Source organism: Nomascus leucogenys, chromosome 7b, assembly GCF_006542625.1.
Source record: "Nomascus leucogenys isolate Asia chromosome 7b, Asia_NLE_v1, whole genome shotgun sequence".
In the NCBI taxonomy this organism is placed as follows: domain Eukaryota; kingdom Metazoa; phylum Chordata; class Mammalia; order Primates; family Hylobatidae; genus Nomascus; species Nomascus leucogenys.
Window position 1 is genome coordinate 201,826 of NC_044387.1, and position 64,445 is coordinate 266,270.

The 64,445-nt window shown below is 54.2% G+C and overlaps 6 protein-coding genes across 13 annotated transcripts in view; 5 read left to right on the forward strand and 1 right to left on the reverse strand.

Annotated features, from left to right (window-relative positions):
* The first annotated feature begins 2,227 nt into the window (after window positions 1-2,227).
* On the forward strand, window positions 2,228-6,740 carry CHKB (choline kinase beta). Of its 5 annotated transcripts, XR_004030884.1 has the most exons (12): window positions 2,228-2,805; window positions 3,006-3,114; window positions 3,505-3,618; window positions 3,814-3,947; window positions 4,712-4,807; window positions 4,924-4,982; window positions 5,069-5,150; window positions 5,258-5,366; window positions 5,510-5,613; window positions 5,828-5,909; window positions 6,080-6,340; window positions 6,681-6,740. XR_004030884.1 is itself a non-coding variant. In XM_030815257.1 (11 exons), exons 1-11 carry the CDS (start codon window positions 2,582-2,584, stop codon window positions 6,152-6,154), a joined length of 1,188 nt encoding a protein of 395 aa, XP_030671117.1. In that variant the 5' UTR covers window positions 2,228-2,581; the 3' UTR covers window positions 6,155-6,375. The 5 variants fall into 5 exon arrangements, 3 of the variants coding, with proteins under 3 accessions (XP_030671117.1, XP_030671116.1, XP_030671118.1); XM_030815257.1 differs by lacking the exon at window positions 6,681-6,740 and having other exon boundaries at window positions 6,080-6,375; XM_030815256.1 differs by lacking the exons at window positions 5,510-5,613; window positions 6,681-6,740 and having other exon boundaries at window positions 6,080-6,375.
* CPT1B (carnitine palmitoyltransferase 1B) lies at window positions 6,681-16,934 on the forward strand. Of its 2 annotated transcripts, XM_030815255.1 has the most exons (20): window positions 6,681-6,788; window positions 7,398-7,557; window positions 7,871-8,010; window positions 8,304-8,481; window positions 8,698-8,799; window positions 8,995-9,132; window positions 9,218-9,295; window positions 10,684-10,791; window positions 10,865-10,949; window positions 11,570-11,765; window positions 12,777-12,962; window positions 13,526-13,631; window positions 13,712-13,828; window positions 14,289-14,453; window positions 14,536-14,670; window positions 14,785-14,937; window positions 15,425-15,538; window positions 16,138-16,230; window positions 16,376-16,461; window positions 16,714-16,932. In XM_030815255.1, exons 2-19 carry the CDS (start codon window positions 7,417-7,419, stop codon window positions 16,457-16,459), a joined length of 2,319 nt encoding a protein of 772 aa, XP_030671115.1. In that variant the 5' UTR covers window positions 6,681-6,788; window positions 7,398-7,416; the 3' UTR covers window positions 16,460-16,461; window positions 16,714-16,932. The 2 variants fall into 2 exon arrangements, with proteins under 2 accessions (XP_030671115.1, XP_030671114.1); XM_030815254.1 differs by lacking the exon at window positions 6,681-6,788 and having other exon boundaries at window positions 6,961-7,557; window positions 16,714-16,934.
* A 4,494-nt stretch (window positions 16,935-21,428) lies between these two features.
* Window positions 21,429-32,289, forward strand: SYCE3 (synaptonemal complex central element protein 3). Of its 2 annotated transcripts, none has more exons than XM_030815146.1 (3): window positions 21,429-21,516; window positions 27,953-28,061; window positions 31,999-32,289. In XM_030815146.1, the coding sequence occupies exons 2-3, from the start codon at window positions 27,953-27,955 to the stop codon at window positions 32,154-32,156; spliced, it is 267 nt and encodes an 88-aa protein (XP_030671006.1). In that variant the 5' UTR covers window positions 21,429-21,516; the 3' UTR covers window positions 32,157-32,289. The 2 variants fall into 2 exon arrangements, with proteins under 2 accessions (XP_030671006.1, XP_030671005.1); XM_030815145.1 differs by lacking the exon at window positions 21,429-21,516 and adding an exon at window positions 24,260-24,299 and having other exon boundaries at window positions 31,999-32,286.
* Window positions 32,290-33,285: 996 nt separating this feature from the next.
* KLHDC7B (kelch domain containing 7B) lies at window positions 33,286-37,250 on the reverse strand. The gene is given in 3 exon segments (XM_030815147.1): window positions 33,286-35,613; window positions 35,616-35,669; window positions 35,720-37,250. Coding segments are annotated over 3 exon segments (3,750 nt in total). The 3' UTR covers window positions 33,286-33,448.
* Window positions 37,251-59,085: 21,835 nt separating this feature from the next.
* TYMP (thymidine phosphorylase) overlaps window positions 59,086-64,445 on the forward strand; it is a 7,117-nt gene continuing 1,757 nt past the window's right edge. The window contains exons 1-7 of one of the 2 annotated variants that reach the window (XM_030815261.1): window positions 59,086-61,245; window positions 61,416-61,651; window positions 61,809-62,011; window positions 62,495-62,593; window positions 63,402-63,531; window positions 63,834-63,952; window positions 64,372-64,445. The exon at window positions 64,372-64,445 is cut by the window's right edge and continues 89 nt beyond it. In XM_030815261.1, coding sequence (XP_030671121.1) covers window positions 61,438-61,651; window positions 61,809-62,011; window positions 62,495-62,593; window positions 63,402-63,531; window positions 63,834-63,952; window positions 64,372-64,445 — 839 coding nt within the window. In that variant the 5' untranslated portion in view covers window positions 59,086-61,245; window positions 61,416-61,437. The remainder of the gene's footprint in view (window positions 61,246-61,415; window positions 61,652-61,808; window positions 62,012-62,494; window positions 62,594-63,401; window positions 63,532-63,833; window positions 63,953-64,371) is intronic. The other variant, XM_030815260.1, reaches the window with a different exon arrangement.
* On the forward strand, window positions 59,089-60,735 carry ODF3B (outer dense fiber of sperm tails 3B). The gene is made up of 6 exons (XM_030815262.1): window positions 59,089-59,197; window positions 59,394-59,597; window positions 59,871-59,975; window positions 60,108-60,229; window positions 60,315-60,455; window positions 60,603-60,735. The coding sequence occupies exons 1-6, from the start codon at window positions 59,089-59,091 to the stop codon at window positions 60,681-60,683; spliced, it is 762 nt and encodes a 253-aa protein (XP_030671122.1). The 3' UTR covers window positions 60,684-60,735.

Sequence of the window (64,445 nt, forward strand, 5' to 3'; positions counted from 1 at the left end):
TGACAGAGAACAGGAGAGTTCAAATAGCAAGAAGCAAGACCATTTACAGAGCTGTCCTTCCCATATAAATGTGAACTGCTTTTAATCCTCTTTACCACTGGGAATTGAAAAGAATGTTCACCAAGTCAATAATTGCATTATCAAGTGCCAGAGGTGCATTTATGGGTTCCAGTAAAGACACCACACCTAGCACAGCGGTGTGATCGGGGACACGACTTGGCTAAGTTTGTGCAGGACATCACCATTTACTTGAATCCACTGAGATTTAGCAGGAGCCATTCAGGTTAACCGAAGGGATGAAAGGGTAACCACTGCTTTATAAGTCTTTGAGGGTGAAATACCTCTGCAATTACAGCTGGAATGCAGCATTGTTTCTGACTTACTGTCTTGGAAAGGTTTCAGTAGGGTGAGGAGTCTCAAAGGCTTCTACTTTGCTCTTCCTTACATATGGTACCAAAGGCCTAGGATCAATGTACAAGCTCCGTGCTCTGCTAGGTACAAACATCCCAAGTATGCATTGAGACCAAAGAAGTAACCACAGGACTTGGGTTGGGAATTCTGCTTATCATCTGATTTCCATAAGCCTGCACCCTAATGAGAGGGCCATGATGCTTCAGGGCTCCTGGGAACAGTGTCAGCTCAGATCCTGCATCAGCCCTTCAAAGACCTAGATAGTCCCTTTTCCGAAGTAAACTAGTTTTTTTGGTGTGTTTTTGTTGTTGTTCAGATGGTCTTGCTGTGTTGCTCAGGCTGGAGTTCAGTGGCGTGAACACAGGTCACTGCAGCCTTGACCTCCTGGGCTTAAGTGATTCTCTCACCTCAGCATCCAGAGTAGCTGGAACCACAGGCGCCTGTCACCACACCCAGCTAATCTTTTAATTTTTGTAAAGACAGTTTCTTGCTGTTGCCCAGGCTGGTCCCAAACTCCTGGGCTCAAACGATCCTCCTACCTCGGCTTCCCAAAGTGCAGGGATTACAAGCGTGACCCACCGACCCCAGCCAGAATCTTTTCTTTTTTTCTTTTTTTTTTTTGAGACAGAGTCTGGCTCTGTCGCTCAGGCTGGAGTGCAGTGGCTCGCTGCAACAAGGCCTGGGTTCAAGAGATTCTCATGCCTCAGCCTCCCGTGTAGCTGGGATTACAGGTACAAGCCACCACACCCGGCTAATTTTTGTATTTTTAGTAGCGACGGGGTTTCCCTATGTTGGCCAGACTGGTCTCAAACTCCTGTCCTCAAGTGATCCGCCCGCCCCGGCCCTCCCAAAATGCTGGGAGTACAGGCGTGAGCCACTGCGCCCGGCCCAGTTACTTTTTAAAGTGGCTCTAGGTCCCTTTAGGGAAGGACTGGAGGAATATTTCTTGGTACATGCTCAGATGCTGGTATTGTAAGATCCTTCCCGAAAGGAACCAAGCCTCCTTGTCAATTAATGGGCTCTAGGTCTCAAAACTGACTCAGATTTAAACAGAATGATCATGATTTTCCACTGCAGCAAGTGACATTAGCCTTGTGATCACCAATTGTTGATTTCTTTCTGGTTATCAAACAATACTCTAGTCAGATGCCCCAAAGAACACCATGGTTCGACAGACATTGCCACAGATCTCTGTGGGTCCAGCGTTCCTGGTCGCCGCTCTAGCCTGCGGCAGAAGCAGAAATGCAGGAGGCACGCGTTTAAATCGGGACGCCCTCAATGTGAGGTGCGCAGGCCGAGGAAGAGTCTTCACTTTCTGCTCTTGGGTTTGACTCTGTAATTGGTTCTAGGCCTGGAGGAGACGAGGAGGATAGGGGGAGAGGGGAATGAATGAAGACGCGCATCTCAAGCAGGGCAGCAAAAGCCTCCTCATTCAGAGGTGCGGCTCTACCGGCCAGGGAGTCCCCGTGTGACTGGCATGTATGCAACTAGAGTCATCGGAACTGTCCCAAGGGTCACATTCCTTCAGCAAATGTTTACTGCGTACCCACCGGGTGCCCGTATCCCGCACTCTGCCCGCGCTGTGGGGCCCTGCCTAGCGCGCGCGCGCCTCCTCCAGGCCTCACCCACGCTCAGGACGGACGCGCGCTGGGCGGCTCTTCCTTGTCGGAGCGCCCCAGGGGTCGGGGAAGAGGACCGGGCAAGGGAGCCCTCGCGCCGGAGCTGCAACTGCAGCCGCCGCCCCGCCGCCCCTCCGGCTCCCACGGAGCAGAGACTCAGCTCCTTCTCTCCGGTCTTCCGGGACGCTACAGCGCCCAGGCCGTTCCTCGCCCGCGCACGCGCCGTTCCGCCACCTGACTGGCCCCCGGCGCCCCGGATTGGCCCAGGCCGTCCAACAGCGGCCCCGCCCAGAGAGAGGCCATTGCTCTTTGTCCATAGGGGCGGGGCACGGCGGAGATCTGCGGTATTCGGCCTTCGGAAAGAGCCCCCGGGCCGCAGCACGGACAGAGCCGAGCGCCGCAGCCATGAGCCGAATAGAGCCGGAGAGACCCGAGTATGACCGGAGAAGTCCAGGCCGGCCGGAAGAGGAGCCGAGCGCGGCCGGAAGGAACCGAGCCCGTCCGAAGGGAGCGGAGCGCAGCTGGGCGTGGGGCCCGGTCGACCCCGCGCCATGGCGGCCGAGGGGGCAGCTGTGGCCGGAGGCGGGGCTGTTGGCGGCTGCCTGGCCAAAGACGGCTTGCAGCAGTCTAAGTGCCCGGACGCTACCCCAAAACGGCGGCGCGCCTCGTCGCTGTCGCGTGACGCCGAGCGCCGAGCCTACCAATGGTGCCGGGAGTACTTGGGCGGGGCCTGGCGCCGAGTGCAGCCCGAGGAGCTGAGGGTTTACCCCGTGAGGTGGGAGGTCAGGGGTCAGCCTCTCCGGTGCGCGGATCGGGGTCAGGGGTCAGCCGCGGGGCCCTCAGGATGCTCCATGTTTTCGCCCCCCTCTTGCGCCCGCGCCTGGGGCGGGGCGGGGCCGACCTGGCCGGGAGGGGGCCGGGGCCGCGGCAGGTAGGGCCGGCCGCCGGCTGAGCGCGCCTGGTGTGGGTCTGCAGCGGAGGCCTCAGCAACCTGCTCTTCCGCTGCTCGCTCCCGGATCACCTGCCCAGCGTTGGCGAGGAGCCCCGGGAGGTGCTGCTGCGGCTGTACGGAGCCATCCTGCAGGTGAGGGGGGTGTGAGCGCCGCAGCGCCAGTGGCTTTAGGGCCTGTCGCTTACGCGATGCGGGTAGTAGTGTTCCCACTGCGCAGTTGAGGACACCGAGGCTTACGGTCTCAGTAACACTTACCTCATTACACCGAAGCCTGGGCCTGTATTCCCAGCGCTTTGGGAGGCTGAGGCGAGAGGATCACTTGAGCACAGGAGTTCGAGACCAGCCTGGACAACATAGTGAGACCCCCATCTCTAAATAAAAATAGACCAACGCTAAAGCCTGTGCTCCAGAGCCTCCAGGCAATTGGACCAGAAGTCCCAGCTCTGGTGGAAGGAAGGCGAGCCCTGATGTGTGTCCCTGTGCCACTTTGCCTTGGCCCCTTTGCTATCCATCGTTTTTCAGGGCGTGGACTCCCTGGTGCTGGAAAGCGTGATGTTCGCCATCCTTGCAGAGCGGTCGCTGGGGCCCCAGCTGTACGGAGTCTTTCCGGAGGGCCGGCTGGAACAGTACATCCCAGTACGAGCCCAGTCCTACCCTCTCCTCCCCAAGGCACCTCCACTCCCTAACCCTACCCCAGTGCCCAATGTCTGCCTTCACATCCCTCACCCCAAGTAGGGAATTTCCCCCAAAACCCTGACCTCCCCCCACTGCCCCAGCCCTTCCCCCTCCTGCCCCAGCCCCATCACCACCCTGATAGCTTCCTGGGTGCAGAGCCGGCCATTGAAAACTCAAGAGCTTCGAGAGCCAGTGTTGTCAGCAGCCATTGCCACGAAGATGGCGCAATTTCATGGCATGGAGATGCCTTTCACCAAGGAGCCCCACTGGCTGTTTGGGACCATGGAGCGGTGAGTCAGGAGCCTCCTCAGGGCTCCTGTACACCTGAGCTGAACCTCCGTGCCAGTGGGTGTGTCCGGGGCTCTATCCAGCCCTCCATTTGAGTGGATTTGATGTCATGGGCTGTCACAGAACAGGCTTTGAAATGCTTGCCAGAGGCCACATGCAGTGCCTCATGCCTGTAATCCCAGAACTTTGGGAGCTGAGGTGGGTGAGGTGGGAGGATCACTTGAGCCCAGGAGGCGGAGGTTGCAGTGAGCTGAGATCATGCCATTGCACTTCAGCCTGGGTGAAAGAGCAAGACTCTGTCTCAAAAAAACAAACAAAAAAAAAAAAAAAAAAAGAAATGATTGCCAAGGCCAGGCACGGTGGCTCATGCCTGTAATCCTAGCACTTTGGGAGGCTGAGGTGAGCAGATTGCCTGAGCTCAGGAGTTCAAGACCAGCCTGGACAACACGGTGAAACCCTGTCTCTATTAAAATACAAAAAATTAGCCAGGCATGGCAGCATGCACCTGTAGTACCAGCTACTCGGGAGGCTGAGGCAGGAGAATTGCTTGAACCCAGGAGGCAGAGGTTGCAGTGAACCGAGATCACGCCACTGCACTCCAGCCTGGGTGACAGAGCAAGACTCCATTTCAAAAGAAAAAAGAAATGATTGCCAGACAAGTCACACAGTGATAGGAGCAGGGGTGCAGTAGTCTGGCCTGAGGGGTAGATAGGAGAGGGGTGGGAAAGAATAGCAGAGCCAGTGTATCCTATTCTTTGGGCTTCAGGTACCTAAAACAGATCCAGGACCTGCCCCCAACTGGCCTCCCTGAGATGAACCTGCTGGAGATGTACAGCCTGAAGGATGAGATGGGCAACCTCAGGTGAGGGCGGGCAGGACGAGTATTTACTGAGGGCTGGTGTCAGGGCCTGGCCTGTTAGGTTGGCTCTGATCTTCTAGTCACTCCTGCTCAGGACCCATGCTCCCATACCCCCGCAGGAAGTTACTAGAGTCTACCCCATCGCCAGTCGTCTTCTGCCACAATGACATCCAGGAAGGTAGGAGAAGGCATCTGAGTCTCCCAACCCAAGATAGAAGAGCCAGAGGGCTCTGGAGTGAGCAGAACCTCACCCCATTCCCCCAGGGAACATCTTGCTGCTCTCAGAGCCAGAAAATGCTGACAGCCTCATGCTGGTGGACTTCGAGTACAGCAGCTATAACTATAGGTGAGGCTGGAAAGATGGCTTCCCGTAGATCTGTTCCCGTAAGGCGCTTGAAAACAGGCCAGCTGCCCAGGGCATTTGGGGACTGAATGTCCACCTTATTCTCCCAGGGGCTTTGACATTGGGAACCATTTTTGTGAGTGGGTTTATGATTATACTCACGAGGAATGGCCTTTCTACAAAGCAAGGCCCACAGACTACCCCACTCAAGGACAGCAGGTATGTGGGCCAGAGGCTGGGGAGCAGGACCCATCCTGTGAGGAAGGAGGGAGGTGGAGTCTGGAAGGAATGGCCGGAAAGGATGTTACCTGGGAAATACTCCACAGTCTCCCCAATTCCTGACTCTTGGCCATTGATCGTAGCTGCATTTTATTCGCCATTACCTGGCAGAGGCAAAGAAAGGTGAGACCCTCTCCCAAGAGGAGCAGAGAAAACTGGAAGAAGATTTGCTGGTAGAAGTCAGTCGGTGAGGAAGGAGGGGAGGGGCAGGGCGGGGTAGGGCAGAGCAGAGGAAAGAGGGATTGGGGAAGAGGCAGATTTATCAAGCTGCAGGGAAAGTGGCTGTGGAGAGTGGAGTTAGGACAGTGGGGGAGAAGTTAAAACTGTAGGGATTGGCCAACCTGGTCTAGCGGTGCTAGACATGCTCTTGAATGCTCCTACTTTTCCTGCCCTCCCCCCAGGTATGCTCTGGCATCCCATTTCTTCTGGGGTCTGTGGTCCATCCTCCAGGCATCCATGTCCACCATAGAATTTGGTTACTTGGTAAGTGACCCTGGGGATGGGAATGCTAGCTGGGGGGCTGGGGAGCAGCAGCAGCCACACTCTTCTGGGAGGCCCGGGGAGTCCCGGGTGGCTGTGGGCAGCCTGAGGTGGATGTAGAATACTGGTCCCACGTCTTCTCACCACTGTGTGGGGTGGGTTTCCTTCCCTAGGACTATGCCCAGTCTCGGTTCCAGTTCTACTTCCAGCAGAAGGGGCAGCTGACCAGTGTCCACTCCTCATCCTGACTCTGCACCCTCCCACTCCTTGGATTTCTCCTGGAGCCTCCAGGGCAGGACCTTGGAGGGAGGAACAACGAGCAGAAGGCCCTGGGGACTGGGCTGAGCCCCCACGTGAAACTGAAGTTCAGGAGACCGGCCTCTCCCTGAGTTTGAGTAGGGCCCCATGGCTGGCAGGCCAGAGCCCCGTGCTGTGTATGTAACACAATAAACAAGCTTCTTCTTCGCACCCTGTGCTGGCCCTGCTGAGCAGCAGCAGAAAGTACCCAGCGGAGCGGTACACACAAAGGGACTCTTCAGTACTCTGAGATTGAAAGTGGTTAGGGTTCATGCTGCCAATTGGGGTCCGCCATCCCTCCCCACTCCCCTGGCTCCAGCTTAGAATAATAAATACTAGGACTTGGGGAGGAGAAGGAGAGTGATGGGGGTATGAAGACGACCCTGAGGCGGGGGTGCCGCCTGGAGCACCAGCGATCCCAGAACAGGCAGCATATGACACATCGGTGACCTTTTCCCTACATTTGGCTATTTTTAGCTCTAATGCCACCATCCTCACGAGACTGGGGCCCCCCAAGCTCCCAGACCTTTGAGCAACCTTCACCGCGCAGAAACCCAGCGCGCCCTGCAATTCCCACCGCGGAAGGTGGGTGGGTTCTGATTCCCGCCCCACGTTTTTCCCGACCGGGATTTGGGAGTAGGTGTCAGGTTCCTGGTGAGGGCGGGGCGGGGGTGGCTGGGCCTGAAGGACGTGGGGACACGGGCCAGAGTGGCTGGCCCCACGCACGGACAGGAGCGAACCCGAGCTGTGAGTAGGGGCCGGCGCAGGACGGCCCGCGGGGGTCTGGGCCCCCAGCCCTGCACGGGGGCAAGGACGGCGCTGGGTCCCGCGCGGTCGGGTGGGGAGGGGCGGGCTCCAGAACCCTGCCTCTGTCCAGGCCGGCTCTTCCGGGACTCCTCTCTCCCCTGCCCGCTCCCTCGCTGACGCCCCCCAACTCCAGGCTGCCCTTCACCGTCCTTGGGGCTCCCGGAGCTTTCAAGGCCCAGACCCCCTGCACCACAGTGGCTGTGCCCACTCGAAAGGCTGGCGCGAGGATTTGGCGGCGGTTGGCCTGGCGGGGGGCGCGGGCCGGGGGCAGCCGCTAGTCGCGGGGTGGGGGGCGCGTGGGGTCGCGGACTGGCTGGGGGCGTCTCGGCGCGGCTGGCGACGGGGCCGGCCTAAGCGCGCCCGCGCACCCATCTGCCCCCATCCTAGGTGCCGACCAACCCCCAGGATGGCGGAAGCTCACCAGGCCGTGGCCTTCCAGTTCACGGTGACCCCAGATGGGGTCGACTTCCGGCTCAGTCGGGAGGCCCTGAAACACGTCTACCTGTCTGGGATCAACTCCTGGAAGAAACGCCTGATCCGCATCAAGGTGCGCACAGGTGCTTCTCCCAGCAGGTGCAGAACGGAGCTCTCAGAGCCGCTGTCAGCTGTTAACCGCTTTGTTAGGGTCCCTCACTGCCTCCTTGGCTGGCACTTCTGCCCGGTGCAGGTTGTGGAAGTACAGACACCAGAGGGGTGCACAGGATGTGGTCTGACACAGGGAGCTGTGGGTGTGGAGGAGGAGCACAGCAGGGCGTCAGGAAAGCCTTACAGGCCAAGACCAGGAGCCAGTTCCCAAGACTTCACAGGCAGGCTAACCTCACGCCCTCCGGCTCCATAAGGGCGCCTGTTTCTGCCCACAGAATGGCATCCTCAGGGGCGTGTACCCTGGCAGCCCCACCAGCTGGCTGGTTGTCATCATGGCAACAGTGGGTTCCTCCTTCTGCGACGTGGATGTCTCCTTGGGGCTGGTCAGTTGCATCCAGAGATGCCTCCCTCAGGGGTAAGGAGTGAAACTGGAGGGGCACAGGTGTCACCAGGGAGGGCTGGGCCCAGCTCCCAAGGCTGAGGTTCCTGAGCTGGGCAGATACAGGACAGTAGCCATTGGCAGTCACGGAGCAGCCCTCCCCTATGACAACCATTGTCTTAGCCCTATGTCAGCTCTTATTTGATTCAGTCAGACATGAGTGTGCCCAGGGAGGTTCTTCCCCTTGGTGTCTTCCCCAGAGACAGTTCACAGCCACCCAAGGCTGGCCTCAAGAGGACCCCCTGCAGCCCTTGCCCCCTCTCCAATAGGTGTGGCCCCTACCAGACCCCGCAGACCCGGGCACTTCTCAGCATGACCATCTTCTCCACGGGCGTCTGGGTGACGGGCATCTTCTTCTTCCGCCAAACCCTGAAGCTGCTTCTCTCCTACCATGGGTGGATGTTCGAGATGCATGGCAAGACCAGCAACTTGACCAGGATCTGGGCTGTGAGCAGCAGCCAGTGGAGGGGTTCAGGCACCTGGGTTGAGACTCTTTGGACTCCTTTGGGGTTCTGAGCTAGAGGGGAGAGGCAGACAGGGCACTGTGCCTGGTGTGTGGTTTGTCCTGGAGGGGCTGGGATGGCTCAAGGTCTCAGGGAGTGGCTGGTTGGTTTCCATTCTTTCCACTGGCTCCCACCCCAGCACTCTGCTTTGTACCCCCAGATGTGTATCCGCCTTCTATCCAGCCGGCACCCTATGCTCTACAGCTTCCAGACATCTCTGCCCAAGCTTCCTGTGCCCAGGGTGTCAGCCACAATTCAGCGGGTGAGGGCCTCACTTGGGCATCCCAGTGGGCAGGGGAGGCTGGATTCAGGAGATGTTTCCAAATATAAGGTCTGTGCAAAGAGTGGCCTTTAGGGCTTGAGAATGGGCTGGGTGAGGAGGGAGAGGTGGGAAGAGGATTAAGACAGAGGCAGCCCTCGCCATCTGGACCCACGGTGATGATAACTGGCTGGACAGTACTTAGAGTCTGTGCGCCCTTTGTTGGATGATGAGGAGTATTACCGCATGGAGATGCTGGCCAAAGAATTCCAGGACAAGACTGCCCCCAGGCTGCAGAAATACCTGGTGCTCAAGTCATGGTGGGCAAGTAACTATGTAAGTTTGTGCCCATGGGCTCATTGTCACCTGCTGTGTGTCCTGGCTGCCCCTGCCCCAGCTCTAAGCTTCCACCTGCCCACAGGTGAGTGACTGGTGGGAAGAGTACGTCTACCTTCGAGGCAGGAGCCCTCTCATGGTGAACAGCAACTATTATGTCATGGTATGAACTGGAGCCCCCAGGCCCCCGCGTGTGCTCAGCTCTGTCCCAGCTCCAAGGCAAAGGACCTGGAGGACAGCCCGGGGCTCTAGTAGCAGCTTCCGTGGGCAAGTGGGGGTTATGGAGTGAGGCCTGAGGGAAAGGGAAGAGGGAGAGGAGATCCTAGAAGAGTCCAGAAGCAGCTTAGGGGCAGTGAGGATCCTGAGGATGAGGAGAGTGGAGACCCCCAGCCTGCCACCGCCTCTCTGAGTCCCGGGGTCACCGCCCCTGCCCAGCTCAGGCACTGTCACCTCTTTCCTTGGTTTCCTCACTGGCCTCCTGGCCATGGGTTCCCAGCTGTCCTGACACCATGACCAGGGAGTTGTCTAGAACATGTCTTGCTTTGTGTCCCTCTGCAGAGCCGGACAGCAGAATGAAGGCAGTCTGCCTCTGCCCCATGTAACTGGCCCTTCTGAGTCTCTGAGTCTCCCAGCCACCTGGGCTGTATAGCACGCCTCTTCTCTCCTTTCCCACTGTCCAAAGCACACTTGACCTGCCAGAGTCTACTGGGATTCTCCTGCATAAGCTGTCCTTCCAGGAACTTACACACAGCTTGTCCATACCAGAGGTTTTAAACTGCTTTTTAGTGGTAGAACCCCTTTATCAAAGCCAAAGAAGTAGAATACAAGCACATAAAATAGCTTATAAAAAGGCAGCTCAGGCCAGGTGCAGTGGCTCATGCCTGTAATCCCAGCACTTTGAGAGGCCGAGGCAGGTGGATCACAAGGTCAGGAGATCGAGACCATCCTAACATGGTGAAACTCCGTCTCTACCAAAAATACAAAAAATTAGCTGGGCGTGGTGGCAGGTGCCTGTAGTCCCAGCTACTCCGAAGGCTGAGGCAGGAGAATGGTGTGAACCCGGGAGGCGGAGCTTGCAGTGAGCCAAGATCGCACCACTGCACTCCAGCCTGGGCGACAGAGTGAGACTCTGTCTCAAAAAAATAAATAAAAAATAAAAATAAATAAATAAATAAAAAGCTCAGAGCCAGGCGTGGTGGTGCATGACTCTAATCCCTGCAACTCAGGAGGCTGAGGCAGAAGGATCACTTAGGGCCAGGAATTTGAGGCTGCAGTGAGCCAGGCTTGTCCTGCTGCACTCCAGCCTGGGCAACAGAGCAAGACCCTAACTCTAAAAAATAAAGAATAAAGCAGCTCAGGCTGAAGCTGGAGCAGAGGGTTACTGTGATCAGTCGTACATTTCTGGAGGTTCACCCCGGCAGCACGTGCAGGATGTACTGGAAGAGGGAGACAGAACACCTCAGGCCCCCGAATAGATTGGTCCTTGGGTCAGCAAGACCCAGGTGACACCCAGACAGAGGCCCCCACCCCGCGGGCTCTGTTTCTCTGTAGGACCTTGTGCTCATCAAGAATACAGACGTGCAGGCAGCCCGCCTGGGAAACATCATCCACGCCATGATCATGTATCGCCGTAAACTGGACCGTGAAGAAATCAAGCCTGTGAGTTGCCTCAGGGTTGAAGGTGGGATGGGAGAGGAGACCTGAGTCTGAGCCATGCTGGGCCTTCCCTCAGGTGATGGCACTGGGCATAGTGCCCATGTGCTCCTACCAGATGGAGAGGATGTTCAACACCACTCGGATCCCGGGCAAGGACACAGGTAACTGAGCCCCCTCCCTACTAGCTGTGGGCCATCTGGCTGGCTCGCTGCCCTCCTGCCTGCTCATCACCAAGCGTCCCCAGTGTCTCAGGGTCCTGAAACTGAACAGTAGTCAGTTGTGACAGATACTAGACATCTATTATTTACAGGCGTGATGCTGGTGCAGGGACCCCACGGGGCCCAGAGCAGAGCCCCTCCCCTCCGGGGCTCACTGTGCGTGGTGAAGGGAGTCCTGCTGCAGCCCAAAGCGTAGGACAGACCCGGCGCCGCCATGGAGCCGGCAGAGGAGGGGAGGGGCGCACCCAGGGGTCTGGCAGAGGCAGCAGCCTTCCCTGCTTCTGACACTGTATCCTTAGGCGGTTTGCACAACCTCCTAGTGTGTGGTTTCCTCTTCTGTGAAATACTTTATAGGATTGTTGTTGGTGTTACACGAGAGATAGCGGAAGCACCCAGCACAGGGCCTGGTTTAGGACACACAGATCCCATCCAGGGGGCAGGAAGGCCCAGGCAGAGGCCGAGCAAAGCAGGGTCTGCAGGGGTCACCTAGTTCACGGGAGGTGGGCCCTTCCCAGGATGTAGCTGGGGGCCCTGCCTCAGCTTGCCCGCGGCCTCTGTCACAGATGTGCTACAGCACCTCTCGGACAGCCGGCACGTGGCTGTCTACCACAAGGGACGCTTCTTCAAGCTGTGGCTCTATGAGGGCTCCCGTCTGCTCAAGCCTCAGGATCTGGAGATGCAGTTCCAGAGGATCCTGGATGACCCCTCCCCACCTCAGCCTGGGGAGGAGAAGCTGGCAGCCCTCACTGCAGGAGGAAGGTATTGGCCTGTGGGGAGGGACTGTCCTCACCCTGAGTTCAGGGCTCCGTGAGGAGAGGAGCATGGCCCTGCCTGCCACCCTGGAACTGGAGGCTGGAGGCACAACTAGGGGAGGAGCACTGGTGGTCATGGCAGCAGGACGGCCAGCATAACCTACCTCTGATGGGTGGCAGCCAGGTGAAGTGTGCAGAGGGTGGGGACACCCTCCAAAATAGCCTGGCAACCCCACCTCCAGGCCCAGCCTGGCACACACCCCCCCACCTCCAGGCCCAGCCTGGCACACACCCCCACCTCCAGGCCCAGCCTGGCACACACCCCCACCTCCAGGCCCAGCCTGGCACGCACACCCCCACCTCCAGGCCCAGCCTGGCACGCACACCCCCACCTCCAGGCCCAGCCTGGCACCACACCCCCACCTCCAGGCCCAGCCTGGCACACACCCCCACCTCCAGGCCCAGCCTGGCACACACCCCCACCTCCAGGCCCAGCCTGGCACGCACACCCCCACCTCCAGGCCCAGCCTGGCACGCACACCCCCACCTCCAGGCCCAGCCTGGCACGCACACCCCCACCTCCAGGCCCAGCCTGGCACCACCCCCACCTCCAGGCCCAGCCTGGCACACACCCCCACCTCCAGGCCCAGCCTGGCACACACCCCCACCTCCAGGCCCAGCCTGGCACACACCCCCACCTCCAGACCCAGCCTGGCACACACCCCCACCTCCAGGCCCAGCCTGGCACACACCCCCACCTCCAGGCCCAGCCTGGCACGCACACCCCCACCTCCAGGCCCAGCCTGGCACGCACACCCCCACCTCCAGGCCCAGCCTGGCACACACCCCCACCTCCAGGCCCAGCCTGGCACCCCCACATCTCCAGGTCTAGCGTGGTACCCCCCAATCTCCAGGTCCCGCCTGGCACCCCACCCCCATCTCCAGGTCCAGCCAGGCCCTCAGAGGCACCCTTATCCCAAGTCCACGTGCCCACTGCTTACCCTGCCCCGTGCTGCAGGGTGGAGTGGGCGCAGGCACGCCAGGCCTTCTTTAGCTCTGGAAAGAATAAGGCTGCCTTGGAGGCCATCGAGCGTGCTGCTTTCTTCGTGGCCCTGGATGAGGAATCCTACTGCTATGACCCCGAAGATGAGGCCAGCCTCAGCCTCTATGGCAAGGCTCTGCTACATGGCAACTGCTACAACAGGTACGGCAGCCCCAGCCCCACAGGTCATCGCTGAAGGTTAAAAGTTAGGGTTATGGTTAGAGGATTAAAGACAAAAGAAGGTAGGGTTATGAGCTGGGTGGGGTGGCACACACCTGTGATCCTAGCACTCTGGGAGGCCAAGGCAGGTGGATCACTTGAGTGCAGGAGCTCAAGACTAGCCTGGGCAACGTAGCGAGACCCCTTCTTGAAAGTAGTTAGGATTGTGATTAGTGGTTAGGTAGGGATAGTGGCTAGGGTTAAAGGCTAGGGTTTGGGTTAGGGAATAGGGTTAGAAGCCGGGCATGGTGGCAGGCACCTGTAATCTCAGCTAGTCAGAAGGCTGAGGCAGGAGAATCCCTTGAATCCAGGAGGTTACAGGAAGCCAAGATCACACCACTGCACTCCAGCCTGGGCAACAGAGCAAGACTCCATCTCAATTTAAAAAAAGAGAGAAAAAGAGAAAGAGAATAGGGTTAGTAATTAGGATTAAAGGTTGGGGTTGCAGGTCAGGCTCCTCTGGACATTCCCAGCTTTGGTTCTTCATGTGTCTACTCTTTCTGCAGGTGGTTTGACAAATCCTTCACTCTCATTTCCTTCAAGAATGGCCAGTTGGGTCTCAATGCAGAGCATGCGTGGGCAGACGCTCCCATCATTGGGCACCTCTGGGAGGTAATAGCCCTGCAGAGGGAACCTGCAGGGCAGGCTGTAGGGGATGAGGCCGGCCTCTCAGTCTCATCCTCTCCCTGTAGTTTGCCCTGGGCACAGACAGCTTCCACCTGGGCTACACGGAGACTGGGCACTGCCTGGGCAAACCGAACCCTGCGCTCACACCTCCTACGCGGCTGCAGTGGGACATTCCAAAACAGGTGGGTTGGAAGCTCCCAGAGCAGGTGTGAGACCACAAAGCAGCAGGTGGGTACAACCCCAAGGCCTGAGCCTCCTCCCCTGCTGGCCCCACTGCCTGGCCCAGCCCTCAGGAAGGCACAGGGCCCATCTCAGGATACCCGTAGAGTCCAAACTGGCTTCAGGGAGGACAGAGACCACCCACCGCCCCTGGGGCCATCTGTGTTTAGAGAAAGCCATGAGATGGAGGAGGCACTCACAGGCCCCTGGAGCATTTTCAGCACTTCCCTCTTCCCCCCAAAGCTCAGCCCGGCCTCTGGGGGCTGATTCTCCCTCGGATTGTCTTTTGCGTACCCTCCTCCTGAAGATGTCTTGGCCGGCTGTGCCCTTTCTCCACCAGCTAAACGTCATGCCTCCTAGACGTGACCCAGAGTCCTGCTTGGAGAGCCCTACCCTCAGCTGACCCTTCCCATGTCTTGGCAGTGCCAGGCGGTCATCGAGAGTTCCTACCAGGTGGCCAAGGCACTGGCAGACGACGTGGAGTTGTACTGCTTCCAGTTCCTGCCCTTTGGCAAAGGCCTCATCAAGAAGTGCCGGACCAGCCCTGATGCCTTTGTGCAGATTGCGCTGCAGCTGGCTCACTTCCGGGTAGGAGCCCCGCCTCCCGCTGCTGAGAGGGCAGGGTGGTTCCGGGGTCCACCTGCCAGATTCACCCCTCTGTATATCCCAGGACAGGGGTAAGTTCTGCCTGACCTATGAGGCCTCAATGACCAGAATGTTCCGGGAGGGACGGACTGAGACTGTGCGTTCCTGTACCAGCGAGTCCACAGCCTTTGTGCAGGCCATGATGGAGGGGTCCCACACGGTGAGTGTCCTCTGCCCATGTGGGGGTCACAGTTGTCGGGTGAGGTGCCCCCTCTGCCTCCTGTCTGCCTGGAGGGCCAGGGCTACCCTTCACCCCTTTACTTCTGCCCCGCAGAAAGCAGACCTGCGAGATCTCTTCCAGAAAGCTGCTAAGAAGCACCAGAATATGTACCGCCTGGCCATGACCGGGGCGGGGATCGACAGGCACCTCTTCTGCCTTTACTTGGTCTCCAAGTACTTAGGAGTCAGCTCTCCTTTCCTCGCTGAGGTCAGCAGTGTTGTTGGGTGTGTCCTTTGTCCCACTGCCCTCCTACACGCAGGGCTTGGGCCATCTCATGATGGGGCACGGCCTGTTTTCTGTCTCGCTCGCTCCCCTGAAGCTCCCTGGAGGGCTGGGCCAGCTTTCCCGCCCACACCCCACCTGGGCCTGAGGTCCTGGGACTGAGCAGGAGCAACATCCTCTTCGTGGCGTTGGTGTTCTTGTGACAGGGAACAGACAAATATCTGTTCTGTCAGGTGGTGACAGCACTACTGAGACTAGTGAGGCTACGTGGGGGAGAGGCAGAGCAGAGGGAGGGCTGGGCAGTTCACACAAGCCTTATGTGGCATGATGCGTAGGGGACCACGGGGTGGTGGCCAGGGAGCTCCTGCACCCTCAGCAGAACCGTGCCTGGCTCAGAGCAGGTCGCAGGCACCATGTGTCGGACAGGTGCTTTGGGTGTGTGGCCTCTGACCAGCTGCGGCCTCCGTTGCAGGTGCTCTCGGAACCCTGGCGTCTCTCCACCAGCCAGATCCCCCAATCCCAGATCCGCATGTTCGACCCAGAGCAGCACCCCAATCACCTGGGCGCTGGAGGTGGCTTTGGCCCTGTGAGTGCTCCTGAAGGGGGTGGGTGGGCAGCACCAGGGCCCTGAGGGTTTCAGTGGCGAGTGCAGGCCCTGAGGTCAGACGAGAGGCAGGAGCACCTTGCTTAGAGGAGCACATAACCCCAGACCTGCATGGAAGCAGAATGTTAGCTATGGACTCAGGCAGCCAAGCACCTGGGACCCACCCATCCCAAATACCTCCCTGCTGGAGCATGACCGTGCCTGGGGCTGGTTTCCAGGGAACTGGGCAGTGCACCGGGTACTTCTGAAGTCTGCTTATCCAAGAGAGTGCAGCTGTCTCCCACAGAAACCTTCACGTGGGCTAGCTTGTCAGAAGGCTGGAGAACCCTCTGGAGAGAGACGGAGTGATCTAGAGGATAAGGCCCCTGAGGGAAACTGGGAGGTCCTAGATCCCTTGGCGGGGTCTGGGCAGCATTCTTTGGTTTTCACGGTTTCCTGGGTGTGGTCCTCAGGAAGAATGCAGTGTCTAGGGCTGGGGCCCTTCCTGCAACTCTTGTGGGAAGATCAAGTACAATATCAGCTTGGCTTTCAGATCTTCAGGGTTTGATTTATGCCTTCTTCACCCTTCGTGTTGCCCTCAGGTAGCAGATGATGGCTATGGGGTTTCCTACATGATCGCGGGCGAGAACACGATCTTCTTCCACATCTCCAGCAAGTTCTCAAGCTCAGAGACGGTGAGTCTCCTGCCACAGCTCAGGAAGGGGTGCCACCTGGGGCTGCCCAGGAACACAGGTGTCTTTGGCCGGGGAGGCACCCTTGCTTGTGGGAACAGAGGGGTGGGTGCATATCTGAAGGTGCATCTGAACTCGGCTCCCACAGAACGCCCAGCGCTTTGGAAATCACATCCGCCAAGCCCTGCTGGACATCGCTGATCTTTTCCAAGTTCCCAAGGCCGACAGCTGAAGGTTGGAGAAATGCCAGCTGCCCTTTCGTCCCCACACTGTGGAGGAAGGGACCTGTGGCAGCTCACAGGCATGAGGGGTGGCCGTGCACAGGTGCCCAGGCTCCAAGGACAGCTCTGGCAGCAGGTCCTCACTGGGCAGATGCTGCTCCCTGAGGGCCCAGGTGGTGGAGGTGGGGTTGGAGCAGGAAGGGAATTTTGTGTTTTTTTTCTTGATAGATACTAATAAAAATAAGGCTGTGTAATTTTCTCTCAGCCCTTAGGTACCTGTGTTTTGTTTGGGAACTAGGAGGCCCTTCCCCTCCCCCAGCTCAGACCACAGAGGTGGCAAGAGAAGGGCTGAAGCTGGAAGACTGTTCATGAGGGACTTGTGTGACCTGCTTTGAAATGTGTGACTCTGCTGAGTGACGTAGGCTCTGAGATAGCTGTCCACGCCCACTTGTTTGCTTGGAATAAATTCTTGCCTCAGAACTTTCACCTGTTCCCTGGGGCCATTTCTGTTTGTCTGTCTGCTGGAGAGTGAGCCCACCTCCTCCCATGCAGGGGCATGTGTGAGGTACCCCTCCTGGCTGAGGCACAATCCTGCAGGGGCCCCGCAGCTTCTTCTCAGCATGGAAAGGGGCTGCAGGCCCAGGCCTGAAGTCTTGGGGTGCCAGTTGGTCATGTCTGTGAGAGGACACACAGGATGATCTGTAGCAACAGATACTCCTTCATTGAGGTTGGCTCGGCTGCTAAACTCATGTTAAGAGTAAATACAAAATAATTATTCTTTTTTTTTTTTGAGGTGGAGTTTCGCTCTTGTTGCCCAGGCTGGAGTGCGGTGGCATGATCTCAACTCACTACAACCTCTGCCTCCTGGGTTCAAGCGATTCTCGTGCCTCAGCTTCGTGAGTAGCTGGGACTACAGGCGCCTGCCACCATGCCCGGCTAATTTTTGTATTTTTAGTAGAGGCAGGGTTTCACCATGTTGGCCAGGCTGGTCTCGAACTCCTGACCTCAGGTGATCCACCTGCCTCAGCCTCCCAACGTGCAGGGATTATAGGTGTGAGCCACCACGCCCGGCCATAAAAAATAATTTTCACGAAAAGTATAACTAGGCCCTCAATTACTGCTGCATGCTTGAATGAATCTAGATCTTGGGTGCTAAGAACCCAGAAGTGAATTAGATTCAGTTCTGGACCTTCATTTAGGAACCAGTGTCTTCATCTGTTTGTGTTTTTTTCTTTTTTTTTTCCATGAGATGGGGTCTCACTATGTTGCCCAAGCTGGTCTCGAACTCCTGAGCTTAAGTGATCCTCCCACCTCGACTTTCCAAAGTGCCAGGATTTCAGGCATGAGCCACCGTGCCCAGCCAGGAACTAGTGTCTGTTGAACCCCCACCATAGACTTGGCCCTGTGCTGGGGATTCAGTGGTAAACAAGGTCCTATTCCTGCTCATGTCAAATTCACTGCTGGGTGAGGCAGGTGTGATCAGGGGACAGAGCAGCTAGCAGGAAACCAGGAGGCTTTTGGAATAATCCACTTACCAAGTACAGGCATGGGTTCCTTAATGAAGGGGATACATTCTGAGAAGTGCATTGTTAGGCGATTTTGTTGTGCAAACATTCTAGAGTGCATTTACACAAACGTAGATGGTGCAGCCTACCACAGACCTGGGGATGCGCTTGCCCTGTTGCATTACACAAACGTAGATGGTGCAGCCTACTACAGACCTGGGGATGCCGCTTGCCCTGTTGCATTTACACAAACGTAGATGGTGCAGCCTACCACAGACCTGGGCTATGCCGCTTGCCCTGCTGCATTTACACAAACGTAGATGGTGCAGCCTACCACAGACCTGGGCTATGCCGCTTGCCCTGCTGCATTTACACAAACGTAGATGGTGCAGCCTACCACAGACCTGGGCTATGCCGCTTGCCCTGTTGCATTTACACAAACGCAGATGGTGCAGCCTACCACAGACCTGGGCTATGCCGCTTACCCTGTTGCATTTACACAAACGTAGATGGTGCAGCCTACCACAGACCTGGGCTATGCCGCTTACCCTGTTGCATTTACACAAACGTAGATGGTGCAGCCTACCACAGACCTGGGCTATGCCGCTTACCCTGTTGCATTTACACAAACGTAGATGGTGCAGCCTACACAGACCTGGGCTATGCCGCTTACCCTGTTGCATTTACACAAACGTAGATGGTGCAGCCTACTACAGACCTGGGCTATGCTGCTTACCCTGTTGCATTTACACAAACGTAGATGGTGCAGCCTACTACAGACCTGGGCTATGCCGCTTAACCTGTTGCATTTACACAAACGTAGATGGTGCAGCCTACCACAGACCTGGGCTATGCCGCTTACCCTGTTGCATTTAACACAAACGTAGATGGTGCAGCCTACCACAGACCTGGGCTATGCCGCTTACCCTGTTGTTCCTAGGCCACATGCCATTCCAACATGTTACCATACTGAATACTGTAGGCAACTGTAATACAATAGGAAGTCTTTGTGTATCTAAACTTGTCTAAACATAGAAAAGGTACAGTAAAAATGTTACATAAAAGATTAAAAATGGTACCCTTATGACCAGGTACAGTGGCTCACGCCTGTAATCCCAGCACCTTGGGAGGCCGAGGCAGGCGGATAACGAGGTCAGGAGATCGAGATCATCCTGGCTAACACGGTGAAACCCCGTCTCTACTAAACAAAATACAAAAAAATTAGCCGGGCACGGTGGCGGGTGCCTGTCCTCCCAGCTTCTGGGGAGGCTGAGGCAGGAGAACCGTGTGAAGCCGGGAGGCAGAGCTTGCAGTGAGCTGAGATCGCGCCACTGCACTCCAGCCTGGGCGACAGAGTGAGACTCCATCTCAAAAAAAAAGAGGAAAAGTAAGTGGAGAGACAAAAGGAGAGGTGGGTGGCAATTTCAGACAGTGGCAAAAGCAAGCCTTCCTGATTGGGGTCCTTTGACCACAGGCCTGAAGGAGATGAGGAGCAAGTCATGTCCCTCATGTTCCATACCTAAGGGCAGAGTCTTCCTGGCTGAAGGAACAGCAAAAGCCAAAGCTTTGCAGGCGGTGTCTGCTGTGATGAAGGATGTGGCTAGTGTGGAGTCAGGGATGGGAAGAGCAAGGGGGACAGCTAGATCGGGGTGACAAGGGCCTCGTAGGCCAGATTCTGGATTTTCTGAATGACGGGGGAAGCTGTTGGGCTTTGAACAGAGGGTGACATAATCTGTCCTAATTTTAAGGGATCACTGGCTAACCAGGGTGGTGTTAGAACAAAGTAGGACGCAGTAACAGTGGAAGCAAGGAGACCTGTTGGAGAAGTACTCGTGGTGGTGGTGGAGCTGGAAGAAATGAGTGGCTTAAACTAAGGCAGTGCCACAGGAAAGTAGAATTAAGGAGCTTGGAATGTCAAACGTAGGACTGACAAGTCTAATCAGGAGGAATCAAAGATAACTCGTATTTTCTATACTGGGTGATTGGGTGATTAAATTAGATCTTTAAATGTTGAATTTGACTTGCCTATAAGAAACAGCTGTGAAAATGTCTCAGACTCTTGAAAATATAAATGAAAAGCTAAGGAGAGATCTAGGCTCCTTCTAACAGTTTTGAAGACAGTTAAAACCTTGAAAGCACATGAGAGGATTCCCAGGGCAGAGGCTCCTCACCTCCTTCAAGTCTTCATGAGCTTATAAGAGTATGCCTCTCGGGGCCAGGCATGGTGGCTCACACCTGTAATCCCAGCACTTTCGGAGGCCGAGGCGGGCGGATCACGAGGTCAGGAGATCGAGACCATCCTAGCTAACACAGTGAAACACTGCCTCTACTAAAAATACAAAAATTAGCAGGGCGTGGTGGCACGTGCCTGTAGTCCCAGCTACTCGGGAGGCTGAGGCAGGAGAATCGCTTGAACCCAGGAGACAGAGGTTGCAGTGAGCTAAGATGGTGCCACTGTACTCCAGCCTGGCAGACCGAGAATCTGTCTCAAAAAAAAAAAAAAAAAGAGTACACCTCTGCCTGCAAAATGTTACATTCCATATCAGAGCGTTCTTCAGCTTCCAAAAGTATTTCCAGAGACCTCTACCTGTTGGGGTGCCAGTAAGCCTCCCCCTGGGAAAGTGTCTGCGTTTCGGTAGGCTTCTGGGGACATCAGCTCACCCAGTCCTGAGATAGCAGTGAACAGAATTTCCAACAAACTAACTTTTAATTAACATCAGAATTCAGCATTAAAGTCGACCTTGGAATGGCTTTGACCCTGTCCACCACTCAGCCAAACAACAGCAACGGCCGGCTCCGTCGCCACCCGCCTCGGCAGCCAGAGACCTTTTAACTCTGCCACTCGCCTACTTACCACCCTTCTAGGGTGCCCATGTCCCTCTGAAAAAAAAGGCTGAGCTCAGACTGGCCTCTGGTCAGCCTCCTCCCAGCCAGGGCTTTCGGTCACTGCCCCTCTAGGTGCTGAGTGGCTCCGCTTCCAGTTCTTTCCTGGAGACCAGGATAGCCCAGGAGACCCCAGCACTTTCCAGCCCACATAGACCTGCGTGCACCTCTGCCTCGTCTCCCCGAGCCTGGGCTGCCTCCTCTGTAAGATACATGCCACATAATGTCCGCCACACATGATCTCTGTGACAGTGGAAATAGCTGGGCGTTCAGCGACTCATTCGACAAACGTTTACCAGCACGTTTGGTACCGGGCGCTGTCCTGGACACTGGGGACACAGCAGGCAAACGGGGCCCTGCGTATAAATCCTTAAGCTCAAGAAGGAGGTGGGGGCAAAACTGTCAGGCCGGGAAGCTCTTCACCTCCGCAGGATTCTCCCTCAACCTCAGGACGTCCCCAGCACCGCACCTGCCAGTCCCAGACTCCGACGCCGCAGACTTGTGGGAGCAGCGCGGAATGCCCCGCCCCTTTCCCCGAGGACACCCAATGAGGGCGAGAGGCCACTTCCGGGGCGGGTTCGCTAACGGAAAGGGCGGGGCATCCCTCTGGAGGAGAGACCTGTTCCTCAAGCGGCCGCTGGGGGCGCCAGAGCAGCACCGGAGCGCGGGCCAAGCTGGAGGTGAGCGAGGCCCCGCCGCCCTGGGCCCCGGCCCTCCCAACGCGCCCTGAGGGCTGAGCTCCGCCTGACCCTGTCCTAGCGTTCGCGGTGGCACCAACCTCAAACCAGACCCTTGACTTCGACCCGACTCCACTCACTCCACACCCCATGCCCCTCCCCCAACGCCCCTCACCCGCCTCGCCCCTCACCCCTCACCCCCTCACCCCTCACCCGCCTCGCCCCTCACCTGCCTCGCCCCTCACCCTTACCCCACCTCACCCCTCACCCCTCGCCCCTCACCCCTTACCCCACCTCACCCGTCACCCCTCACCCCGCCTCACCCCTCACCCCTCACCCCTCACCCCGCCTCACCCCTCACCCCTCACCCCGCCTCACCCCTCACCCCTCACCCGCCTCGCCCCTCACCCCTCACCCCGCCTCACCCCTCACCCCTCACCCCGCCTCACCCCTCCCCTGCTCCCCTCACTGCACACCCCATAGCCCACTCTCCCCACCTTACATCCCTCACCTCAGTCCTTCACCCCCTTACACCTAATCTCCATGTCCTCACACCATACACTCCTGATCCTGAAGTCTGCACACCCTGAGCTTCTCGTTCCATGCAACCTGCCCCTCTTACCCTTACACCTGCCACACCTGGGACCCCGAGTCCACACACCACCTCACACCCCAAGTTCCCACACGCACCTCTGGCTTCCTCCCACCTGCACTTCAGGACCCGCCCAGACTCTTCATAGCCCAACTCCAAGACTTCTCTCCCCACATCACAGGTGCATTCCCTTCCTATGCTGCTCTCATCCCGTACGAAAGAGCACATCTCTGCACCAGGCGTCCCTCTTATCCCCTCACATTCCTTGTTCTGAGAGGGATCCCAGACTCTGTCAGAGACTCTTGGTATCAGCAAGACACTCAGACCACAAACCAGACTCTAGGCTCTGACTCCCTCAACCCCCGTCCTTCACACCCAAAGTGATACCCAAGCCAGACCCTACACTCCCGCCCCACACTCCCGCCACCCATCCTAAGCCCCGTTCCATTGTGCTTTGGTGCGGGCTCAGGCCTCTTTCTCCACCCATTCCCAGTCATCCCAGGCAACCTCATCAGGCAAGAAATGCCGTGAATTCTAATCCTGTGGCTACTTCCTCCACATCAGCTCTCACACCCTCTCCCTGGATCTCCTTTTCAGATCCATCCCTCTTCTGAGATCCAGTGCCACTCCGGCCACAGCCTCCATCCTTCTAGCAGTCTCATGCTCTATCCCCAAATCTACCTGCGGCCACCCCAACACCCCACTTATAGAAACTACATGTCTTTTCTATGCCTGTGCTTCACCCCAACCATCAGCCACCCCTTAAGCCACTCTCATACTTGTGCCCTCAGTGTCCTTACCTTGTCCATCCACTGCATGTATGTTTACGTTCCCAGGCCTTCTACACTCCATCCATTGCCTCTGTGCCGTCTTGGGGTCCTGAGGACACTGTGGCCATGTGGCCTCAGCCACATGCCTAAGCGCCCCTAGGGAGGCATGCAGCTTTGATAAAGCTTTATCGTTCTCCTCAAACCAAGAATGTCTGTTGTTACAAGAAGAAACTTTTCATTGCCATTTATTAGAGAGTTAGAGACCATGGGGCCTGAAATCCCCCCCCTTGCCATCCTACCTTGCCCTCTACCTACCTTATTCTATCCCTACCTCCTTACCTTCCCTTACCTTCATAGGGTGAAACGACCCTTCACTTGGCTGAGACCAGTCCCTGCACCATCAGTTACCCTTTCATCTGATTCTTCAGGCTTTTCTGTCCAGCTAGCTCTTTCCACACAGCCTAGAAACATGAAGAATTCAAAAAACAAAAAACCTTGACTCTGTATTACCTTCTAGTTACCTCCTGTTTTGTCCTCCCCTTCCCATCTAAATCTGTACACACAATCCATTTTGTCTAATGATCCATTAATTATTTAATTCACGAAAATATTTTTACTTTTATGGCTCTCCAGAAACATCTCACCAAGTTGACCAGTGACACCCAAATCAAATGTCTTGAATTTACTGAGCCCTTTTTTTTCTTTTGCAGAGGGGATCTTCCAGATCTTCCTCTGTAGCCTAGTCTAGAGTGCTATGGCACAATTGTCCCACCTCAGCCTTCTGAGTAACTAGGACTGCAGGTGTGCACCACTACATCCAGCTATTTTTAAATTTTTTTGTAGAGACTGTTGCCCAGGCTAGTCTGAAACTCCTGCCTTCAAGCATTTCTCCTGCTTTAGCCTCCCAAAGCACTGGGATTCCAGGCATGAGCTACCGTGCCTGGGCCTGCCATGCCCAAATACTGTTTTGACACTAGTGTAATATCTCCCAACTTAAAACAAAATACCCCTGTGACTCTACATTACATTCCAGGTACTGGCATGTTTCTCTGCTTCTCTTTGAAGTAAAACTCACCAGTTTCTACTTCTCCTTCCCTCTCTTTAGAAACATTTCAATTGGGCTCTTGTTCCAGCCACTCGATGGAAACAGCTCCTGTCAAGATTGCCAGTGTGACCTCCAGACTGTCAAATCCAGTGGTCACTTTTTATTTATTTTTGTTTTTGTTTTTTTGAAACAGAGTGTTGCTCTGTCACCCAGGCTGGAGTGCAGTGGCACGATCTCGGCTCACTGCAACCTCCACCTTCTGGGTTCAAGGGCTTCTTCTGCCTCAGCCTCCTGAGTAGCTGTGACTACAGGCGCCCGCCACCATGCCCAGCTAATTTTTGTATTTTTAGTAGAGATGGGGTTTTGCCATATTGGCCAGGTGGATCTCGAACTCCTGACCTTGTGATCCCCCGCCTCTGCCTTCCAAAGTGCTGGGATTACAGGCGTGAGTGACTAAGCCTGCCCACTACCTCCACTTCTAACACTCTGGTCCAAGCCTCATCATTCCTTACCTGGAGTTTTGCAGCTGCCTCCTAAATGATGTCCCTATTCCACGCTTTCCACCCCTAAGTCTATTCTCTTTTTTTTTTTTTTTTTTTTTGAGACGGAGTCTCGCTCTGTCGCCCAGGCTGGAGTGCAGTGGCACGATCTCGGCTCACTGCAAGCTCCGCCTCCCGGGTTCACGCCATTCTCCTGCCTCAGCCCCTCCGAGTATCTGGGACTACAGGCGCCTGCCACCACGCCCGGCTAATTTTTTGTATTTTTTTAGTAGAGACGGGGTTTTACCGTGGTCTCGATCCCCTGACTTCGTGATCCGCCTGCCTCAGCCTCCCAAAGTGCTGGGATTACAAGCGTGAGCCACCGCGCCCGGCCTCCCTAAGTCTATTCTCAACATAGAAGCCAGAGTGATTCTTTTAAGTCATTATTCAAATCACATCACCTTTGTCAGATTTTTCCAATGTTTCCTCATCTCATTCAGAATAAAAATTGAAGTCCTGGCCAGGCATAGTGGCTCACACCTGTAATCCCAGGACTTTGGGAGGCCGAAGCAGGCGGATCAGCTGAGGTTCAGGAGTTTGAGACCAGCCTGGCCAACATGGCGAAACCCCGTCTCTACTAAAAATACAAAAATTATCCGGGCATGGTGGCGGGTACCTGTAATCCCAGCTACTTGGAAGGCTGAGGCAGGAGAATTGCTTGAACCTGGGAGGCGGAGGTTGCGGTGAGCTGAGATCACGCCACTGCACTCCAGCCTGGGCGACAGAGTGAGACTCCCTCTCAAGAAAAAAAAAAAAAAGAGTGTGTAGTGAGAAGAGAAGGCGCTGAAAGGACCTTCCTTGACCCGTTAGAGCCAGCAAAGGAGAGAGCCAAGAAAGAGCAGGCAGGGAACTACCAGAGGTGGACAGAGTTTGGAGAGAACAAGGTTAAAACATCAAGAGAAGAGAATTTTGAGCAGGAGAAAATGGCCAAATGTCAGTGCTGCAGAGATGTTAAATAAAAGAAAGACAGAAAGTGCCCTGGGTGTGCCAGTTATGACTTTAGCAAGAGCATTGTCAGTGGATGTCAGAGACAGATGCCAGATGACAGTGGAGTGAGGAGGACAGGCAAACGTGTGAGGCCTGGCTGCGAAAGGAAGGAGAGGGAATAGCTATAGGAGAGGGTTAAGGAAGGTGTTCCAGACATTTCTTCCTCCCATCACCCACTATTAGCCCCCTGCCCTGCCACCTGCCTGTACCTCCCCACTCACTCTTAGCAAACTATTCCTACTTACCAAAAAGCGGGACGGGGTCCCTGCACGTGGAACGGCTCCACGCCCACAGAAGTAGCTCCTTTACAGATCCTGAAAGACCATACACCCTGACCCTGCACCCTCCTTCTCAGATCTGCCTGTCAGGCCTCCTGGAGGGCCCTTTGCTCCTCCCTCAGAATCTCTACCCTTAACAGGGAGGACGGCAAGAGGGGAAAGATAATAATTTTCTTTCTTTTTTTTTTTTTTTGAGATGAAGTTTCGCTCTTGTCACCCAGACTGGAGTGCAATGGCACAATCTCGGCCCACTGCAACCTCCGCCTCCCGGGTTCAAGCGATTCTCCTGCCTCAGCCTCCCCAGTAATCCCAGTAGCTGGGATTAGGCACCTACCGCCACACCTGGCTAATTTTTATATTTTTAGTAGAGACGGGGTTTCGCCATGTTGGCCAGGCTGGTCCCAAACTCCTGACCTCAGGTGATCCGCCCACCTCGGCCTCCCAAACTGCTGGGATTACAGGCATGAGCCTCCACGCTTGGCCACGATCATGATTTTCTTTCATAATTAGAGCTTTACAATGGTCAACTCCTTTATTCAGTCAACATTTATTAAGCACTTGCTGTTTTCCTAGCTCTGAGCTGAACACTAGGAATAGTTCGTTGGAAAGATGGCCTCTGCCCTCCAGGACCCCACAGTCTAGTTGGGGAGGTAGAGGAATCCACAATCACAGTACCAGCTAAGAGGCACCGTGATGAGGGAGGCCCAGGAAGTCACAGAACTGAGTGGAGGCCTTTAACTCTGAAGTAAAGACCAGGAAGGCCTTCCCCACATGTATAGTGGGAACAATACCACAGCGTCTGTGGCCCATCCCTCCCTGTCTTATGTTTACTGGGCTCATTCCTTCACCTTCATGAGGTTACAAGTTCCCTGGCAGGTCTTACAACATTATTAATCTATTTCTCTCGTTTCTTACTAGTGCCTTGTAGGTAAATAGGTGAGCATCAAATATTAACAGAATGAATTAATGTATATTAATAAAGGTGAGGAGAGGATCTGGAGTGATGTAATTACTGCTCAACATTTTAAATAACAACAGATATGATTTATTAAGTGCTCATTATGGTAGGTACTGTGCTGAACAGTATATAATTTATTTCAATTAATCCTCACAAAACTCCACAAGATATAGTTACTACTAATAATTCCCGTTTAAAAAATACAAAACTTGGCTGGGTGTGATGGCTCACACCTGTAATCTCAGCACTTTGGGAGGCTGAGGCGGGCAGATCACCTGAGGTCCGGAGTTCTTCGAGACCAGCCTGGCCAACATGGAGAAATCCCATCTCTACTAAAAATACAAAATTAGCCGGGCGTGGTGGCATTTGCCTGTAATCCCAGCTACTTGGGAGGCTGAGGCAGGAGAATCACCTGAACCCAGGAGGCAGAGGTTGTAGTGAGCCGAGACCGCGCCATTGTGCTCCAGCCTGGGCAACAAGAGCAAAACTTCGTCTCAAAACAAAAACAAACAAAAAAAAAACCTTAAAAAAGTTACCAAAAATTTGTTGCGAAGATGTGTAAGTTGCCAAAGGTAACACTGCTGATATGTGGTGGAGCCAAGATTTGAACCCAGGAAGCTCAATTCCAGAACCAGGACAGTCTCTATGGGGCACTGCCTCTAATGCCCAGGAGAATTCTTCTGGAAAGTTAAGTTGATTATAATTTTTTTAAATGTATGAATCATTTCATATTTTAAAATTAAATGTACCCTCCTCCAGGCTCCCATCGCTTGATGTCTGTAATTATTACATTAACTGCTTTGACATCTGTCACATCCTGGTTTGTCATATGGTGTGTGTGACTTACTCCCATATTGCACTAGAAATTCCTTAGGAAGAGGAATTGTATCTTTGTAACATATCAGCACAATAGCTTGCATCTTAGTGGGTACTCAATATGGTTTTGCCAGAAAAAATTCCATGTCACCATTATGACAGACTTTATTCATTATGGTGAAGATGTTTTCTGTGTTAGTCACTCCAGCCTTCAGCTACATTTGTGTGGCAAGGATGGAAGAAAGGGGAAGGGCAACTTATATGTGCCAAATGCTATGCTGGGGCCTTTAGACATGTTCCCATTTAACCTTCACAGCCCTGTGGAGTACGTGGTATTGTCTGAATCTGAGAGACGGGAAAGAATTCCCTGGAGAAATCACTGAGTTATAACCAGTGGAGCTGGAATTGAAATGTAGGTCTGTCTCACTTCAGCTTCTTTCTGTGCATTGCCTAGATGGCTGATGCTGACCCTGAGGAAAGAAACTATGACAACATGCTGAAAATGCTGTCGGATCTGAATAAGGACTTGGAAAAGCTATTAGAAGAGATGGAGAAAATCTCAGGTAGGATGTGTGAACCCAAAAGTATCTGAGACAGGCCTCAATCAATTTAGAAAGTTTATTTTGCCAAAGTTAAAGATGCACCTGTGACACAGCCTCAGGAGGTCCTCAGGACATATGCTCAAGGTTGCAGGGTACAGCTTGCTTTTATACGTTTTAGGGAGAGAGAATACATCAGTCAGTACCTGTAAGATGTACATTGGTTTGGCCGGGCATGGTGGCTCACGCCTGTAATCCCAGCACTTTGGGAGGCCGAGACGGGCGGATCACGAGGTCAGGAGATCGAGATCATCCTGGCTAACACGGTGAAACCCCGTCTCTACTAAAAATACAAAAAATTAGCCGGGCATGGTGGCGGGCGCCTGTAGTTCCAGCTACTCGGGAGGCTGAGGCAGGAGAATGGTGTGAACCCGGGAGGTGGAGCTTGCAGTGAGCTGAGATGGTGCCACTGCACTCCAGCCTGGGCGACAGAGCGAGACTCTGTCTCAAAAGAAAAAAAAAAAAAAAGATGTACATTGATTCGATCTGGAAAGGTGGGACAACTCAAAGGGGGATGACTCCAGGTTATAGATAGATTTAAATTTTTTCTGATTGGCAATTGGTTGAAAGAGTTATTGTCTAAAGACCTTGAATCAATAGAAAAGAATGTCTGGGTTATGATGATAAGGGGTTGTGGAGACCAAAGTTGTATCATGCAGTGAAGCCTCCAGGTAGCAGGCTTCAGAGGGAATAGAAGGTTTCTTATCAAACTTCAGGTCTGTGTTCATGTTAATGCTGGTCACCTTTTCCTGAATTCCAAAAGAGAGGCAGGTATAATGAGGCACACCCAATTTCTCCTTCTCCTCATGGCTTGAACCAACTTTGGCCAAGCAATACACCCACCTTGGCCTCCCAAAGGGTTGAGATTACAGGTGTGAGCCAGGGTGCCTGGCCAAATAGTTTTTATTCACTAGAGCAGACTTTAGAAAATTTCTCCTTAGAAATGTTTGCAATTTTTTGCCTATGTACTTGTGCCTAACTATGAATAGCTGAGACACGTATCAGTTAATTTAGAAAGTTTATTTTGCCAAGTTTGGGGACGCTTATCCGTGACACAGCCTCAGGGGGTCCTAAAGACATGTGCCCAAGGTGGTCAGAGCACAGCTTGGTTTTATTTATTTGTTTATTTTTTAAGTTTTATTTATTTATTTATTTTGAGACAGAGTCTCGCTCTATAGCCCAGGCTGGAGTACAATGGCGCGATCTTGGCTCAGTGCAAGCTCCGCCTCCCGGGTTCACTCCATTCTCCTGCCTCAGCCTCCTGAGTAGCTGGGACTACAGGCGCCCACCACCACGCCCAGCTAATTTTTTGTATTTTTAGTAGAGACGGGGTTTCACCGTGTTAGCCAGGATGGTCTTGATCTCCTGACCTCGTGATCCGCCCGTCTCGGCCTCCCAAAGTGCTGGGATTACAGGCGTGAGCCACTGCGCCTGGCCTTGTATTTTTAATAGAGATAGGGTTTCACCGTGTTGGCCAGGATGGTCTCGATCTCCTGACCTTGTGATCTGCCCACCTCAGCCTCCCAAACTCCTGGGATTACAGGCGTGAGCCACCACGCCTGGCCTTTTTTTTTTTTTTTTTTTTTTTTTTTTTTAGACTGAGTCTCGCTCTGTTGCCCAGGCTTGAGTGCAATGATGCAATCTCAGCTCATTGCAACCTCCACCTCTCGGGTTCAAGTGATTCCCCTGCCTCAGCCTCCCAGGTAGGTGGAATTACAGGCGCCTGCCACCATGCCCAGCTAATTTTTGTATTTTTAGTAGAGACGAGGTTTCACCATTTTGGCCAGTCTGGTCTCAAATTCCTAATCTCAGGTGATCCACCTGCCTTGGCCTCCCGAAGTGCTGGGATTACACGTGTGAGCCACCATGCCCAGCCAGCAAACAGTTTTATGTAGTGAAAAATCTATCAATATTTTCCTTTCTGATTTATTCCCATTATTTTGACACCTAGAAAGTCTTTCCTCAATCTGAGATCAGTGAAATATTTAGTCGTATTTTCTTCTACTTTTCTCCATATTCCTTTTTAACATTTAATCCTAAACCATCTGGCATGCCAAAGGACCTACACTGCGTATTGCCTTTTTTTTTTTTTTTTGCTTTTTTTTTTTTTTTTTTGCGACGGAGTCTCCCTCTGTTGCCCAGGCTGGAGTGCAGTGGTGCAATCTCGGCTCACTGCAACCTCCACCTCCCAGGCTCAAGGGATCCTTTTTTTCACCTCAGCCTCCTGGGTAGTTGCAACTACAGGTGCACACCACCATGCCCAGCTAAATTTTGTATTTTCTGTAAAGACAGGGTTTCAACATGTTGCCCAGCCTGATCTCAAACTTCTGAGCTCAAGTGATCCACCCACCTCAGCCTCCCAAAGTGCTGGGATTATAGGTACGAGCCACCTTGCCTGGCCAGCCACCTTCTTGTATCCTCACATAGAGCCTCACATATCCTTGCATAGAGTGAGAGTAAGCTCTTGTGTCTCTTCTTTAAGGCGTGCTAATCCCATTCAGGAGGGTCTACCCTTAGGACCTAATCATCTCCAAAAACCCAACCTCCTAATACCATCACGTCGGGGGTTAGGATTTCAACAGGTGAATCTGGGAGGGACACATTCGGTCCGTAACGTGTGCCAGGCAGTTTACGTATATCACCCATTTAACTCTCACAGTAAGCCATGAGGTTGGTAGGGTCTCCAAAGATGAGGAGACTGAGATTTATATATATATCACCTCCACCTTCTGGGTTCAAGCGATTCTCCTGCCTCAGCCTCTCTAGTAGCTGGGACTACAGTCACCCACCACCACACCCGGCTAATTTTTATATTTTTAGTAGAGATGGGCCAGGAACACTGGCCATGTTGGCCAGGATGGTCTCAATCTCTTGACCTTGTGATCCACCCCCCTTGGCCTCCCAAAGTGCTGGGATTACAGGCATGAGCCACTGCGCCCGGCTGAGATTGACATATTTAAGCCACTTGTTCCAGGTCACATAGTTGGCAGGTGGAGACCTGGGAGGCATATCTGTTCTGGCTCCCAGGTCCCTGCTGCACCTGCTGTCCAGGTGGTCTGCAGCCTCCCTGCACTGGAACGATCTGGGATGCTTGTTAGGATTCCACAAAGAGGAATTTTAAGGGGATGTGTTTGCTATGTACAGTTGGTTGTCATGCAGAGGGGAGGTGACCTTTGTTCTGTATAGTTGCAGAGGGCTGAACCACACCAGCTGGTGGATTATGCAGAGAAAAGGCTGGAGGTGGGATTTCTGCACACACTTGCTTTGAGTTCACACAAGAAGCATGTGTTCACCTATAGGCCCAGGGAATGCTACCTTCAAGTTGCTGTCAGAAGGAAAGAGCAAGAGAGTCCGTCAGTGCATTTGTAGATGGTCAAGGCCACCTTCCCAAGAGGAGAAGCCCCAGCCTGGGCCTCAGCGAAAGCATAGAGGTGCCCAGGTGGAGGTGGGCAGGCCACTGAACATAAGGTGACGTGAGGCTTGGGCCTTGCAGGGCTGGGAACAATCAGTTCTACCTGAGTGTGTGAGCTTGGGTAGATGACTCCTAGGGCCACCTGCAGCCACTGGCTGTGAACTGCATGGAGGTAAGGAGCTGTGGTTTGCTCTGATTCTCCTCACATTTCATATCAGACCGGCCTCTAGCTTTTTAACATCACGTCTGGTGTATCCAGAAGTTATGCCTTGCATGAGACTAGGAAGTGTCACTATGGATGTTTGTAGGGAGTTTTTATGAGCCTGTAACAAGTAGCCTACCAGCTGTCTCTCCCCAGAGTAACTGGGTGCCTCAGCAGGATCTGGGCCTCCAGATGCTGAGCCCAGCTGGAGGCATCTGACCCTTCTGGGGTACCCCAGAGCTGCAGCCCCTCCCTGTGGCCTGACCAGTCCTGTCTGCTTGTCGCAGTGCAGGCAACCTGGATGGCCTATGACATGGTGGTGATGCGTACCAACCCTACGCTGGCCGAGTCCATGCGTCGGCTGGAGGATGCCTTCGTCACCTGCAAGGAGGAGATGGAGAAGAACTGGCAAGAGCTGCTGCATGAGACCAAGCAGAGGCCGTAGGCACCACTGGCCCACCACAGCTGCCATGCCACCCTCTGCCCGTATGAAGAGGTCACTGGGGGATGGAGCTGGCACCCACATGAATAGCTGTATGCACTGTACTTGTTTCTTAATAAACTTATTTTTAAGCACAGCCCAAGGACCTCTTCTCTCCTGTGCCATGGTCCACCCAGCTGCATATCAAACCTTGTGAACAAAACACGACAAGTGCAAGCTGCAGGTGCTTTCGGTGAATTAAAATGTATTTGGTGCCAGTGGTGCTGAACATAGAATAAAAAAACAGAAAAAGGGCCCAGACAGGGACATCCAGGCTGGAGGTTGGAGTGGGCCACAGTCAGATGTATTCACCTTTCTAGCATGGGTTTCAAAGTGCATAAGGGGAGAAAACACATCATGGACTGTGCTGTGCATCCTGGACACCATGCGAGGTGCTCACAGCTGCAATCTTGTCTCCCACAACTCTCTTGGGTGACAGATGTCCACCGTCCACATTTTACAGACAAGGAGAAAGGGAAGTCAAATGTCTTGTCCGAGTCTACACAGCTAAAAACGGGCAGAACTAGAGTGACGCTCAGGCCTCATTTAGAGATGGGGGGTTGGTGAGAAGTGGGGTGGGCTTCTGGAGGGGCTGGGAAAGCCCCACAAGGCTGCAGAGGGTGGTGAGCCCGGAGTGGGCCTGGCCTGGTGTGGGCTGGGGGTATGGGCAGGCGCTGCAGACAGCAGGGCAGCACCAGCAGCCCAGCTTCAGAGGCAGGGGTTCTAGGCCCTTGAGAATCCACAGTGCCAAACAGACCCAGATGGCTACGGGGTTGGTACCTGGGGAGGCCTTAGGACAGGCAGAAAGTCCCAGAGGTGAGGGCCTTGCCTGGGGACGTTTTTGTTCCCTGTCCTGCTGACAGAGCATAGGAAGCGTGAATGTTTTCTACCCCCTCCTCTCTCCGCTCAGCAGAGTTCCAGCCAGCCAAGTCCTTGTCTGTGGGGACGCATAAGTCCCTAGCTCTAGGGAATGGGGAGTCCCACAGACGGGGGTGTGAGCAAGCTGAGTGGGTCTGTAAGCAGGTACGGAATTGAGTCAGGAAACAGTTTGGGTGCGGAGTGAGGGGCAGAAAGAGGCTGAGGGAGTCTGGGCTTCAAAATAATCGACAACCTTTAAAGAAGAAGGGGAAAGTTGTCCAGAAACAAGAGCAGGAAGTTCTGATCCCAGCCCCCTCCCTGAGCCCCGGCCTCTCAGGCCCATCCCAGGAGGGTCTCCCTGGAGAGCAGCGAAGCAGCTTTGGTTCTCTGCCTGCCACTCAGAGTGAGGTCTGCAGCCGGTCCTCAGGGGGCAGAGTCAGGATGAATGGACTGAGGACCCCCGTGCTCCCCAAGGGGAAGGGCTGCAGCTCCTTGGCCTGGAACTGGGCAGTCCCCCCAGAGACCGTGAAGGTGGCAGTGACCTGGGGGTTGAGGCAGTAAATGGTGTTGCCCAGGGTGGTGCAGCGCAGTGGGGCAGGGGCGGGCAGGGGCAGGGAGGCAGCCCTGCTCCAGGAGCCGGTCACCGTGTTGTAGCGCATCACAGCGGCACCGACACCCCGCAGCAGGTCGAAGCGGTACAAGAAGCCCCCCAGCGCCACGATGTCGCTGGAACGCCGGTGGCTGGCACTGTACGGGCACTCGTCCCAAGCATCCTTCACGGGGCTGTACCTGAGCAGGCGGTAGAAGAGGTGACCCCCCGTAACGTAGATGTCCCCACGGCAAGCCACAGCCTCGTGGGCCACAGGGAAGGTGCCTGCGGGGAGTGGCGCGCGTGGGGTCCAGGCGTCTGTACGCGGGTCGTAGCACTCCATGCTGTACAGGCACTCGCCACCGATGGCATAGAGCAGCCCATCCAGGGCCACCAGCTTGAGCTGGGCTCGGGCCTGCTGCATGGGCCGAACCTGGCTCCAGATGTTGGTCAGAGGGTTGTAGCAGAAGACCTCGTTGGAGCAGACGGCTTTGGCACCGGAGCCACGGATGCCCCCCGCCAGAAACAGGTAGTTGTGCATGGTGCAGAGACCGCAGCCCCGGAGCGGAGCCTCCTCCGGCACCTGGGTCAGGGGCCGCCAGGTGTTCTCCCGGGGGTTGAACACATGCAGGTGCGCAGGTAGAGGCAGGGACACAGGGGCCGCCACAGGAGCCTCCTCGCCACGAGGGCCCCTGGGGAGCCCTGAGCGGCCCCCCTGGTAGAGGCTGGGCAGTACGAGGACGCCCAGCACCGCCTGGCCCCGGCCGGTCCGCAGGCTGAGGATGCGCTCGCGGTCGGCCGCGCTCAGCCGGCGGTAGAGGCGCGGGTCTCCCAGCACTCGCAGCAGGTTGTTGCTCATCAGCGCGTAGGTCTCCTGCGCCAGGCCGGGCTCCCCGTGCTGCTGGGCAAAGGCCAGCACGTCCAGGCAACTGCCCAGGTCCAGCCGCCGCCGCAAGGCCGCCGCCGTGGTGGGCTCCAGGGCCCGGGAGCTGGGCTTCCGGGGCCCCTCCACCACCCCCCAACTCCCGGGCCTCTGCAGAAACACCATAAGTTTCCGGGCCTCCTTCTGCTTCTCTGTGAGCGCCCCGCTGCGGCCGGCAGGGCTGCCCCCCTCCCCCGGCGCCTCCCCTTGAGGGTCCCCTGAGGCGGCCGGCCTGACCTCCTGCTCCGAGGTCGGGGCGACTTCGCACCTGCTGCGTTTCCATAGCTGCGGTACCGGCTGTGAGCGCCTCACAGAGGAGGAGGCCGCGGGGCCAGACGGCCTCTGCGCGGGGGGCTGTGCGGGGCCCCTGGGCATCGCGGCTTGGGGCAGCGAGTCTAGACTTTTCTCCCTGGTTCCCTCTCCTCTTAGGCCTGGGGGAGGGTCTGGGCTGGGCGCTCCGTTGGTCTCAGGGCTTCTTGTCTGTGGCTGACCTGCAGCCTCAACCAGGCCCCCTGTACCTGTCCCCATGACTGTCCCCACTGAAGAAAAGGGGCCGTGTCTGTCCTCAGAGTGTGTGGAAGTGCTGGGATCCACGGGGCTCCCAGGAACCGCCCTCGGGACACTCCCTTGGGGCCTCTCTTGCCTGGGGAAGGGGTGGCTTCTAAGAACCATGGCAATAAGGTTTCCCCAGCTGGCTGAGACCTGCCCCTCCTGGTAGCGCCTGGGGACAGCCACGCTCTCCTGAGGCTTTGACCCGCCAGCTGGGGCAGGGGATGTGGCTGGGGTTGGAGCTGGGGGTGGGGGGGCTGAGGTGGGGGCTGGGGCAAGGGATGGGGCTGGGGCTGGATTCGGAGCTGGGGTTGGAGCTGGGGTTGGGGCCGTGGGGGTTGGAGCTGGGGTGGGGCGTGAGGGTTGGGGCGGGGCAGGGGATGGGGCTGGGGTTGAAGTTGGAGCTGAGGTTGGAGCTGGGGTTGGAGCTGAGGTTGGAGCTGGGGTTGGAGCTGGGGTTGGGGCTGAGGTGGGGGATGAGGTTGGAGCTGGGGTTGGGCTGAGGTTGGAGCTGGGGTTGGGGCTGGGGTTGGAGCTGAGGTTGGAGCTGAGGTTGGAGTGGGTTGGAGCTGGGTGGGGGCTGAGGTTGGAGCTGGGGGGGGGTTGGAGCTGGGGTTGGGGCTGAGGTGGGGGATGAGGTTGAGGTGGTGGCTGAGGTTGGTGCTGATGTTGGGGATGAGGCCAGGGCTGGGGCTAGGACTGAGGTTGGAGCTGAAGTTAAGACGTGGGCTGAGGCTGAACTTGGGGCTGGCGCCGCTCTGAGATTTTCGCCCACAGAAGGACCCTCGGGAACCCCCAGGGGCAAAGAATCTGAAGGAGAGGGGAGAGTCAGGGCTTCAGGTGGGAATGCCAGGCCGGGAGCTGCGGGCGGGGAGGCGGAGCGCGGGCGAGGCTCACGGCTCCGGGAGGGGGCGCGGCTGTGGCGGGCTGCGGCGGGCTTTGCTTGCTCCGGGGGCCGGGTGGGCCCCAGGTCAGCGGCGGGACTGTTATCTCGGGAGCTGTCAGCCCCGGCCTCGCCCGCATCGTGGGCCCCTGTGGCGCCCGGCCCTTGGGGCGAGAGTGGGCGACCTTGAGGCGGACTCTGTAGCCAGGGGCGCGTGAAGCCTGGGGCTGGGCCAAAGCTCCGGGTGCCCGGGACCTCCCTGCTGGCCCAGGGCCAGCCTCCTCCGGGGACAGGGACCCCCGAAGCCCCCCTGCTCCAGCCACCCTCGGCCCCAGAGCCCCCCGTCTGAGACCCAGGCTGCGGGGCGCGGGGCGCTGGCAGCGCCGGGGGTGCGGGCTCCCGGGCGAGTGGGGGTCCTGTGGGGAGGCCGCGCGCGTGGGCATCCAGGGCTGCGGCCTCATCCACCGCGTCCCACACGCTCCCCGCGGCGCCCAGGCGGAGCGGGTCCAGTTTCCGGGGGCGCCGGGCTCTGTCTCCCGAGCCAGCGTCCATCCGCCGCCGCCGGCCGCGGCCTCTCCCCATCGAGCCCGAGGGCGCCGCGCCCGCCTGCCAGGGGCCAGTGTCCTGCTGCCCCGCGGGGCCCGCGGCCTGGCGAGAGGACGCCCTGACACCACCTGTCTCCGCCTGCGCCTCCGCTTCGCTGCCAGGGCTCCGAGGAGTGAAGTGGATCAGGAGGGGGGCGGACATCCCGCCTGCTTCGCTCCTGCCCAGGAGGGCAGTGCCTGGCCTGGGAGGCTCCTTTCCTTCCGCTCGGGGGGCCGCGGGGGTGGCACTGCCCCGTTGCTGTCCTAATGCCCCTCTGCGGGCCTCCTCGACAGCTGTCTTGAGTGGAAGCCGGGCCATGGCGGCCAGGCCCCCGCCCGGCGCTGCAGCAGGGACAGGGCTCTGCTGGCCGCGTCCTGGGGGCTCTGGTTTCCCCTGCCCTGGGCTCTGCCCCTCGCTGCCATCACTGACCTTGGACTTCGGTTGCAGGGCCAGCTCAGCTCCTCCTGCCTGATGAGGTTGAGCCCCAAGGGCTGTGGACACCGGTTCTGCCGCCTCTTGGTCGTGCCCGGAGCCAAACCAGTGTAAGGCCAGCGCTGTGGCAGCCACCACAGCCAGCGCCAGGAGGGCCAGCACAGCACTATCCCAGTCATTGTCACTGTCCCAGTCCCAGCCCCAGAGGGGACCATCTAGCTCCAAGGTGCCCTGGATCATGGTTCAGGGCTGCAACCCACTGCAAGGGGCCCGATGGCAGGCTGGCAACCCACTGCAAGGGGCCTGATGGCAGGCTGGCAACCCACTGCAAGGGGCCTGATGGCAGGCTGGCAACCCACTGCAAGGGGCCTGATGGCAGGCTGGCAATGCATGCAGAGCACAGAGGCCTGGGCTGGGGCACTGGCCAGCGCCCGTCCCAAGGGCTGCCCAGTTAAGGTGGACCAGTCCTCCAGGGCCTGAGAAGGGTGGGGTCTCTGCTTGCATCCAGGCCTAGGGATGTCAGTAGGGCCTGGCTGCAGATATCAGGAGACAGCGAGGCTTATGGCAGGATAGGAGCCCAGGGTCTCTGCAAGCACCCCACCGGCTCCTACCCTCTTCTCCTCCTCGTAGGCCCCAGGGTCCTCAGGCAGCGTTCCTGAGCTCTGTGCTGTCATCACAGCCAACCTGCTTCTGCCTGGTAGACCCTCACACCCCTAAATTCATTCCACACCCCAGAGTCCCTCCTCTCAGCCTGGGTCCAGCTTCAGGGGGCTTGGCAGGGAAGGGTTACCCACAGGGAGATATTATCTCTAGCTCTAGCAATGTGATGCGGCCCTGATGAGATCACCAGAAACCAGAGAGGCTGATTCCACTGTGGGCCAGCATGGGAGGGGTGGGGGCCGTGCACGGGAGGGGTGGAGGCTGTGCCTGATGGTGGTCTCTCGGGCTGAAGAGGGAGACCCTGGGCATGGGTCCTGGCAGTGAGCACTATCATTGCAGGGGTGCTGTGGAGGTTTGCACTGGGGCACAGGGAGGGGGCGTAGAGGGGAGGCTGAGGCTCCCACAACTCCTCGTCTAGCAGCTTCTGGACTCCTTACTCTGGGTTCACCAGACGTGGGATAGGGTTTTCAAGTCAAGAGAAAAAAAAAAGGATAAATAAAATCCAAACATATTTCTCTCTTTAAGGCCAGGCTTCTTTCAGCCCACCTAGACCTTCTCGGATCTCCTGGGCCCCCTGCACCCATCGAGAGTGTCTTGACTGCCCAGATGAGACTCTCACTGTGCCCCTGGAGAGCCCTGAGCCCAGCCGGCCCCCTACTCCCGTTACCGCATCAGTCAGCACCTGGATCCCTTCGAAACCACCCGCTCTGGCCCCAGGTGCTCTAATAGCCAGACTTGGGTGTCTCCATCTCAGTCCTCAGCCTTCCCTTATCTGAGCTGAGGACTCGCCCTCGAGACCACATCCTGGCTGGTACCTCCTAGCCCTGGCTCAGGCCGGCATGTGGGTGCTTCTGTTGGATGTGAGCACTTGCTTCCTGAGGGAGGAGCCTTGGCTCCTCCACCTGCTCCTTACTTAATCCCACCTCAGGAGTGCGTCTTGGGACAGGTGCCAGGTGAGGCTCAGACATGAAAAAGAGCCTGGAGTCCCTGGGACAAAGGCAGGGCTCCCTGGAAAGTACCGTGTGTATTTTTCCTTCCTCTGGGACACAGTAGGCCTGGGGATTTCTCCCTTACTCAAGCAGCAAGGAGATGGCCTAGGAGTGTCCCTGGCACCCAGCCTGAACTCTACTGAGCCTCAGGTAACTCACCTCCCAGCTCCCCCGGGACTATTAGATGACAGTGAGAGGGTGAGGGTGGGCCCCATACCTTAAGGTGGACCTCAAGTTGAGGGAAGGCTTTCTAGACCCTGCCCTTATTCTCTGTCCCAGTCTCAGGCTCGGCCTCTTGGTTAAGTTTGGGGTCCACAAAACTTCAGAGGATGGAGATGACACCCATAAATATTAGAGACCGAGTTAAGGGGTGGGAAGCGGCGGGGGGGCAGCGCGGCCCCCGGGGTGCAACTGCCCTGGAACTCCAAGCGGTGGCTTCAAAACTGGATTAAAATTTGTTTCCGCGAAACCCTGGAGTCGTGGTCCCGCGCCGACTGGCGTTTTCTGCCGTAAACGGAGAACGTGTCGGGGATGGCTTCGTCTGCAGCGCGCGCGAGCGCCCCGGGCCGCGCCTGGAGGGTTAACAGCGACTCGCGGGTGAAACGTGAACCCGCAGCTCCTGGGCTCCCAGCGCAAAGCTGGAGACTGGGAGGACCCGGGGAGCGGGTGAGCCAGCGCCAGCCCCGCCGGCCCCAGGAGCGCGAATTTCTCTGCATTTCCGGCTGTGGCCGCAGTTGGAGGCTGGGATCTAAAATGGGCAAAAAAGTGCGACCCCGGGGCCGAGGTGTCGGATCGCCTCGAGGTGGGAGGCTGAGGTGTCGGATCGCCTGAGGTCAGCAGTTCGAGACCAGCCTGGCCAACATGGAGAAACCCTGTCTCTACCAAAAATACAAAAATTAGCCGGGTGTGGTGGCGGGCGCCTGTAATCCCAGCTACTCCAGAGGCTGAGGCAGGAGAATCGCTTGAACCCGGGAAGTTGCAGTGAGCTGAGATCGCGCCACTGCACTCCAGCCTGGGTGACAGAGTGAGACTGTCTTAAAAAATAAAATAAATAAAATAAAGTCTTTTATATTACAAAATCTGAAGACAAATCACTGTAGTTCAGATAAAACGTTCATATCATTTTATTATTTTAACGTGTTTCATATTATTTTAACGTGTGACATTAAACAATTTCGGGAAGTTGTATTAGGTATTGCACTTGTATCTTCTTAGGCGTCCTCATCCCTTTTCACCTCAGGAGCTCAGCGTCTTCCTCAGCAGCACTTCCATGTCATCTGCCCCATGAAATCAGCCTAACGCCGTTTCTCAATAACATGAATCGCCGTAGACCACCGCAACCTTCTGGAAGCTCTCTCAGCTCAGTTCCCATTCTCCCACCGTCTCTTGGTTCTCCTGCTACCTCACCGTTTGCTATTCCTCCGCTTCACAGCTGAAAACGTGCCCGGGGCCTACCGTTGGCCTAGCCAGGCCTGCTTACGCAGTGCAGTTTCCCACGAATAATGCCCAGTCATTACCATGTAACCTGTGGTAAGCCAGCAAGATGGCCTGGTGACAGAAAAAGAAACTGCACTAGGACCTGGATGTAGATCTAAGTCATGTTCCTACCTAACAGCATGTTTTACAACCATGCATTAAAGAAACATCTGACTCACAACAAAATTTTAAAGGGTTTATCTGAGTAAAAAGCAATTGATGAATTGGGGAACACCTGACTGAAAGAGGTTTCCAGAGACAAAATATCAAATGCAAGTTTTTATTGGGAAAATGTAGAAGCACAATAAAGAAATTATTTGATTGGTTACAGTTATAGAGTTGCTTTCTTTGGCTTATCCTGTTGGAAAGTCAGTAGTTATATAATCATGATAGTTGGTTACTTATGATTGGGTAGATTAAAATTTATCTCCGTCTAATGGAAGCATTTATCAGAAACAACTCAACTAGGCATGGTGGCTCACGCCTATAATCCCAGCACTTTGGGTGGGAGGCCGAAGTGGGCAGATCACCTGAGGTCAGGAGTTCAAGACCAGCCTGGTCAACACAGTGAAACCCCATCTTTACAAAAATACAAAAATTACCTGGGCATGATGGCACATGCCTGTAATCCCAGCTACTCGGGAGGATGAGGTGGGAGAATTGCTTGAACCCGGTAGGCAAAAGTTGCAGTGAGCCAAGATTGTGCCATTGCACTCCAGCCTGGGCAACAGAGAAGACTCTGTCTCAAAAAAGAAAAAAAAAGGCCGGGCGCGGTGGCTCACACTTGTAATCCCAGCACTTTAGGAGACCGAGGCGGGTGGATCACGAGGTCAGGAGATCCAGACAGCGGTGAAACCCCGTCTCTACTAAAAATACAAAAAATTAGCCGGGCGTAGTGGCGGGCGCCTGTAGTCCCAGCTACTCGGAGAGGCTGAGGCAGGAGAATGGAGTGAACCCAGGAGGCAGAGCTTGCGGTGAGCCGAGATTGCGCCACTGCACTCCAGCCTGGGCGACAGAGCAAGACTCCGTCCAAAAAAAAAAAGAAAAAAAAGAAATGACTCATGCCTGTAATCCCAGCACTTTGGGTGTGAGGCCGAGGCAGGGCAGATGACTAGTCTTTGGGACCAGCCTGGGCAACATAGTAAGACCTTGTCTCTACTGAAAAACAAACAAACAAAAAAATGGCTCAAGTTAAGTTTCACTTACGTTTTCAATTTAAGCAAGGCTGAAGTCACTTACGAGACCTAACTTGTTTTGTCTGCTTAGGGATTCTTCAGGCCTGGTCTCCATTTTAATTTACTTAAACAGGCCGGGTGCAATGGCTCACACCTGTAATCCCAGCACTTTGGGAGGCCAAAGCGGGTGGATCACCTGAGGTCAGGAGTTAGAGACCAGCCTGGCCAACATGGTGAAACCCCGTCTCCACTAAAAATACAAAAAAATTAGCCGGGCGTGGTGGTACTCCCCTGTAATCCCAGCTACTCGGGAAGCTCAGGCAGGAGAATTGCTGAACCCAGGAGGCAGAGGTTGCAGTGAGCTGAGATCGTACCACTGCACTCCAGCCTGGGTAACAGAGTGAGACTCCGTCTCAAAAAAAAAAAAAAATTTAATTCAACAAATCCCCACTGGGCAAGCTGAGAGGATGACCAGATGGTGGAGCTTTGCTCTCTATTACCACTGAGTGGTGTAGTCATCAGAGCAAAGAGTCGTGTACAGGTGATCACCATCAGACCTGGGTGGGGGGTCTTGAATTCTGTAAATTGTTTAATCCTGATGGCAATCATTTGATGTGAGAGTGGCTGCTGGAAAGTGTTGGAACCCTGAGAGGATACAGTGCAGGAATTAGGTAAACGCAATGACTGTGAGAATAACCGCCAAGGACGAAACAGCTCCCTGCAGCTGAGATCCCAGGAGCCAAGATTTAACCCATTAAATCAACCAACGGCGTCGTCTGTCTCATGAGAGACTTATGTTTGTTTCTTAAGAGTCTTTAAATTTTGGAAAACAATTTCTAACGTATTGATAAGGAAATTTTCTTATCAAGAACACAAGCTCTTATTTGTTTTGATTTTTGTTTTGTTTTGAGATGGAGTCTTGTTCTGTCGCCCAGGCTGGAGTGCAGTGGCCCGATCTCAGCTCACTGCAAGCTCCGCCTCCCGGGTTCATGCCATTCTCCTGCCTCAGCCTCTCCGAGTAGCTGGGACTACAGGCGCCCGCCACCACGCCCTGCTAATTTTTTATATTTTTAGTAGAGACGGGGTTTCACCGTGGTCTCGATCTCCTGACCTCGTGATCCGCCCGCCTCGGCCTCCCAAAGTGCTGGGATTACAAGCGTGAGCCACCGCACCCAGCCAGCAAGCTCTTATTTGTTAAGCTCCTAAGGTATCAAAAGCTTCTAGTTTGGAACGTTGTTGAGGCTGAGTTGTTCATTTCAGATTGCATTGCATGATGGGAATTCGAAGTATTGTTCTACGGAAAGAAAATAATTTAACAAAGGTTAACCTTTGGAGTAAATTATGAACTTAGCCTTGCTCATTTTTTTTTTTTCTTTGACTACCAGTGACTATGATCTTAGTTTTTGAGCCCAGAGGTTGGAGCCTCTTCAGATGATGGAATGAAGATGTCAGTTAAATGTCCCTGGTGATGACCGGGCACAGTGGCTCACGTCTGTAATCCTAGCACTTTGGGAGGTGGAGGCGGGCGGATCACCTGAGGTCAGGAGTTTGAGACCAGCCTGGCCAAAATGGAGAAACCCCATCTTTACTAAAAAAAAATATATATATATATATACACAAAAATTAGCTGGGTGTGGTGGCGCGCACCTGTAATCCCAGCTATTTGAGAGGCTGAGGCAGGAGAATTGCTTGAACCTGGAAGGTGGAGGTTGCAGTGAGCCAAGATTTCACCATTGCACTCCAGCCTGGGCAACAAGAGCGAAACTCGGTCTCAAAAAATAATAATAAAGGCCGGGCGCGGTGGCTCACGCTTGTAATCCCAGCACTTTGGGAGGCCGAGGCGGGTGGATCATGAGGTCAGGAGATCGAGACCACGGTGAAACCCCATCTCTACTAAAAATACAAAAAATTGGCCGGGCGTGGTGGCGGGCACCTGTAGTCCCAGCTACTCGGAGAGGCTGAGGCAGGAGAATGGCGTGAACCCGGGAGGCAGAGCTTGCAGTGAGCCGAGATCGCGCCACTGCACTCCAGCCTGGGTGAGAGAGCGAGACTACATCTCAAAAAAAAAATAATAATAATAATAATAAAATAAAAAATAAAAAAGTCCCTAGTGATGTCATCAGGAGGTATTCTGATGCACTCTCCAAGTGGCCCACCTGGCAGCAGGCACAAAGGCCGTCCAGACGTGATCTGCTGTAGTGATTATTCTGAAATTTAAAGTCATCTACTTTCAGTGTGCAGGGCTTTGGAAACGGGAAGTTGTAGTTTTTAGTGAAACTAGGGAGGCCAGGCGCGGTGGCTCACGCTTGTAAGCCCAGCACTTTGGGAGGCCGAGGCGGGCGGATCACGAGGTCAGGAGATCGGGACCACGATGAAACCCCGTCTCTACTAAAAATACAAAAAATTAGCCGGGCGTGGTGGCGGGCGCCTGTAGTCCCAGCTACTCGGAGAGGCTGAGGCAGGAGAATGGCGTGAACCCGGGAGGTGGAGCTTGCAGTGAGCCAAGATTGCGCCGCTGCACTCCAGCCTGGGTGAGAGAGCAAGACTCCGTCTCAAAAAAAAAAAAAAAAAAAACTAGGGAAAGTCGGGATTCAATCCAGTTTACAGGGAGAAAACAAAACCTCAAAGAAAATGAACAGGACCAGAATGTGATAATGCATGCACTGTAGTTTTCTACTGAAATACAATCTCTTTTATAGTCACTCCCATTCTTTTTATTTTTATTTTTTTTGAGACGGAGTCTCGCTCTGTCGCCCAGGCTGGAGTGCAGTGGCGTGATCTCGGCTCACCGCAAGCTCCGCCTCCCGGGTTCATGCCATTCTCCTGCCTCAGCCTCCCGAGTAGCTGGGACTACAGGCACCTGCCACCACACCCAGCTCTGGAACTACAGGCGCCCACCACCACGCCCGGCTAATTTTTTTGTATTTTTCTTAGTAGAGACAGGGTCTCACCGTGTTAGCCAGGATGGTCTCAATCTCCGGACCTCGTGATCCGCCCGCCTCGGCCTACCAAAGTGCTGGGATTACAGGCGTGAGCCACTGCGCCCAGCTAGTCACTCCCATTCTTACCAAAAATAATCGCAGTTAACTTTTTACAAAATAAATCTAGTTTCATTCAACCTGACCTAATCATATAAACAAAACAAAAATAGTAATTATATATATATCTCTAAATATGATATTTTAGTCAGAGCTTTGGTAATATCCAAGGGCTTCATTGACTTTTTATCAGTGAACCTGTTTTTTGTTCATTTGTTTTTTGACATGGAGTCTCGCTCTGTCGCCCAGGCTGGAGTGCAATGGCATGATCTCGGCTCACTGCAACCTCCACCTCCCGGGTTCAAGCAATTCTCCTGCCTCAGCCTCCCGAGCAGCCGGGATTACAGGTGCCCGCCACCACACCCAGCTAATTTTTTGTATTTTTAGTAGGAACAGGGTTTCACCATGTTGGCCAGGTTGGTCTCGAACTCCTGACCTCGTGATTCGCCCACCTTGGCCTCTCAAAGTGTTGGGATTACAGGCGTGAGCCACCGCGTCGAGCCCTGTTTGTTTCTTTCTTTCTGAGACCGAGTCTCGCTCTGTCGCCCAGGCTGGAGTGCAATGGCGTGATCTCGGCTCACTGCAACCTCCGCCTCCCAGGTTCAAGTGATTCTCCTGCCTCAGCCTCCCGAGTAGCTGGGATTACAGGTGCAATTTTGTATTATGCAACTGCCAAGGAAATTTGACTGTTTTAATAAAACGTTTTAAGATAACAATTAGAATTATGACTGATACCAGAACATATCAGATTTTTAGGTATTTTAATATAATTTGGGGGCATTTATATTAATAATACATATCTATATAAGTGTAACCTAACAAAGTTAAACATCATCTGTATTTGACAATGCTTACCATGCAATTTAACATATCAAATAAGCCAAATTAGTTTAGCATCTCTCTCTTTATTTATTTATTTATTTAGGGACGGAGTCTTGCACTGTCATCAGGCTGGAGTGCAATGGTGCAGCCTCGGCTCACTGCAACCTCTGCCTCCTGGGTTCAAGCGATTCTCCTGCCTCAGCCTCCTGAGTAGCTGAAACTACAGGAACACGCCACCACGCCCAGCTAATTTTTTGTATTTTTTAGTAAAGACGGGGTTTCACCGCGTTAGCCAGGATGGTCTCCATCTCCTGACCTCGTGATCCACACACCTTGACCTCCCAAAGTGCTGGGATTACAGGCGTGAGCCACCGCACCAGGCCTTTTATTTTATTTTATTTTTTTCCTGAGACAGACTATCTCTCCTGTTGCCCAGGCTGGAATGCAATGGTGTGATCTTGGCTCACTGCAACCTCTGCCTCCCAGGTTCAAGCGATTCTCCTGCTTCAGCCTCCGGAGTAGCTGGGATTACAGGCACGTGCCACCACGCCTGGGTAATTTTGTATTTTTAGTAGAGATGGGTTTTTTTTTTTTTTTTTTTTTTTTTTTTTTGAGACGGAGTCTTGCTCTCTCACCCAGGCTGGAGTGCAGTGGCGCGATCTCGGCTCACTGCAAGCTCCGCCTCCCAGGTTCACGCCATTCTCCTGCCTCAGCCTCTCCGAGTAGCTGGGACTACAGGCGCCCGCCACCACGCCCGGCTAATTTTTGTATTTTTAGTAGAGACGGGGTTTCACCGTGGTCTCGATCTCCTGACCTCGTGATCCACCCGCCTCAGCCTCCCAAAGTGCTGGGATTACAAGCGTGAGCCACCGCGCCCGGCCGATGGGGTTTTGCCATGTTGTTCAGGCTGGCCTCGAACTCCTCACCTCAGGTGATCCACCCACCTTGGCCTCCTAAAGTGCTGGGATTACAGGCGTGAGCCACCGCACCCGTGCCTGGCCAATCTCTCCTTTTAGAAGGAGAGAAAATAAATTCATTTGAGATATTCCAAGGACCCTTCTGGAGCCTCTCCAGAGGCTGTTGGTTGGTTCAAGGAAGCTGTCAAAAATGTCAAAAGGTTTAAAACACGTGACTAAATAGGATCACAGGCCACTGTGAAACAATGCCAAAGGGACAGAAGACTTTAAAGGCAAATGCAGAAAGTTACCTAGCTGGAAAAAAAAAAAAAAAAAACTTTTTAATGTTGAAAAGATTCACATTTTGAAAAATAACCAAAGATCTAATAAAAGATAACAAAAAGCATAAGAAATTATCTTGATAAAACATGCAATCTTTGTCTTCTAGGCCAACTACTTAAAAGATAACAAAAAAAAAACCTTTCATAATCAAGAGCAGACTAAGATTCCAAGAAAGCTTTGTCCTTTTTACAGAAAGAAAAGTGAATTCTAAGCTAGGTGGGAGGGTGAGTGCCTGTACTCCCAGGTATTCAGGAGGCTGAGGCAGAAGGATCACCTGAGCCTAGGTGCTCACAGCTGCAGCGTGCTATGATTTATGATTACGGCTGTAAACAGCCACTGCACTCCAGCCTGGGCTACACAGCAAGACCCCATCTCTCAAAAAAGAAAATCGAGGCCGGGCGCGGTGGCTCACGCCTGTAGTCCCAGCACTTTGGAAGGCCGAGGAGAGCAGATCACGAGGTCAGGAGATCGAGACCATCCTGGCTAACATGGTGAAACCCTGTCTCTACTAATAATACAAAAAGAAATTAGCCGGGCATGGTGGCGGGCGCCTGTAGTCCCAGCTACTGGGGAGGCTGAGGCAGGAGAATGGAGTGAACCCAGGAGGCGGAGCTTGCAGTGAGCCAAGATCACGCCACTGCACTCCAGCCTGGGCAACAGAGCAAGACTCTGTCTCAAAAAAAAAAAAAAAGAAAAGAAAATTGAATTTTAACTTTGCATTAATACATTACTGAGCTTATTTTTTAATGCTATGAATAAAATATATAATCTTAGTAGTTTGACCTCACACAAAATTCTCACAGATCTATGACTTTCTGTATCTGTTGAGTTTTTGTCTTACTCATTTTCCTCTTTTTTATTCTAGAACAGTCAGTCATCTTGCTCTAAGACAAAGTTACTTATTAACCTAAGTGAATCAGCACAGGAACAGAAAACCAAATACCTCATGCTCTCACTTATAAGTGGAAAGCAAACCTGGAGTAACTCGTGGACATAAAGATGGCAACAGTAAAAACTGGGGGCTACTGGCCGGGCACAGTGGCTCACATCTGTAATCCCAGCACTTTAGGAGGTCGAGGCAGGCGGATCACAAGATCAGGAGTTCGAGACCAGCCTGAGCAACATGGAGAAACCCTGTCTCTACTAAAAATGCAAAAATTAGCCGGGCGTGGTGGCGGGCACCTGTAATCTCAGCTACTCAAGAGGCTGAGGCAAGAGAATCGCTTGAACCCGGGAGGCGGAGGTTGCAGTGAGCCAAGATCGCGCCACTGCACTGCAGCCTGGGGGACAGAGCGAGACTCCGTCTCAAAAAAAAAAAAAAAAAAAACTGGGGACTACCGGAGGAGGGAGGGAGAGAGGCTCAAGTTTTTCAAACCGTGCTCAGTACCTGAGGGATCGAATCATTCTTACCCCAAACCTCAGCATCATGCAATATACCTAAGAAACAAACCTGCACGTGTACCTCTTGTATCTAAAACAAAAGTTGAAAAAAAAGACAAAATTTTTTTCTTAATGAAAACATACACCTTGTATACTTTTCCCTATTAAAAACACATCTTACTTTCTCTGTATATCTTTCATATTTATATTCATTTTCATAGACAGTTGTCGCCTTTTACCCTTGCTACTTGTAGTAGTTTTAATTACATACATTAATTAAATGTCTCAACCCTTAGGAACCTAATATCTAGTGAAAATTAGGAAGTACATGATTTTGTAATATTTAAATACCATGTTTCCTCACAGCACAGACATCCTTACCAGCAGACTCGAATACCACCCGTTCCTCTTTCATAAGAAGTCAAAAATACATAAGCTTAAACTTATGTTCAGCAATTGATGTTTTGGTAGTTTATCTTGTTTGGAAATGATCTAGATATTTAGTGGATATCTATCATTTAATATAATTTAATATAATTTTTTTTTTTTTGAGATGGGGTCTCGTTCTGTCACCAGGCTGGAGCAAAGTGGCAGAATATCTGCTCACTGCAACCTCCGCCTCCCAGGTTTAAGCAATTCTCCTGCCTCAGCCTCCCAAGTAGCTGGGACTACGGGCATGTGCCACCATGCCCAGCTAATTTTTTGTGTGTTTTTAGTAGAGACAGGGTTTCACCATGTTGGCCAGGATGGTCTCCAACTGCTGACCTCAGGTGATCTGCCCACCTCAGCCTCCCAAAGTGCTGGGATTACAGGTGTGAGCCACTGTGCCCTGACAATTTAGTATAATTTGAATGTTTCAAGTTACCAGAAATATTTTGGAAATTGTCTTCAGGCAGACATATTATAACATTCAACAAAACTGTTTGTCAGCCGGGCGCAGTAGCTCACGCCTGTAATCCCAGCACTTTGAGAGGCCGAGGTGGGCAGATCACAACGTCAAGAGATCAAGACCATCCTGGCCAACATGGTGAAACCGTGTCTGTACTAATGTGGGGAAAAGAAAGAGAGATCAGATTGTTACTGTGTCTGTGTAGAAAGGAGTAGACATAGGAGACTATTTTGTTCTGTACTAAGAAAAATTCTTCTGCCTTGAGATGCTGTTAATCTGTAACCCTACCCCCCAACCCCGTGCTCTCTGAAACATGTGCTGTGTCAACTCAGGGTTAAATGGATTAAGAGCTGTGCAAGATGTGCTTAGTTAAACAAATGCTTGAAGGCAGCATGCTCGTTAAGAGTCATCACCACACCCTAATCTCAAGTACCCAGGGACACAGACACTGCGGAAGGCCGCAGGGACCTCTGCCTAGGAAAGCCAGGTATTGTCCAAGGTTTCTCCCCATGTGATAGTCTGAAATATGGCCTCGTGGGAAGGGAAAGACCTGACCGTCCCCCAGCCCGACACCCGTAAAGGGTCTGTGCTGAGGAGGATTAGTAAAAGAGGAAGGAACGCCTCTTTGCAGTTGAGACAAGAGGAAGGCATCTGTCTCCTGCCCGTCCCTGGGCAATGGAATGTCTCGGTATAAAACCCGATTGTATGTTCCATCTACTGAGATAGGGGAAAACCGCCTTAGGGCTGGAGGTGGGACATGCGGGCAGCAATACTGCTCTGTAAGGCATTGAGATGTTTATGTGTATGCATATCTAAAGCACAGCACTTGATTCTTCACCTTGTCTATGATGCAGAGACCTTTGTTCACGTGTTTATCTGCTGACCTTCTCCCTACTATTATCCTATGACCCTGACACATCTCCCTCTCCGAGAAACACCCAAGAATGATCAATAAATACTAAGGGAACTCAGAGGCCGGCGGGATCCTGCATATGCTGAACGCTGGTCCCCTGGGCCCCCTTATTTCTTTCTCTATACTTTGTCTCTGTGTCTTTTTCTTTTCCAAGTCTCTCGTTCCACCTAGCAAGAAACACCCACAGGGTGTTTCTGGGAGGGGCAACCCACCCCTTCATACTACAAACACAAAAATTAGCTCGGCGTGGTGGCAAGCACCTGTAGTGCCAGCTACTTGGGAGGCTGAGACAGGAGAATTGCTTGAACCCAGGAGGCAGAGGTTGCGGTGGGCTGAGATTGCACCACAGCACTCCAGCCTGGCAACAGAGCGAGACTGTCTCTAAATAAATAAATAAACAAACAAATAAATAAATAAATAAATAAAACTGTCATCTCAGTTTATTTTTCTTGTTGACAAAGTTTGTAACAGAGATAATATGAGTTTGATTAACAAAGCTAGGTAGAATATCCATTCTTACTAAATCACCAATATTCTTTTTTTTTTTTTTTTTTTGAGACGGAGTCTCACTCTGTCGCCCAGGCTGGAGTGCAGTGGCACAATCTCGGCTCACTGCAAGCTCCGCCTCCCGGGTTCACGCCATTCTCCTGCCTCAGCCTCTCCGAGTAGCTGGGACTACAGGCGCCCGCCACCACGCCCGGCTAATTTTTTGTATTTTTAGTAGAGACAGGGTTTCACTGTGGTCTCGATCTCCTGACCTCGTGATCCGCCCGCCTCGGCCTCCCAAAATGCTGGGATTACAAGCGTGAGCCACCGCGCTCGGCCCAATATTCTTATTTATTAAAGATTAATCAAGCCACATGGACTTGAAAAGTATTTGGGTTAGTTACTCTTTTTCTGAGAAAATACTTCATATAAACACTTGTTTTTCTTTTTTTTTTTTTTTTTTTTTTTGAGACAGAGTCTTGCTCTGTACCCCAGGCTGGGGGGTGCAATGGCGTGGTCTTGGCTCACTGCAACTTCTGCCTCCTGGGCTCAAGCGATTCTCCTGCCTCAGCCTCCCGAGTAGCTGGGATTACAGGTACGTGCCATCACACCCAGCTGATTTTTGTATTTTTTGTATTTTTAGTAAAGATGGGCTTTCTCCATGTTGGCCAGGCTGGTCTTGAACTCCTAGTAATCCACCCGCCTCAGCCTCCCAAAGTGCTGGGATTACAGGTGTAAGCCCGGCCATAAACACTTTTTTTCTCAGGCCAGTGACAAAAATGTCAGAGATAAGTATTTGTCTGTCTATTTGAGAAAACCAGGAGGCACATTGAAGAACTCACTTGAATGGTTACAGTTACGCAACTTCCTTATTTGGTCGGTCTAGCTGGGAAGTCCCTAGTTACACAATCCAGCGTTAGCTGGCTGCTTAGGATTGGCTGGGGTTGAGTTTTACTTCTGCCTAATGTAACCATTTATCAGAAATGACTCCAGTTAAGTTTCACTTATGTTTTCCATTTAGGCAAGGTTGAGTTCAGTTACAACGCCTAACTGGTTTTGTCTGCTCAGGGATTCTTCAGGCCTGGGCTCTATTTTAATATTTAGCTCATGTAAGGTAATTATGCTGGGGTTTCACAGTAATCTATTATAGTTGGGAAAATCAAGTCTTCCTGGAATCCAATAGGACCTCACCGCAGATGTCAAATACGAGTTCACCGGCTTAAGGGTCCCGGGTGAGGACGACAGAAACTCGAGAAGCTGCACTCATCAAACATCCCACAACCTAACTCGTGAAAGTTGGCTGAGAGAGGCCGGAGTGCTGAGCCTCAGAGGCTGTCGCTTGTTTATGATCCACGTATCAGAGTGCTTGTTTCTGCCATGTCTCCAGCCCGGGAGTGCTGCAGGGCCCTGGAGCCCTTTACCCACGTGCACACCCTCAGTCAGGGGCAGCAAAGTTTTCATGCAAAGAGCTGGATTGTGGCTATTTTTGCCTTTGCAGGTCATACAGTCTCTTGCAACTACTCAAGTCTGCACAAAACCAACCTTAAAAAATAAAAGGATGTGGCTGTGTTCCAATAAAATTTTGTTTTATTTATTTATTTATTTATTTATTTATTTATTTTTTGAGACGGAGTCTGGCTCTGTCGCCCAGGCTGGAGTGCAGTGGTGCGATCTCGGCTCACTGCAAGCTCCGCCTCCTGGGTTCACGCCATTCTCCTACCTCAGCCTCCCGAGTAGCTGGGACTACAGGCACCCGCCACCACGCCCGGCTAATTTTTTGTATTATTAGTAGAGACAGGGTTTCACCATGTTAGCCAGGATGGTCCCGATCTCCTGACCTCGTGATCCGCCTGCCTCGGCCTCCCAAAATGCTGGGATTACAGGCATGAGCCACCGCGCCCGGCCCCCATAAAATTTTATTTACAGAAACAGGAGGTGGCTGGACTTGGTGACCCCTGCGCTAAGCGGCCCCATCCATTCCCACGGCTTGTGTACGCCTCCCAGTTCAGCATCTCCATCCTGGACCTCTCCACTGCGTCTGCCATGAACATCACTGGGTGGCAGATGACATCTCAAGCCTGCTGTGCTCACATCAGGACTCTTGATTTTCCACTGTGCTGGATGTGGTCCATGGTGTTCAGCTTCCATTCTCACCTCCTTTTGTTTATTTTCCTGTATTTTAGAACCTAAAATACAAATGCGGCAATACTGTGTTTTACAGATTCCCTTGCAGCCAGAGTTCTGGGGCGAGGCTGTTGGATTCAGTGCAACTGTGTAAGATGTGAAAGGCAGAAATGACTCGGAGGCCTCCGCCCTGCGCTGACTCTGCTGGCAGGCAGGGCTGTGGAGACTCAGCCGTTGCTGAGGGAGGCCTGGGCAGCAGGGGTGCGGCGTCAGGATTCCCAGCAGGTTCCTGATCTCAGAATGACAGCTACCAGATCTTCTCTTAAGCTCAGTAGTCCCAAAGGCCACCTCTCAGCTATTATACCACCAACTCATTCAGCGATTCTATAATATTCCCCATAATAAATCCATTTCTACCCCTGCCTGATATACTCACCAAACCTCTCTCATCTTCACCTCCGAAAATCTCTATCATAACTGAGTTATTTCCAAACAGAAGGGAACAGCCACACCACGAATGTGAACAGGAAAAACATTAACATAGAGAATCGTTACCTAGTAAGATGATGTTAACAGCGGAAGTCAAGAAAAGAGGACGCAAAGGGATTCAGAAGCAACAAATGCAGAAAGATGCCACGATGGCTGGGCTTCAGGAGCAAGGAAGGGGCCAGGAATGCACAGAGCTGCCACCAGCCAGTGGCCCAGCCAAGCTGGTGCATCAAATTAACCCTCCCATATGGTTAGTATCTAAGAACCCTTTTATTCTTTTCCTGTTTTAGAATTGTTTTGACAATTGAACACATTTTTGCATATGAACTTTAAATTTGTGTTTTCCTATTTTTAACATTGGAAATCTAACTGAAATTAAATATTTATATTCATTTGAGGAGATGTTTGTTTGTTTGTGACAGAGTCTCGCTCTGTCCCCCGGGCTGGAGTGCAGTGGTGCAATCTTGGCTCACTGCAACCTCCACCTCCCGGGTTGAAGCGATTCTCCTGCCTCAGCCTCCCTGAGTAGCTGGGATTACAGATGCCTGACACCATGCCCAGTTAATTTTGTATTTTTAGTAGAGATGGGTTTTCACCATGTTGGCCAGGCTGGTTTCCAACTCCTGACCGCAAGTGATCTACCTGCCTCGGCTGCCCAAAGTGCTGTGATTACAGGCATGAGCCACCACGCCCGGTCTCGTCTTCCCATCTTGTTCAGAGGATTACCGGTAGGGTAATGAAAACCGTAAAGCTTTAGCCATCTGAACAGGTAACCTTAACTTGTTCTGTTTTATCAAAAACATAATGTAAATCCAACCGTCCTTTTACACACCCGTGAATTTATATTATTATGTTTTACTGTTTTTGTTTTGCTTTTGTTTTTGTTTTGAGACAGAGTTTTGCTCTTGTTGCCCAGGCTGAAGTGAAATGGCGCAATCTCGGCTCACTGAAACCTCCACCTCCCGGATTCAAGCGATTCTCCTGCTTTAGCCTCCCGAGTAGCTGGGATTACAGGCATGCACCACCACGTCTGGCTAATTTTTGTATTTTTAGCAGAGACAGGGTTTCTCCATGTTGGTCAATTTGGTCTCGAACTCCTGACCTCAAGTGATCTGCCCACCTCGGCCTCCCAAAATGCTGGGATTACAGGCATGGGCCACCATGCCTGGCCTACTGTTTTATAACTAAGATTTTCAAGTGAAAAGCCACAAGATCTTTGTGTTGTCTATGTTTTTGTGTCTTTATGTCTATATGTGATTTTAATTTACAAAGAGCTCTATTTAATTGACATAAAGAAAAATGCACTTAAATCAAGTAATTTAAGAGCATACAGTGTATACTATTTTTATACTATATTTAAGAAATATAGGGACAACCACAGTGGCTCACGCCTATAATCCCTGAACTTTGGGAGGCCAATGCAGGAGGATTGTTTGAAGTCAGTTTGATACCAGCCTGGGCAACAAAGTAAGACCTCTTCTTTACAACAAAAACAAAAATAGCTGAGTGTCTCTATTAAAATATAGATAGATAGATAGATAGATAGATAGATAGATAGATAATCATATTACTTTACTCTGTGTGATTCTTTTAAAACCCTGCACCTGCCCAACCTCTGCAAAAGTACAACTGCTAACAAGTAATGCTTGTGCAGCACTTTGATACGATAGAGAACACCTGTGAGACTGATAAAATGAAAGGCCAACTTAACCCAATAGCTACTCCTTCCAGATTTCCTTCCAGCTGCTCAAATGTGGTTCACATGGTTTTGACACTGACTTAAAATTGCTGGCCATTCTCCCAACATGGCACCAAGTCAACCTGGACAGGAAGGGATAATCAAAACCTAACCACAGGATAATTGATCAGTGATGTCTTCAGAGATTTTTTTTTTTTTTTTTTTGAGACTGAGTCTCACTTTGTCACCCAGGCTGGAGTGCAATGGCGTAGTCTCAGCTCACTGTAACCTCCGCCTCCCGGGTTCAAGTGATTCTCCTGCCTCAGCCTTCCAAGTAGCTGGGATTACAGATGCTTGCCACCATGCCCAGCTAATTTTTGTGTTTTTAGAGGAAACGTAAAAATTGTCAGTATCAAGATGGAGTCACTTGTGTCAAACCCAAACAAAATAAGAGGTTAAGAAGGGGAGGGGGCCAGGCCGGGCGTGGTGGCTCACGCTTGTAATCCCAGCACTTTGGGAGGCCGAGGCGGGCGGATCACGAGGTCAGGAGATCGAGACCACGGTGAAACCCTGTCTCTACTAAAAATACAAAAAATTAGCCGGGCGTGGTGGCGGGCGCCTGTAGTCCCAGCTACTTGGAGAGGCTGAGGCAGGAGAATGGCGTGAACCCGGGAGGCGGAGCTTGCAGTGAGCCGAGATCGCGCCACTGCACTCCAGCCTGGGCGACAGAGCGAGACTCCGTCTCAAAAAAAAAAAAAAAAAAAGAAGGGGAGGGGGCCTTCATGCACACATGCCTATGAAAAGAACCATTACAAAACTCTCTGAGTGGCTGGGCACAGTGGCTCATGCCTATAATCCCAGCACTTTGGGAGGCCAAGGCGGGCAGATCGCAAGGTCAAGAGATCGAGACCATCCTGGCCAACACGATGAAACCCCATCTCTACTAAAAATACAAAAATTAGCTGGGCATGGTGGCGGGCGCCTGTAATCCCAGCTACTCGGGAGGCTAAGGTAGAAGAATCGCTTGAACCTGGGAGGCGGAGGTTGCAGTGAGCCAAGATTATGCCACTGCACTCCAGCCTGGCGACAGAGCGAGACTCTGTCTCAAAAATATACACATATAGTTATTATATTTTATCTAGTACTTTGTGTTAATTCCTGTTTCATTCCTTTAGGTTACTTATTTTTTTTTTCCATTTGTAAGATATAGACTAAGTTTCTTGAATCGTTTCTTCATTAATAATGTAGTCACGAGGCCGGGTGGCTCACTTCTGTAATCCCAGCACTTTAGGAAGCCAAGGCCAGTGGATCTTTTGAACCCAGGTGTTCAAGGCTGGCCTGGGCAACATGGTGAAACCCCGTCTCTCCCAAAAACACAAAACAATTAGCCGAGTGTGGTGGTGCATGTCTGTGGTCCCAGCTACTTGGGAGGCTGACAAGGGAAGATCGTTTGAGCCTGGGAGGCAGAGGTTGAGGTGAGCGGAGATCGCGCCACTGCACTCCAGCCTGGGTGACAGAGTGAGACTCTGTCTAAAATAATAATAATGAAGTCATGTTTTTTTTCTGAGACGGAGTCTCGCTCTGTCGCCCAGGCTGGAGTGCAGTGGTGTGATCTCCGCTCACTGCAAGCTCCGCCTCCTGAGTTCACGCCATTCTCCTGCCTCAGCCTCCCGAGTAGCTGGGACTACAGGCGCCCGCCACTATGCTCGGCTAATTTTTTTTGTATTTTTAGTAGAGACGGGGTTTCACCGTGTTAGCCAGGATGGTCTCGATCTCCTGACCTCGTGATCCACCCGCCTCGGCCTCCCAAAGTGCTGGGATTACAGGCTTGAGCCACCGCGCCCGGCCATAATGAAGTCATTTTAAAATGACTATAAATTTTCCTCAGAACACGTAGGGTCCAGCAAGAGATTGTAATAAATAAAGACACAGGACAAAGAGATAAAGAGAAAACAGCTGGGCCCCCAGGACCCCTACCATCAAGAGGAGGAGACCGGTAGTGGCCCCGAACGGCTGATATTTATTGCATACAAGACAAGGGGGCAGGGTAAGGAGGGTGAATCTTCTAAGTGATTGACAAGGCGAAGCAAGTCATGTGATCACAGGACAGGGGCCCCTTCCCTTTTAGGTAGCCGAAGCAGAGAGGGAAGGCAGCAAACATCAGCGTTTTCTTCTATGCATTTATAAGAAAGATCAAATACTTTAAGACTTTTAACTATTTCTTCTACCGCTATCTAATACGAACTTCAAAGAGGAACCAGGAGTACGGGAGGAGCATGAAAAGGGACAAGGAGTGTGACCACTGAAGCACCACAGGGAGGAGTTTAGGCCTCCGGATGACTGCGGGCCGGCCTGGAGAATATCCAGCCTCCCACAAGAAGCTGGTGGAGCAGAGTGTTCCCTGACTCCTGCAAGGAAAGGAGACTCCCTTTCACAGTCTGCTAAGTAACGGGTGCCTTCCCAGGCACTGGCATTACCACTTGACCAAGGAGCCCTCGAGCGGCCCTTATGCAGGCGTGACAGAGGGCTCACCTCCTGCCTTCTAGGTCACTTCTCACAATGTCCCTTCAGCACCTGACCCTATATCCGCAGGTTATTCCTAGGTTATGTTAGTAATGCAACAAAGAGTAATATTAAAAGCTAATGACTAATGTCTATACTAATGATTGATAATGTCCATGATCATCTCTATATCTAATTTGTATTATAACTATTTTTATTCTAACTATTTTCTTTATTATACTGAAACAGTTTGTGCCTTCAGTCTCTTGCCTCGGCACCTGGGTAACCCTCCGCCCACAAGAACACAGCTTTAGCTGCCTCCTATAGGAGTTCGGTAGGAAAGGAATCCACCTTTGTAGTGTTCGATATGTAGTTTTAAGGGAGGAGACCACCCCTCATATTGTCTTATGCCCAATTTCTGCCTCCAAAGAAAGAAAAAGTAAAAACTAAAAGACAGAAATAAAATCCACAGGCAGACAGCCCAGTGCCGCGCCCTGGGCCTGGTAGTTAAAGATCGACCCCTGACCTAACTGGTTACGTTACCTATAGATTCCAGACATTGTATGGAAAAGCGCTGTGAAAATCCCTATCCTGTTCTGTTCCGTTCTGATTACCGGTGCATGCAGCCCCCAGTCACATACCCCCTGCTTGCTCAATTGATCACGACCCTCTCACGCGGACCCCCTTAGAGTTGTGAGCCCTTAAAAGGGACAGGAATTGCTCACTCAGGGAGCTCAGCTCTTGAGACAGGAGTCTTGCCGATGCCCCCGGCCGAATAAACCCCTTCCTTCTTTAACTTGGTGTCTGAGGAGTTTTGTCTGCGGCTCTTCCTGCTACAGTTTGTAACTTCAGATTATTTCTGACGAGTTTTTTCTTTTTTTTTAATCCAGGGTTTTTTTTTTAAAGATTTGTCAATTTCAAAATATTTGTTTGCTTCTGCTTCCTGTTCTTTTTTTTTTTTTTTGAGACAAGGTCTCACTCTGTCACCCAGGCTGGAGTCTAGTGGTGGGGTCACTGCTCACTGCAGGATCCAACTCCCAGACTGGACAGACCCTCCCCGCTCAGCCACCGACCCCATAGCTGGGACTACAAGTTTTTTTTTTTTTTTTTTTTTTTTTTTTTTTTTTTTTTTTTTTTGAAGCTCGTGACTGATCAGTGGCTCACTGCAACTCCGTCTACATTCTCTCATTGTCTTACACAGCTTTTTTGTTTTTTTTTTTTTTTTTTTTTTTTTTAAAGTTTTTTTTTTTGTCGAGATGGGTCTCACTGTATTGCCCAGGCTGAGTTTTCTTCTTCTTCTTTTTTTACATTGTTTGCCTTGAATTGTATTCGATTGTAATCAAATCATGTGTCACATCTTTTTTTTCAATTTGTGTGATTTTGTGACCCAATACATGATTTTTTCCGAATATTTCATGGACTTAAATAGATAAGAAATCCTCTCCCTACACATAATTAAATGGAGTGTGTGCTTTCCATTATTCTTTTATTCCCATCCTTGCTTTTGTCCGCAGATTTGTCCTATTCCAGAATGGGTATACTGCAACTTGGGTAAGGGTGAAGCCAGCGTTCTGGGTGGCCCAGCCTACTATCCCACCCGTGCCACAGAATCCACAGAGAGGCCCAGCGGCGGCACTGGGTGGTGGGGAGGGGGGCGGCGGAGCCAGGTTTTGGGGGGGGTAGGCAGTGAGTGCGGTTGCCAGGAAGCGGGAAAGGGCCACAATGGGGTCTGGGAGGTGGGCGGGGCGGAGCGGGGGTGTCCAGCCACGTCGCTTTGTTTTCCCACGCCAGGAGCTACCACAACAGGTCAGTGCACCCCGGGGCCTCCCCTCGGGGCACCGGGTCCCCCACGCAGGCCCTTCCCGGGGCACCCCTTCCCAACAGCACGAAAATCTCCTGCCCCCACCCCACCCCCAGGTGATTCCCTTCACCTAAGTCTGGGTCTAAACTTGGCCCCCGCGAGTTCACGTCCCTGCCTAACCCGCCTGGAGTCCGGCTGATGGCCCTGGATCCGCTCCCGGCCCCACGCTCCACAGAGCCGGGAAGGAAGCTCGCGTTTGTTTTGCTGGCGCCGGGGATACGGACCAGGCCCCGCCCCGCCCCGCGCTAATCCCAGGGTACTGGGAAAGTGCGCTCCCCAAGAATTTGGGGTGCGGGGGCCGCGGCCACCGCCTTCTGTCCGCAGGTGCTGCGAGCCGTAAGCGCCCCCCACCCGCGCTATGGGCTCGGACGCCTGGGTGGGCCTTTGGCGGCCACACCGGCCCCGCGGCCCCATCGCGGCGCACTACGGAGGCCCCGGGCCCAAATACAAGCTGCCGCCCAACACCGGTAGAAGGGGCGGGCCCCGGGATTGAGGGGTGGGACGGCGCCTGGGGGAGGGAACGGGAAGAGACCAGGGAGGTCTGCGCTCGGGGCTGAACCGTGCCTGCTAGAGGGGAGAGGGGGGTCTATGCCGGGGAAGGGTCTGTGTTCCAGACGGGGCTGGGGGCTGGGCCCGGCCAGACGCTGACTCGGATGCTCCCAGGCTACGTCCTGCATGACCCGTCGCGGCCCCGCGCCCCCGCCTTCACCTTCGGCGCGCGCCTCCCCACGCAGCAGACGACTTGCAGCCCCGGGCCCGGCCACTTGGTGCCCGCCCGCATGACCGTGCGCGGCCCCGACGGCGCCCCCGCCTACTCCATCTACGGCCGCCCGCGCCGCTCTGCGCCCGTCCTCACTCCGGGACCTGGTCAGGATCCCCGGGCCCCTGGCCACCCCAACGCCGAACTCCCTCCAGGGAGGCCCACCTGGGAACCCCCCAGCTAACCCCGAGTCCCCCTCGGATACCCTAACACCGCATATTCGGTACCCCCATATCCGGATCTCAAATCCCAAACCCCGAACCCCGCGGGGCTTTGACAAATCGTGGCTCAGACTCCCTCCTAGTCCCAGGACCCCATCTCGGGTACCCACAAGGCCCCCACGCAGTTCCAGCCCCCCACACCCTTGATCCGCCCCTCAGGCACGTACTTCCCGGAGCGAGCGGGGAACGCGACGTACCCCAGTGCGCCTCGGCACACCATTGCTTCCCGAAACTGGGGTGTCCAGGGGGAGCAACAGAGCCCAGGTGAGGCCAGAACGGCCCATCCCAGAACTGTGGGCCTTCCCACTCGAGACCAGGGACCGCCCTCCGGGAACTGGGACCACCCTGCGCCTGTCCGCGGAGACCCACTACCCCCGAGCCCTGCCTCCTCCCCAGGTCCCGCGGCCTATACTGTGCCCTCGCTCTTGGGTCCGCGCGTCATCGGCAAAGTCTCCGCCCCAACTTACTCCATCTATGGCCGCAGAGCGGCTGGCAGTTTCTTCGAGGACCTCAGCAAGGTGGGGGAGGGGCCGGGGCGGACGCAGGGGGGTCCCTGGTCCGCGGCAGTGGAGGCGGCAGCCAGCACCCTCTGCCCTCCCGCAGACCCCGGGCCCCTGCGCCTACCACGTCGTGAGTCCAGGGGTCTACAAGTCCCGGGCCCCCCAGTTCACGATGCTGGCGCGGACTTCGGTCCCCCAAGACAACACTCGGAAGCCAGGGCCCGCGGCCTACAACGTGGATCAGGTGGCCTGGAGCCAAGGGTCAAGGGTCAGAGTCAGGGGAATGGGGAGGGCCTGAGGTCGGAGTGATGGGATCAGGGTCCCCGGGGGTCCAGGGGTCTCGGAGAGGACGCCGGCCCCGCGAGGTCAGCGGCGTCCTCCGGGTCCGCAGCACCGGAAGCCCCGCGGCTGGAGTTTCGGGATCCGGCACTCGGACTACCTGGCCCCGCTGGTGACCGACGCGGACAACTGACCCGCCAGGCGGGAGCGGCCCCACACTTGTTTGCTTAAAGTCTGCGAGTCCGCATCTTGTCCGCCTCTCTCTCTGCGCGTCCTGGCGCGAGGCCGGGGGTGGAGCCAGGACTGGGGCCGTGTCCCAACTCCGAACCCAGCGGGGCGGGGCCCGAGCGTCGGGCGAGGCCGGGACCCCAGCGCTGCGCCGCGTCCGAACATCGAGACCCCACCGAGGGCGGGAGGGGGACTCTCGGGAGCCACAGACGCCCGAGACTCACGCCGGGCGGGACCGGCCAGTGATCACCCCCGCCGACGGCCCCGGGCCCCGACGGCCCGGAAGTCCCGCGTGTCCGCGGGCACCGGGGGATCGGCCGGGGCGCGGCGTGCAAGGCTTCCCGGGGGCGGCGACTGCCGAGCCCCGCCCTCCAGGCGGCCCCACCCGCCTGCTGTCCTGGGGTGCCGCCGCCCCGCCGCCCGCAGTGGACCGCTGTGTGCGAACCCTACGGTCCCGACCCGCGGGCGAGGCCGGGTACCTGGGCTGGGATTCGGAGCAGGCGGGCGAGGGCAGCCGCCCTGAGCAGGTACGGGCGGGGCTCAAGTCGCGAGGCGGGGAAGCGGGAGCCAGACACGGACAAGGGCGACACAGACACGGGACCGAGGGGCGGACACTGGAGACACGGGAAAGGGGTCGGGACAGGAGCACGTGGCTCAGACACCGACGCCGGGAGGCCGCAGACCCCGGACGTGTCAGGCATCCCCGCAGGCCCGGAACGATGGCGGCCTCGATGACCCCGGGAACCGGGGCCCCACCCGCGCCTGGTGACTTCTCCGGGGAAGGGAGCCAGGGACTTCCCGACCCTTCGCCAAAGCCCAAGCAGCTCCCGGAGCTGATCCGCATGAAGCGAGACGGAGGCCGCCTGAGCGAAGCGGACATCAGGAGCTTCGTGGCCGCTGTGGTGAACGGGAGCGCGCAGGGCGCACAGATCGGTGCGTGGGGAGGGTTGGGCGTTCCTGACGCCGACTGGGAGGTCAGCCCGAGAGACTTTGGGTCCCTGGGGGTGCGACGGTGCCCCACTATCAGCACCGGCCCCAGCGTGCCCCGCCGCTGTGGGCTGCCACCCTCACGCGAACCCCCACATACCAGGGGCCATGCTGATGGCCATCCGACTTCGGGGCATGGATCTGCAGGAGACCTCGGTGCTGACCCAGGCCCTGGCCCAGTCGGGGCAGCAGCTGGAGTGGCCAGAGGCCTGGCGCCAGCAGCTTGTGGACAAGCATTCCACAGGGGGTGTGGGTGACAAGGTCAGCCTGGTCCTCGCACCTGCCCTGGCGGCGTGTGGCTGCAAGGTTAGAAACCACCTCCTTTCCGGACGGGAGCCTATGACCGCACATGCAGCAACTAGTCCATCCACAGGCAGCTCCCAAGCTCAAGCCTGGCCCAACGCCTCCAAGACTGTACCCAGGCTTCTCCCCACCCCGCTCCCCAGCACAGAGCTTGGGGCCCCTCCGGCTCCAGAGCAGGCCCCTTGGAGCAGGAAAAAGATCCACTGATGGAATTCAGATCCCTTTCCCCTTGGGTCTCCAGACAGATCCCCCAAGGGAGGAGCGGTGGACTTCTCTCCCTCTGCCCCAAGCCTTGTTTCCCCAGGGATGGGTACGAACCTCCTCCCCTACTGACACTTCCTTTCCCTTCCCTCACCAGCTGGGCGCCCCTATAGCTGCTTAAATACTTTCTAAAACCAACTGCACTCCTAGCCAGGGAAGGTGAAGGGATGCATGGAGGTGGGGAGAGGGCTACTGTGCAGGGTACTCAGCATCCCTGACCACCAGGTGCCAATGATCAGCGGACGTGGTCTGGGGCACACAGGAGGCACCTTGGATAAGCTGGAGTCTATTCCTGGATTCAATGTCATCCAGAGCCCAGAGCAGGTACGGGGGGCCATGGATCAGTCATTGATCCGGGTTGATGGAGACCCTGGCCAGAATCACTAAAGGATCACTGGTGGATCATTAGGGTCACTAATGAGGATACTGGTCAAGGTTACTCATGAGTCATTGGGCCTGGGCCAAAATCATCAGTGGAACATTGATCAGGATCATAAAACGGGAAGTTGGTCAAAATCACAGATGGCTGGCGGGGCATGGTGGCTCACACCTGTAGTCCTAGCACTTGGGGAGGCCGAGGAGGGCAGATCCCTTGAACCCAGGAGTTCAAAACCAGCCTGGATAACATGGCAAAACCCCGTCTGTACAAAATAATTAGCTGCACGTGGTGGTGCACGCATGTGGTTCCAGCTACTCAGGAGGCTGAGGCAGGAGGATCACCTGAGCCTGGGAGGTCTAGGCTGCAGTGAGCCATGACGATGCCACTGCACTCTAGCCTGGGCAATAGAGTGAGACCCTGTCCCAGCACTCTGGAAGGCAGAGGAGGGAGGATCGCTTGAGCCCAGTTGGAGATCAGCCTGGGTAATAGTAGTGAAACTTGATCTCTACAAAAAAATAAAAAAAAAGCCACGTGTGGTGGTGCGCACCTGTAGTCCCAGCTACTGGGAAGCTGAGGTGGGAGGATCACTTAAGCCCAGGAGGCAGAGGTCGCAATGAGCCGAAATTGTGCCAACTGCACTCCAGCCTGGGTAACAGAGCAAGACTCTTCTCAGAAAAAAAAAAAAAAAAAAAAAAAAAAAAAGCTGCTAAGTCATTTACCAGAAGTCACTGAGGATAGGGGATGTCTGACCAGATGCAAGTGCTGCTGGAGCAGGCGGGCTGCTGTATCGTGGGTCAGAGTGAGCAGCTGGTCCCTGCAGACGGAATCCTATATGCAGCCAGAGACGTGACAGCCACCGTGGACAGCCTGCCACTCATCACAGGTGACCTGACTCCATGGCCTGCTTCTGCATGTTACAGGCCCCTGACCTCCAAACTCAGTCAGGGGCCTCTCGTTAGGAGTTACCTGTCACCTGACCGTGTGCCCCCCTACCCCCATCACAAGATGCCTGACCACCACCATGTGGGGTGGCCTGATACTCAACCCACCAGGTGCTGCCACCCCCCTAATAAGGGACTTGACCCTTAATGATCAGGGCCCCTGACCCCAAAGTCGGCATCCCCCAAGTCTCCTAGGAAGCTCCAGGTTCTCCAGTGTCTCCAACCTCCTCTGCCTCCCCCAAAGCCTCCATCCTCAGTAAGAAGCTCGTGGAGGGGCTGTCCGCTCTGGTGGTGGACGTTAAGTTCGGAGGGGCCGCCGTCTTCCCCAACCAGGAGCAGGCCCGGGAGCTGGCAAAGACGCTGGTGAGCGGTGTGGCCTCTCCCTGGGCAAGCGTCTTGATGCGGGCCCAGCCTACCCTTCACCTCTCCCGTCCCCACTGCCTCCCTCCACTCAGCAGTCCTGCCTAACCCAGTCCCACCCTCTTCTGCCCGAAGTCCCTCCCTCCTTCACGGCTCCCCAACCTGCTGTGACTTCAGAGGTCCAGGCTGGCCCGGCCTGGACAAGCCCTCTGGGGCGTCCCTCCCCCAGACCAAGTACAAGTTCCTCCTGGCCCCATGGCGAGGTGTCGCACTTCACTCGTTTCTGTTCCCCACCCCAATCCTTCCCTGACTTCATCCTGGGGGGCTGGCAACCCAGGGTGCAGCAGAGGCTGGAGTTCGACAAAGAACCGGCTGCAGGAGGCTCCGCCATGGGGGATCCACGCTGAGCCTCCTCTCCGCAGGTTGGTGTGGGAGCCAGCCTAGGACTTCGGGTCGCGGCAGCGCTGACCGCCATGGACAAGCCCCTGGGCCGCTG

Bases quoted from the DNA above. Each gene is read 5' to 3' on its own strand.
- CHKB (XM_030815256.1), top strand. From the start codon at position 2,582: ATGGCGGCCGAGGGGGCAGCTGTGGCCGGAGGCGGGGCTGTTGGCGGC. The intron at 3,619-3,813 runs GTACGAGCCCAG...TCCTGGGTGCAG, and splicing joins GGCTGGAACAGTACATCCCA to AGCCGGCCATTGAAAACTCA. The intron at 5,151-5,257 runs GTGAGGCTGGAA...TTATTCTCCCAG, and splicing joins TACAGCAGCTATAACTATAG to GGGCTTTGACATTGGGAACC.
- CPT1B (XM_030815255.1), top strand. From the start codon at position 7,417: ATGGCGGAAGCTCACCAGGCCGTGGCCTTCCAGTTCACGGTGACCCCA. The intron at 8,800-8,994 runs GTGAGGGCCTCA...CTGGCTGGACAG, and splicing joins TGTCAGCCACAATTCAGCGG to TACTTAGAGTCTGTGCGCCC. The intron at 9,296-10,683 runs GTATGAACTGGA...GTTTCTCTGTAG, and splicing joins ACAGCAACTATTATGTCATG to GACCTTGTGCTCATCAAGAA.
- SYCE3 (XM_030815145.1), top strand. From the start codon at position 24,276: ATGGGGTTTTGCCATATTGGCCAG. The intron at 24,300-27,952 runs GTGGATCTCGAA...TGCATTGCCTAG, and splicing joins GGTTTTGCCATATTGGCCAG to ATGGCTGATGCTGACCCTGA. The intron at 28,062-31,998 runs GTAGGATGTGTG...TGCTTGTCGCAG, and splicing joins AGAGATGGAGAAAATCTCAG to TGCAGGCAACCTGGATGGCC.
- ODF3B (XM_030815262.1), top strand. From the start codon at position 59,089: ATGGGCTCGGACGCCTGGGTGGGCCTTTGGCGGCCACACCGGCCCCGC. The intron at 59,976-60,107 runs GTGAGGCCAGAA...CCTCCTCCCCAG, and splicing joins GGGGGAGCAACAGAGCCCAG to GTCCCGCGGCCTATACTGTG. The intron at 60,230-60,314 runs GTGGGGGAGGGG...GCCCTCCCGCAG, and splicing joins TCTTCGAGGACCTCAGCAAG to ACCCCGGGCCCCTGCGCCTA.